Below are 70,930 nucleotides of genomic sequence, written 5' to 3' on the forward strand. Positions count from 1 at the left end.
TGAAACTGGGGTCGGTAAGAGTTCCCATCTCTATAAGGATTAAATGAGTTAAGTCACATAAAGAGCTTAGAACAGCGCCTAGCAAAGTCGGCATTCAATACACACTAGTTATTATTATTACTGTGACTCTTCCACCTCTCCCAGAGGTAACCCCATTGAAATAGTCCGGTACATGCTTCACTACTGAATTATGGAACTTTAGAATCATAAAGTGTCAGCCATTCATTCTGTAAACAATTAGTTCACACCAACTCTGTGCTAGACACAGCATTGAAAGAACAAGGTTCTAGTTGGTGCCTTCAGAGAGCCAGGTGGTTGGTTCCTGGCTGCTGTGTCCACATGCTGGGGACCCAGATGCCAGCGATATGTGAGCTGCTGCCCTCCCCAAGGGGCACTTTGCAGGAGCTAGAAAGAGAAGCCCCTTATTTCGAGGGAATGAAGGCTTCCAGGAGAACTCTCTGTAGCACTTTCAGGCTCCTCACAGCCTGCAAACCTGGTCCCTGCCTGGGGAGCTCATGGTCTGGTGGGGCGGGCAGTCAACCCCCAGTTGCCAGAGCTGAGATGGGGAAGCACAAGGGGCTGTGGGAGGCATGGCCTGGGAGATATCCCAGTCAACTAAGGGAGATCAGGGAGGCCTTCTTGTAAGAAGAGGCGATTTGCCAACTGAGATGAAACAAGGTGAGGAAGGACAAGGCAGATGCTCCTGAGCCTGAACATTTGCACATCTGGGAGGTACAAAGGAGGCAACTGCCACATCAAACTGCAAAATCTTCAAAATCCGATAATATAAATTGCTGAGGATGTGGGAAAACAAAAATTCTCATCCAACGTTGACGAGTATGTAAACTGGTGTGATCACTTTCGAGCTCAGTTTGGCGATATTGAGTAAAAGTGAACATGGGAGGGCTTCTTTGGTGGCACAGTGGTTGAGAGTCCGCCTGCCGATGCAAGCGACATGGGTTCGTGCCCCGGTCCGGGAAGATCCCACATGCCGCGGAGCGGCTGGGCCCGTGAGCCATGGCTGCTGAGCCTGCGCGTCCGGAGCCTGTGCTCCGCAACAAGAGAGGCCGCGATAGTGAGAGGCCCGTGTACCGCAAAAAGAAAAAAAAAATAAAATAAAAGTGAACATGGGAACGCCCTATGACCCAGCAGTTCACTCCCACGGACATACCCTGACAGTCCTGCCCTCAAGATGCCAAAGACACAGGCAGCAACACCGCGGCTGTGCCGATAGCAGAGCAGATTGAAAAGTACCGACCCGTCCAACAACAGGAGGACAGGAAAATGAAGTGACAGTGGAGTGGTAGACAGCAGTTAACAGGAATGAACTAGACGTGTATGTATTCTGCTGGATACATGCAAAAATATGATGCTGCTTAGGGAAAAACGCAAAATGATTTTTTTAAGTGTAAATCTAAAAAACCCCACAAACAATGTTAATAAATTGCTGTGTAGTAAAAGTATAAGAAAACATGGCCTGGAAGAAACATGCTCACGTCGTGTTGTTAACTGGGAGGTGGAGGGGTGGCAAGTAGTCTTGGAGAAAAGAGCAGGGACACTGGTTACCAGAATGCTAGCACTACCTGTAAAGTTTTATTCTTTATAGAAGATGGGAGGGGGGAATTCCCTAGTGGTCCAGTGCTTAGGGCTCCATGCATCCAATGCAGGGGACTTGGGTTCGATCCCCGGTTGGGGAAGTAAGATGGGGGGCGGCTGGTTTTTTCTTTTAAAGAAGATGGGAGGGGAGCAAACACATCAAATTGCTGGGTTGTTAGCTCTGGGCGGTGGGAATAGGGTACTGGAAACAGAAGTCGCTATATTTGCGCGTCATTTTTACACCTCACGAAATGAAACGTTAGGCAAGCAAGGAGGGAAAGGGGCGTTTCCAGGCAGAAGGGCCAGAGCAGTTGAAGTTTGGGGGCTAGAGGTGGAGGGGTGCGCGGGGAACCCGGGACGTCCGGGGTTGGCGGGAGAGGTGGGGGTGGGGCGGCGGGCAGGTCATCGGGGAGGCGCTTCGCGAAGAGGCTGGGAGTCCGGGTGCCCCCGGCAGCCCCGGCAGTGACTTTGGGCCGAGCGCACAGGGAGCTGCCCCGCACCCCGGGCTTTGCTGGGGCGCGCACCCGCCTGAAAGGGGGCGTTCCGCCCCTTTGAGCCGCCGGGCTGCCGGACTCGCCGCGCCAGGCAGATAGGCCGCCCCGCTTCCCGCGCTCACCGCGTGGGAACCGACCGGGCGGGCGGGGGTATCGGGAGCCGCCCTGCGGGAGCGGCTCACAGGTGGGCGGGGGCCGCGGGCGGCGGCAGGCGGGTGCGAGGCCGGCCTAGGGCCCGGAGACAAAGGCTAAAGGCAGATGTTCGCAGCCAGATGTTCAGGGGATGGGGGAGCGTGGGAAAACCCGGCTTGCCTTCCCGCCGCCCTCCCACCAAAGCTTCTCCGGGCGGGCCGCGAGCGAGGTGCGGCTGGTGTGGCCACTGGCAGGGGCAACTGGGAAGCGGGGAGCCGAAGTCAGGGTCTAAGGGCTTCTCTGGTGGAAGCATTTTACCTCTAGCTGCCCCCCACCCCAACAGTCCCATCCTCTTGCTGTAAAGTACTAGTGAGACATCTCAGGACTCTGGTCCGAATGTCCCTCCCCCATGTGACCTCCTTCCCCAGGAGGAGAAGGGGCATCTGCGTGTGGAGGTCCCAGCACACACCCCTGTCTGTCGGCATCACCACCACCACCACCACCATCACCATCATCACCATCATAGCAGCAGCAATGCTGGCTGACTTTTATTAAGCACTTATCAGGGCTTTAAGTCATTATCTCGTTTCATTCTCACAGCCACCCTGAATAGAAATACTAGAGATGCTCTAAGCGTCACCTCCAATTAAGGGATGATGAACACGGAGGTCCTGAATGACAAGTGACTTGGCGAAGGAGAGAGTGGCATGGACATATATACACTACCAAACATAAAATAGATAGCTAGTGAGAAGGAGCCGCATAGCACAGGGAGATCAGCTCGGTGGTTTGTGATCACCTAGAGGGGTGGGATAGGGAGGGTGGGAGGGAGGGAGATGCAAGAGGGAAGAGATATGTGAACATATGTATATGTATAACTGATTAACTTTGTTATAAAGCAGAAACTAACACACCATTGTAGAGCAATTATACTCCAATAAAGTTGTTAAAAAAAAAAAAGAACAACAGCTAAAATTCAAAACCAAATCTCCAGACTCCAAATATAATATTCATTTATCATACCATTTTGCTTCTCTGCCCCACTCACCAAAAAATCAAGGCAACTGATTTGTAATAAAGCTCTATATAAATCCTGAAAAAAAAAAAGAAGGGTTGGGTAGGGCTAGGGTTGATGTCTGGGGTTCTCAGGTCCTGTGGGTTCCCGTATATCACGCCTCCTTTAGCTTCCTGTGTGCTAAGTGCTTTGCAAACCTCATTTCTTCATTCAATCAACAAATATTTGTGGAGCACCTACTGCGCCCCTGGCTCCAGGCCCACGCTGGGATATCATAGTGAACAGAACAGGGAGAACTCACTACCCTGTGGAGTTTATATTTAGGGGAAGAGGGCACACAATGAGCAGGGTAAGTGCAATATTATCTCCTCTGGTGATAAATATTATGGAGGAAAATAAGTCAGGAAACGGGGAGATAGGGAGGACTGGGATTGGGGTGGGTTGCAATCTTGCATGGGGGTGATCAGAAAAGGCTTCTCTGAGAAGGTGATATCTCAGTAAAGAACTTCTTCTCTCACTTCCTTCAGCTACTGGGGGCAAAACATTTCAGGCAGAAGTCACAATCAATGTAAAGTTCCTGAGGCAGATAGGTGCCTGGTATGTTCAAGAGGCAAATGTGACTTTAGCTGAGTGAGCAAGGAGAAGGCTGCTAGGAAGTGAAGGTCAGGGAGATAGGGGGGAAGGGGCATAGCTGGATCTCAGAGGCCACAGTGAGGACTTTGGTGAGATAGGAGCCCTGGGATGGTTTTGAGCAGAGGAGGATGGTGGCCCGACTCATTGAGCAGAATCTCAACAACTCTGAGCCCACTGGTGCAAGGTTACTATCCCTGCTGTACTGGAGGGTTGTCCCTGCTCATCTCCGGCCTTGTGTTTCTCTGTTTGTGTGACAGCAGTTGGTTTAGATCAGAGTTTCTTAACTTTGAGGCTCCTGGATGGGTTTTGATGTTGGGTGAATTTGATGCGTTTTTTGGGGGGGAAAGCTCCACAGCTTCTAACACATTGCCAAAGGGGTCTGTGAGGAATCTATAAAGTGTTCATAGCAGTCTTGTTCATAAGAGCAACCAATTGGAAACAATCTAAATATCCATCAAAAGGAGAATAGCTAAATACACTATGAAATACCATGTGGCTCTGGGAAATCATGACACAGCACTTTCACTTTCAGGAATTTATACTAAGGATATACTCAGATGTGTGAAGTGATGTATGTCCAGGAAGAGCAGCCAATTGGAAAAAACCCATATGTCCATCACTAGGGGATTGGTTGAATAAAGGCTGTTCTCTCCATGTAGCGGAATATATATATGCAGCTGTGAAAAAATGAGGAAGCTGCCTTTATCCTGAAATACTAAGGTCTCCAAGTACTTTGTTAAGTAGAAAAACAAAACAAAACCATTTGCAGAAGTGCAGGGTAATATGCATAGACTGCCACCACTTGTGTTTAAAAAGAATAAAAAAGAAAATATATGCATTTGCTTGTAACTCACTAGGAAACTGATCACCATGTGGCTGCCTCTGGGGGTGAAAAGGGAAATGTTTGTACTTTTAAAATTATATATCATGAGAGTGTATTACTGATTCAAAAATGAAATAAAATTACAATGTAAAGGGAAGAGGTCTGGACCCAGAAAAGATTAAGGGAGACTGCTTTGTTTCTGGGGTTTCCCCCAGTCTGAGATTGTGTGGTAAGGAGACATCTGAGAACCAGTCTGAGGAACTCACCTGGACCCGTGACTGGACCTGAGAATCACTCAGTCACAGCCACCTGGAGGTGGGACCCGGGGCTTGGAGGTGGGAAACACCCTGTCAGTGGGCTGAGGGCTCCGAGGTAGGAGCATTTCTAGAATTTATTTTTTTTTCTTTAACATCTTTATTGAGATATAATTCACATATCATATTATACAATTCACCCATTTAAAGTGTACAACTCAATGGTTTTTAGTATATCATAGAGTTGTGCAACCATCACCACAATTAATTTTATAACATTTTCATTAACCCCAAAAGAAATCTATTAGCAATCACTTTCCATTTACCCCTACCTCTCAGACCCTGGTAGCCACTAATCCACTTTCTGTCTCTATAGGTTTGCCTATCCTGGCTCTTTCCTATAAATGGAATCATACAATATTTGGTCTTTTGGGACTGGTCTCCTTCATGTAGCATAATGTCTTCAGGGTTTCTCTAGAATGTACTTAAAATTTTTAAAAAAATTTTTTTACTTTTTATATTTTTAAAAAAATTTTATTTGTTTTATATATTTATTTTTGGCTGCGTTGGGTCTTTGTTGCCACATGCGGGCTTTCTCTAGTTGCGGTAAGTGGGGTCTACTCTTCGTTGCAATGCGTGGGCTTCTCATTGCCGTGGCTTCTCTTGTTGCGGAGCACAGGCTCTAGGCATGCGGGCTTCAGTAGTTATAGCCCGTGGGCTCAGTAGTTGTGGCGCACGGGCTTAGTTGCTCCGCGGCATGTGGGATCTTCCGGGACCAGGGCTAGAACCCGTGTCCCCTGCATTGGCAGGCAGATTCTTAACCACTACGCCACCAGGGAAGCCCTAGAATACACTTTTAAAATGCCCAGAGAGGGACTTCCCTGGCGGTCCAATGGTTAAGACTCCGCACTTCCACTGCAGAGGGCACAGGCTTGATCCCTGGTCAGGGTCCCGCATGCCATGCGACGTGGCCAAAAAATAAAATAAAATGCCCAGTTACTCCAGCAGGTTGCATAGGGGTTGTCTCTGGGGTTGGGATGTGGGATCAGGTCGAGGACTCAGATTGAAGGTGGACCTTCCCCTTTCTGTGAGATGTACTTCTACATGACTTGTTGTTTCATAATAATGTATTCCTTATATTAAGGCTAATTAAAATGATAACACATATTCATTATAGAGAGTTTGGACATATAGATCAGCTCTAAACAAGATAAAAATCATCCTGTCCCCACACCTATAAATGCATAGAGATAACTTCTGAATATTTAAGGATTTGGGCAGGGTGTAGGAGAGGCAATTTCTGCACTGGGGAGCAGCAGTGTGTGTGTGGAGGTGTTGTGGTCCAGGGATTTCCAAGATTCCACTTAAAGAGGCTGTGACTTTGATTTTTGGTTACTTGCTGTGAATGTCCTCCCCCTCCCCACCTTCGTCTCTGTTTACTTATTGCAAGGTGGAACTATGCATTTATTTGGGGAATCATTTATTCATAAGCATTTTGCAGTAGATGCTCAATAGAAGGTAAAAGATAATGAAACAGACTCTATGACCCAGAAATAAATGTGTGTTTCATTTTTCAGTTATGTCACTCATGCAATCTTCAGTTATTAATCACCTACTGTGTGCCAGGTTCTGGCTAAGTCCTGGGGAGACAGAGATGAGTAAAGCCACCCTTCTTGGCTTCCCTAGGGACTTTCATGTGATCTTTTCCAGGATCACTATCTAATTCAATAATTGTGATGATAATGATGATGGTAATGATCTAAAGTAGTGGTTAGGATTTCAGGCTCTGGGGTGAGGCAAACTGGATTCATGGCTTTGTGGCTTTGAGAACTGTGGTGCTCCGGGCACGAAGTCCATCTTCCCCGGGCCTCAGTGTCCTGTTCTACAAATGGATCCTAGCTGTGCCAACCGCTGGATTGTGATGGAGATGCACTGTGACAATGATGCAACGTGCTGCATCTGGCCTGGTCCCATGTAAAGTGGTGGTGATTGCTGAGAGCTTAGCATTGACTCCACTCCCCATTTGTCTGCAGTTCACTTAGCACCACTCCCAATGGAATCCTTCCAGCCACCAATGACTCAGGTACCACCACCTGCATTTTGCGGATGAGGAAACTGAAGGTGCAGTCAGCTAAGGAGGGAGTGAGGACGTGGGCTCCCTCACTGTCTCACTCCCGGGTAGAAGGGGCCAGTGGGCTGCGGGTTGAGAGGAAGGGGCTCTTCTCCTCGACCCTCTCTCTCCCTTCCCTGGGAAAATCCAACAGGTGGTGGGGCCTCCGCTCTGGGGGGCCATTGTGTGGGGGGCCTGGGAGGGTCGGAGGGCCCAGTGTGTGTCTGGGAGAAGATGGATGCCTTCATTACCATGTGAATCCTGGGAAACTGCCTCCCAGGCTGGGTGATGGGTGGGCGTGGGCCGCGGGGCTGGGGGGCTGGGTGTTCTCAGGCCTGGACCACACAGCGGCTGGGAAGGGGGTCTGCGTGGAATCCTGAGGGACCCATTAAAAAGAGATAATGGGGTTTCCCCTCTTGTTTAATTTCTTATTTTAGGACATCTCCATCCTGTGGGGCTTAAAAGAGACACAGATTGAAAACAAAAAGTTTTTTTTTTTTTCCTCTCAGTTGCAACTTTCCCACTGATGTGCTGCACATCTGGGCCTGAACAGTTCGAGTAGGAGACTTTCACAGCATAAAGCACAAATCAGCGTCTCCGTGGGGCATTTCCCAGCGCTGTTCCCTGAATGGCTTTTTTGTTCATGGAAAGTATGTCCTAGGTAAATCCAGGGTGATTAGCAAATAGTTGCTGAGCAAATTGGGAGAAGCAGGTTTTAGGCTTAAAAAACAAGGTGTCATCAAGTTGACTGGAGCAGTAAGGACTGGCCGGCATTTGGACAGAAGGCCGGCGGTAGAGAGAGAATAAGGTATCAGAATCCGAACAGCACCCGGTGACTGGGTGTCCTCATCTGTAAAATGGGGCTGAGGCTTTGGAAGGACCCAGGCAGTGGGGAGCACAGACCATAGCACGAGACCTGGAACACAGACCTACTCACACATGAGGGCAGAAAGTAGGTGGATCAGCACACGTGCACCAGCTCGAACCAGCAGAGCCTTTCCGCAAACCCTTTCCCACAGTCACACGGGATGGTCCTCTCTTGCTCTCTCTCACACACACACCAATGCAAGCCTGGCTCACAAGCGTTCTCACAAACACACACTCTTAAAGACGCCAAGATAGATCCAGACGCATAAGCATGAGTTCACAACCACCACCAGGTAGAACACATCTGCATGAGTTCACAACCACCACCAGGTAGAAACACATCTGCAGCTCTGCCCCACGTAAGTTTTCCGCATCCTCACACTTACCCACACACTTGTACCAACCCCAAACTCACACAGATTCCACAAGAACACACACTCTTTCACCCTCACACACAGGTATAGTTGCACAGAGAACCTCTCAAGCAGAAAGGGGCCTGGCCCCTCCCCCCAACTCCACACCATGGCAGCTGGATTTCCGGCCTTGGCCCCTGGGTTTTCTCTACTCCCCACCCCCCCAACCCCCGCCCCATCACACCTTTGACGTGTGTGTCTTGTGTGCCTCCACCTCCCCTCCCCACTCCAGGGCCCCAGCTGGACCCTAGGGTAGCCTGAGAGGGGGTGGGCACGCAGCTCTTAGCAGCAAGGGGGGTGCCTACTTGCGGGGCACGGGCACATGGAGAGGCCCTGAATGCAGTGCCGAGGGGCTGGGCCTTCTCTTGGTCCCCTCTGCTGCCGCCCACCCTCCCCAATAGCTTGTCTCAGGAGGGCAAGGGTCTGGGCCCCTCCACAGCTTTGAGGAGGGTAGGGTGCAGTGGGGAGGAAGGGCCCATCACTGACCCCAGCGGGCCTCATCCGCCTCTCAGGCGTCTGCCTTCACATGCAGATGGCTTATTTGTCTCACCTGGTCTGCCTTAAAATGACAAAGAGGTTGGATGCTGTCTGGGTATTACAGAAGATGATACCGACCAAAATGAGAAGGGGAAGATTGTCAACTACGGAAACAAAATAGATGTCAAAATAGTTTGCACTATAGGTATTATTTGTACTAAAAAATACATAATAGAAAAAAGCCCCTGAAATCTATGTTTAGCTGTTAACAGCAGTAATCTCTGGGTGGCAGGAATGTGCTGTTTTATTTTCCCATTTTTTTAAACACATATTCTAATTTTCTACAAGGCATGGATGCAACTTCTAGATAATAAAAGGTTTTTATAAATGAATTTTGAATGACATGAAAAATGACAAGGGGGTGGTGGCCTCATGTGAACTCAGAGCTGGGGAAGCTCTTGATTGCTGTGTGGGCAGCTCCCTTCTCTTTGCCTTTATTTCCTCATCCGCATGATGGAGACTCACCACATGGAGAATGGAAGCACTAGGGATGGCGCTCGGCACACACTAAATGCTCAGTAATGGTGCTGCTGTTCTTCTTCTTCCATGAAGGTTTCTTTTTTTTTTTTTTTTTTTTTTTTTTGCGGTACGCGGGCCTCTCACTGTTGTGGCCTCTCCCGTTGTGGAGCACAGGCTCCGGACGCATAGGCTCAGCGGCCATGGCTCACGAGCCCAGCTGCTCCGCGGCATGTGGGATCTTCCTGGACTGGGGCATGAACCCGCATCCCCTGCATAGGCAGGCGGACTCTCAACCACTGCGCCACCAGGGAAGCCCCATCCATGAAGGTTTCTGTTCACACTGCCCAGTACAGATTGGACACCTCCTGGGTGCCTGCAAGGATGGGTGTGCACGAGGCCCCTAGGCTGGTGCACATGCAGGTTCACACACATACAGGTCTGCCCGTGCGCTTATGTGTGCCTTGGGCACACCCAAAGTATGCACATTGCACTAGGAGCACTGCACTCCCATAGGGGCATCAGGCATGTGCACAAGTGCCTGCAAACAAGATCACAGGCCCTTCCCTCCGAGTACACACTGGGGTGGAAGAAATGCTGTCTCAATCAGTTATCTACCCCAGCACGCGCTCATCCCTTGGTTCCCTTCAGCTCAAAGCTGCTGGGAATTTAGGCTTCTTTCCTGGCACCAGACTAGACTCAGGGCCCCTTCAGGGGTCTTAGGACATTTTTAAGGGTGGGAGTGGTATGGGTTGAACAACCTCCAAGGAAGAGGAAATTGGTAAGTAGAGTTGGGACACGTGGGTTTATGGCCCTGCCATGCTGCTGAGGGATATCTGGATGACCAGTGGGTCCACTCTCTGGCCTGCTTTGATTTCTCAATCTCTCTTGTTCATCTGCCCCTGGGGCCCTTGCCCTTTTATCACTCAGCGCATCACTGTCACTGACCTGGGGCCCCATCCTTGGCTTCCAGGCCTTCCCAATTTTAATGCTTAGGAAGGACTATGTCACTCCCCGGCTCAGAATCCTTCCTTTGCTTCCAATGCCTCCAGGATAAAGCCAAAGCTCCACGGCCTGGCCTTGTGAGATCTGCTCACCTTTCCTTATCTCTCACTCTTTTCCACTCTGCTGGCCTCTTCCCTCTACTCAGACAGGGATCCTCTCCTGGAAACAGTAATGAAGGCTAAATGAGTCTCCTTTCCTCACTCCTCTTTGTTTTTAATTTGGAGTCTGACAGATTTGTGTTCAAATCTCATCTTTGCCATTTCCCAGCTCCTTGTGACTCAGAAAGGTTTTGGACCCTTTCTGAGTTTTAGGGGCTTCCTTTGACAGTTGGAGATAACAGCTGATATTTCTTTTTGCTAGGGATGGATTTATTTTTATTTTCAATTGTATTTGTTTTTGAAAAATTCAAAAATTAAAGAATACAAAGTATACAAAAGATTACATGTACAGTAAAAATTTCCTTCCAAGCCACCTTCATATTTTTCTTGTCGTCAAATGTACCCAAATTAGTATCTCTTTTTACACATCTTGTAGACTCTTCCATAAATATCATTTATTGGGGACCTGCTGTATGTGCTTTCCATGGATTATTTCCATGGATTATTTCAATTAAATCCTCACAGCCACCCGTGGGGCAGACGAGGAAACTGAGGCTCAGATACCGGAAGCTGCTTGCCTGAAGCCACACTGTGGGTAAGCAGCAGACCCAAGGCAATGTGAGCGTGTCCATTTATGAAGTGCTTTCTATGTGCCAGTCCCCTAGGATTGTCCTAGACCTGGGGCATTCAACAAGTCATTCAGCAAATACTGAGTGCCACTCTTTAGGTCACTGGGCCAGATGCTAGGTTACAACGGTGGGGAGGAAAGCAAAGGCTCAGCCCTCCCAGAGTTTTATCTCAGTGGAGATGGCCCATCGCCGTCGCCCCATTTTCTGGGTAAGAAAACCAAGGAACAGAAGGGAAAGAAACTGACCTGAGGTCACACAGTGATAAGAAAAGAGCTGGGATAAGCAGATGCATTTTACTGGTGGGGAAACTGGGGGGCAGAAAAGAGAAGTGACTTGCCCAAGGAAACCCTGATAAGCAGGCGGCCGAGGCAGCGTCCCACGGCTCACAGGGTCTCGGCCGCGCCTGCGCCTGAGCCCTCCCCTCAGGGGCCGGGGCCACTTCGGCCCCGCCTCGCCACTCGCGTCCGCCTTCCTGGCAGCCCTGGCGGCTGTTTCCTGCCTGCGTAGCTGGGCGGGCGGCCGGCCCATCTGGCGGCCCCCGCCGGGCGGCGCGGGGAGGCGGCCCAGACTCGCTGGAGCCAGGCGCCGGCCCGGGCCCCCCTGACCGCCTGGAGAGCCCAGGTGTGGCCGCGGCGGGGGTGGGGGTGGTGCCTTCCTTCCCGCTCGGCCCTTCCTGACGCACCCGGGCAGGATGCTGCCTCCTCCCCATCCTCCGCCTCTCACGACCCGGCCTGGAACGTGGAGGGAATCCTAGCGGTGGGAGAGCCGGGTGGGCAGGGAGCAGCAGGCCCCGCCTCTGGTCTCCACTCCTTAGGAGACCCCCGGCAAGTCTTGCCCTTTTTTTGGCCTGGGGCCTGTGGCACCTCTTCTGCCTGAGGTCTTGACATTATCATTGACTTGACATTATCCATTTGTTCAGCCGTTTCAAGGCTGTCTCCCTGATCACAAGGTCAGCTGGGGAACCCGCGCTTGACCTGTGTTCCCTGCTGTGTCCAGCGGCTTGACCGATGCCCAGCTCATAGATGGTGCTGAAGCCCCAAAAGGGCATCTCAGGGCTTTACTCCCAGATTTGGAGCCACCCAGGAGGGTCTTACCCATTTCACAGCTGAGGAAACAGGACAGAGTGGGCAGGCCTGCCCGTCACGTTGCGGTAGGCAGCCCTGCTGTCGGACGCTGACCCTCTCCTCCAACACCACCACAAGACCGGGAACCGGAATTTAGCATCCTGACTTGCATCACCACCACCTGTGGTGAACATCATGATTCTGGAAGCCAGGCACCCTGGGTTCAAATCCTCCCCTTGGGCACTTAATGTCTCTCTGCTTCAATTTCCTTTACCTGTAAAAATGATAGTACCTACCTCACAGGGCTGTTACATCGATTACGTAAGTATTTCTAAAATACATAGCATAATGCTAGACACATGTGAAATACAAATGAAATAATGTACTGGAGCTCTCAGCGGGGCTGGCCTTCTCCCTTCCCCTACATTAGACCCCTCCCACCTACCATAGTCAAGGGAGACTGAAGCCACACAGAGGGACACCTAACAAATCAGGGGCAGAATATGGGGGCTTTGGAGCAGTTTCCCAAGAATCCACTCCCACTCCAGGGTGAGGCTGGCACTAGGCCCGCCCAGGGCCCCGCCCACCCCCACCTCTCCGGCGTGCAGACCCAATCCGTGCCCGGCCTGGTGCCATTTTTCCATGGGACTCTGGCTGTGGCGGTTCACATCTGGAGTCTAGACTCGGAGGCTCTGCGGGCCGGGCCTACCGCCCGGGCTGGGCCACCACTGCCCGCTGTTTGCTCAGCTGAAGCTGGTTAATTGGAATTAGAGTGGCCTCTGCGGTGCCGGCTGGCCGGCGGGCCCTGGCCGGCCGCTGCCGAGGTCTGTGGAACATCTGGCCGGGCCGGGCCGGTCATTAGGTGGCAGGCGCCCGGCGCCACTGCCACCTCAGCCTCCGCCGGGGGCCGGCGGTGACTCAATGAGGCCTTTGTGGGCTCCGGGCTCCAGAACCAACCGTGCTGTGTGCCTGGGCTGCCTGCCCCATCTTCCGCCCTCAGAGTGGCCTTGTTCCAGGACCACACGGCCTCCCCTCTGGAGGCGGCTGGAGGCGGCAGAGATACGAGAAGTCCCTGAAAGGGACCCCCTGGACTGGGAGAAACTTTTGAGATTTCCTACCCCTCCTTTCCAGAAGGCCCAGAGAAGTTGGTAGGGACTCAGGCCCAGGGGTCTGCAGAGGAGTTGCAAAGTCCTTAGGAACTCTGGAATTTGATTCAGATTGCTCAAGGTCAAATCCATGTCTATGATTAGGTAATCTGCCTCAACTCTCTCACTTGTGCAATGGGGCTTATACTAGCACCCACAGCCTGAGAGTATGAGAATGAAGTGAAATCCTGTATTGAGGTGCTCGGTACACGTAACAGCTCCCCTTCTCTGCTCCTACCTGTGCTTTAGCTCCAAACTGTCTGGAAGCCCCTGTCATTTTCAGCCTTTAAACCTGAAGCTCAGGCAAGAGAGATCTCTGGGTGGGGTGTTGAAGGTCTGAGTCTCGGGCCAGTGGCCACCCTCCCCCACATCAGTTTCTCCACCCAGTGACCCCACCCCAGGCAGGCAGATGAGGGCTGTGCCCACCCCTGGCTTGGTCCACTGGGGGTTCTCCTACAGGACAGAGCTGCTGTCTTCAGCAAACCTTGGAGAAACCCTAGCTATGGGATCTCCAGCTCTCGGGCCTGGATGGCCTCTCGGAAGCACTGGGCCCAGTCCTTCCACCCCCGCCCCCCAGCCTCTCCAGGGGCCCTGGGGGCAGCTCCTAGAATCAGGATCTTTCTGGCCTTATAGTAGTCATTTTGGGAAGAATCTCAGGAATGGGCAGAATGGGAGCAGTGGGGCCTTCATCTCTAGGGCAACCTAGAGTCCAAGTGCTCTCCAGCTGAAGCCATGGGGACATCAGGATCACAGATGACTTCTGCCAGCCTGGAAATAAAATCCAAACTCTTTCCTGGGGCTCACGTGGCCCTGCCCATTTCCTTGGCTTTGCAGATAATGATCCCCTTGCTGAGTCAGGCCAGCCTTCTGGTACCATGACCTCCTCCCTGCAAACCTTTCTGCCAGTAGGTAATGCATCCAGCACCTGTCCAACACCCTCACTGCCCCCCAAGTATTGGGAGCAGCATGGCAGGAAAACTGGATGGCAGGGGAGAGGGCTCAAGGGCCCCCTCTTCTGGCCAGAGGGTATCCTGGGGGTGCTGAGCTGGCATACTGGCCAGGCACTGGGTGGGCATACAGGAAGGAGGGGCCCAGAGGTCAGGGCCTCAACACAGGTTGCGACGGTCCACAGTCCCCTTCCTTACAGGAAAGTCCCTGGGTGGGAAGGTGAGACCTAGTATACCCACTGTAAGATACTGGGTAAGAACCTTCCAGAAGCACAGTGGACTGCCCGGGCAATGGGATGAGTTTTTAATGCGAGGCAAAGTCAGTCCACAATACAAAAGTCTAAAAATCAGACCCACTTTTCCCACCTGGCACCTGGGGGGGTGGGGGCAGTTGGGGGCTTCCTTTGCGGGCAGGGATGGGGAGGGGCACAGCGAGGCCAGAGACGGGGGAGAGGGAACCAGGCCCCGGAGGCCCCGCTGGAGGGAGCCTGCTGCCCCTGCCCCTCTCCCGGAGCCGCCGGTCCCCTTCAGCAGGACTGCGGTCGTGCGGGTCCGTGTGCGGGGGACCACCCCACCCGTGTGTCTGGCCCTCAGAGAGGGTCAGGCACCAGCCGCATCATTTCTCCTTCTTCTCCAGCCCCTTCGATGTCGAGGCCTCTGTTCCCTCTTTGGATTCTGTCACTGCTGCTGGATCCTTAGGATTTGACTCCTCATAACTGACCAAAAGAACAAAACAACAACGGCGACACACTTAGAGGAGGGAAGAGCAGAATCTTTGTGCCCCACCTCCCACCATCGCGGGGAAACCCCTGGGCGCACACATCCTCGGCCCAGCACCTTCCAGGACTTGGCCCGGCCCCGCTGTGTGCCCTCCTCAGACAGGCTGCCTGCTCTGCTTTCTCTGTGCCTGGTGGTGCCAAGAGGTGGCAAGGGCAGCGGCAAACGGGAGAGGTTGGACTTGGGCTTGTGAAGACCAATTTTAAGCTTCTTGAACCTTCCACTGGAGAGAATGGGGGGAGAAAAGGGGCAGCCAGGATGAGGCTACGGGAGATGCGCTGCCTCCCAGGGCACACGGCAGGAGTCAAAAAGCTCAGCCCCAGGGGTGCGGGCAGGCAGGGGGCTGCTCTACTGGCAAGTGGCAGGGTGCCACTCTCCCAGGCGGACACCCTGCTTAACTCTTACTATGGGCTCCACTTATTGAGCAAGTGAGCTCATGCCAAGGACAATACTCACATTTCCTTACCAGATCAACCACACAAGGCAGGCATGTGCCCACTTACAGATGAACAGAGAGGTTTCCGAGAGAGCAAAGTGACTTGCCCAAGGCTATACGTATACGGTATACAGAGAGTGGTAACAGTGTCTACTGCTGTATGACAAGGGCTGCTGACACCCACTCTCACACGAGTCCCACCGTACTGGTGAGGACACCAGGGTTCTGAGGCCCTGCCCCCCCACCCTGCGGCTGGGCACCGTGACTGCCTGGTGGTGGTGGAGGAGCTGCCTCTTGCCACCTGTCCCTGGCAAACCTCCCTGCCCTGTACACTGGAGCTGGGGTGTCTGCCCTACCTTGGGCCCCAGGGCAGTGGGGGGAAGTGGGCAGGTGGGCACCTGCTGGGCATTACATGGCGCTGGGATTCTGCGGGCGCCGGCGGCGAGGGCCAGCTAGCTTCTGCTGCATGGAGTCCGCCAGGCTGGCTGGGGAGCCCGAGACTGTGGGGAAGTGGGTGAGCCTCGGGGTATGAGGCAGGATTTCCGCTGAGGACTCGTAGCTGTGTGAGAGACAGACAGACAGACAGAAAAAAGAGATGGAGAGGAAGAGACTAAGGGAGGACAGGGAGCAGGAGCAGGACTGGGTCTTACGTTTACCTATCTGCACTTTCAGGCTCTGTGGAAAGAAGCCAGTGTTACTTGGAGAACAAAGAAAAAAAGATGCACCTACATAGGGGGACACTCTGCAAAAGAACTAGGATGCCCTAGATGTATACATGCTGCTGCGAAAACATCTCTCAGATACACCGTTGTGTGAAAAATCAAGACGCAGAATGCTCCAAGAATGCCATCATCTGCACAAGAATGTGTACACACATACGTGCTTTTAGGTGCAGAGATGTCTCTGAATGTCCAGGGACAGAGCTGGCCTCTGGGGGTGGCTGAGGTCTGAGGGGTTGTCCCTCTCATGCTATGGATTTTTTTTTTTTCATGATGTGGAATTTTGACCGATGTGCATGTGTTACCTATTTAAAAAGTAAATGAATTAAAAAAAAAAGGAGAGTGCCAATAAAAAGAAAAGTAAAACCAAAGATAAGGTGGAGAATTAGGGAGAGAGATGGGCAGAAAGAGAAGAGAGAGACCATTTGCTTTATCACCTCAATCTAAGAACCTCCTGGGGAGTGGGGGACAGAAAGGTGGGGTGCCCATGTGGGTGAACATTTAGAGAAACAAAGCACCGAGTGGTTAAAGGCAGGCACTCTCTGTCCTGGCTGGGGAGGTGACCCCAAGTAGGGGCTGGGAGCCGAGGGTGAGGGTAGGGACTGAGCTCAGGGCTCAGGTCCCACCCCTGCCCCCAGAGCTCCCCCAGATCTGCCCCCAAGTTTACCACCAGCCTTGCCTCAGAGTCCACAGGGCTTTGCCAGGCCAGGAGCCACGAGCAGGCAGGTTGGGAGCCTGGGGCTCCTAGGAAGGGCAGAGGCAGGTACGGGGGAGGGGTGAGTCACAGGTTCCCCTGCAGGCAGCCAGGTGCACAGAAGGCTCTGGCAGCTGCTCGAGGGACAACCAGGAGGCCAGGCAGGTGGAGCTGGGTGGAAGGCCCCTGAGTGGGCAGCTTCAGTTGCAGCTGGCAGCTATTTCTGGGTCCCTGGTGGGCGGGGTCAGTGCTGCTGGGGAGCAGACACCTGTCGGAGTCATGCAAGCCTTGGGGTCAGGGTGGGGCTGATCATCGGTGTGGCACGCGTGCGGACGGCCATGGGGAAGGGGTATATGTGCGACTGAGAGAGAGAAAGCAGCTAGCTGTGGGTTACGGCCACAGAGGTGACTGGATGGGGATTGACACTTGACTTCTAACAGCGCATTTCCATCACACTAGGGTCCCCTCTATTACTCATGTGTAGAAACCGAGGCCGGAGGAGGGGAAGGACATGCCTGAAGTCACATGGCAGCAGAGTCAGGAATGGGAACGCAGGGCTCCCAACAGTGGGGCAGTCTGGGGGGGAATCTACACCAGCCAGTTCCTTCTCAAGACTCAGCTGGCATCTGGGTGTGGGGGCTGCCTCGAGAGCCCCAAGGCCTTGCCCTCCCCTGGCTCCTGGCCCCCAGGAGGGTTCCGCTGGTGCCCACGGGCCTGGTACCCACGTACTGGTGGAAAGGGCAAGGGGTAAGGCCGGTGGTGGGAACAGTGCTCCCCTGGAGACATGTACCAACCGCCCTGGCAGGCTCCACTAGCTGCCTGCAGCTGCACCTGTGCCATGCAGACTTCTGCCCCCTGCCGCCTCTTACCTGAACATCTCTGTCACTTCTCCCTTGGCCAGTGCCACCAGGACAGGAAAGCCGATACAGGCGGGGACCAGGTACAGGAGTGCAGGCTGAGAGAGAACACAGGCTGGTGAGGCAATGATGGGCAGGGCACATGCTCAGGGCTGTGCCCATCACCCAACCCTCTCCCGGGTGTGACTGAGGGACACTGACTGCCCAGGTTCACAGAGCAAGTCAGTGGCTGGGCCCAAACCCAGGGCTCCTGACTCCAGACCAGGGCTGTTCTTCTCTGGAAGGGAACACAAGAAACCCAAAGAAACTCAAGTATGCAGGGCTTTAAGGGCGCCCATTAGTCTGGATGGCAGCATCCCAACTGCCCAGGACATCAGGTTCAAACTTGCAACCTCCTGAGTTGGTCCTATTCCCAGAGACCCTGCTTGTCTACGTCTGGGGCTGGAAGTCTGCACTTTTAGCAATGCTCCAGGAGATGCTGTTAGAATGACAATGATTACGACATAGCTGCTATGGATGGAGTACTTTCTGTGGCCTGGATTGAGGTCACCCAACTGGTCATTGGCTCCACCGGGATTCATGCCCAGGTGGTCTGGGCCCACAGCCTGTGAGGAAACTCCTGGTGAAGATGGGTCTGGAGGACGGGACAATGACACTAAGAGGTCCTGCTCCCAGAGTACCTACTGGGTGCACCGAGCTCAGCCTCTGGGGAGCGCTTCAGTCCATCTCCACACCCGCTGTGACCATCCTCCTTGTGTACGGAAGGAAGGCTGATGCTTCCGGAGGAGAGGGGGTAGCCCAGGGCTTGGAGGCCTAAATGGCAAACTGGAGGTTGAACTTGGGCACTCCCCAGACTCCAAAGCCATTCTTCTCCTTGCAGCACCTGAAAGCTGGACCTCATGCTACTGATCAACCCTCCACAGCAGCCTGAAGTCCCCATGAGATGTGACCCCTGCTTCCTTCTCCAACCTCCCCTGCCCTGCCCTACTCTGGCCACACTGGTCTCACTGTGGTCCTCCTTGTCACCTGAAGCTACAGGACCTCTGCATGTACCGTTTCTGGGATGTTCTTCCCACCTGTGCCTAGGTTCCTCCTCCACCAGACCTCGGCTCAGCTGTCACTTCCGTGGGGCAGCCTGTGCTTGCGTGGGGTCAGGCCCTCTTGCTGCACGCTCTCAGCCCCCCAACTCCCCCCGCAATTCTTCACAACATTCTCTGGCAACTTGGACTGAAACACTCCTGTGCCATTATAGGCTGGCGTTTCTCTCCTGTTACACTGTCAACTCCATGAGGGCAGGCCCCACAGCTGTCTTGTTCACTGCTGTATTCCTGGTACTCAGAAGAGGGCCTGGTAAATACGAAGCCAATGGCTTCCTCACAGATGCTCACAAAATTAAGGGGGTGTCCTGGAGATAACTAGGGTGAGGGTGAAGGAGACATCACTCCAAAGGCAAAGCCAGCACCTGACTAGAGAACAGGGCTCCACAGTCTCCTGAGGCTGACCATCAGACCATTTCCTGGCTCCTGCCATGGGTGAGCTGTGAACTACCCCACTTCCTATATATTATCCTTGAAACTAATAACACCCTATTCATTTGGATCTGAGTTTTACAGATGATGCTATTGAGGTTCAGAAGGAAATGACTTGCCTGAGGTCACACAGGGTGTTAAGTGGCTGAGTTGGGATTTGAACTTGGGCAGCTGAGCTTCTTCTCCTGCATCAGGTATTTGCTATGAGATAGGCTTTGGGCCAAGAATGATAGAAATCACAACAACAAGACTTGTGAGAGGCAGCCAAAGCAGTACTCAGGGGAAAATTTGTAACCCAAAGTATATTTACTAGAAAGACTGGAAATAAACAATCTCAGTTTTCAAATCAGGAAGCCAGAAAAAGAATAAAATAAACACCCCCAAAGTAGGAAGAAAATAATAAAGGCAAAGCAAAAATTAATGAAATAAAAATAAAACAAATATAAACTGATTAAAATTTAATTTCTGAAAAGTAGATCACTTTTATAGATGAAGAGACTGAAGATCAGAGGAGAAAAAAGGATCTGCTCTAAATCACAGTTGGTCAGGATACAGACCCAGGTTCCTCTGTCTCTAAGTCCAGTATATTTTCTTCACCAAGGCCAGGCTGGGCAAAATAGAAGGCTTCCCAGGAGGAGGGTGCGTAGAAGTCTGGCCCCACCATAGCCTGCCGCACTTAAGAGCTGGCAGCAACTGAGGGGCTCCTTTGGGAAGAACTGAGTTTGCTTAGTATCACAGGGATACAAACCTATTCTTTTTTTTCCTCTCAAGGCACCAGGGAACCTCTCCAAAGAAAGTCAGTGCTAAGGAGAGGATGGGATGTACAGCTTGGGGCAGTGTGGGGGTCAGGACTCCTGCCTCTCCATCTTGCCTTGGCTTTGCTGTGTGACCACAGATAAACCACGTTCCTTTCTGGGCTTCCCTCTCCATCCGTATGATGAGGACACCTGATCATCATTAAAGGCCTTTCTAGGAGGCTGCTAGTCCTGGCCTGGAGTGCATTTTTTTTTTTTTTGCGATACATGGGCCTCTCACTGTTGTGGCCTCTCCTGTTACGGAGCACAAGCTCCAGACACGCAGGCTCAGCGGCCATGGCTCACGGGCCCAGCCGCTCCGCAGCATGTGGGATCTTCCCGGACCGGGGCACGAACCTGTGTCCCTTGCATCGGCAAGCGGACTCTCAACCACTGCGCCACCAGGGAAGCCCTGGAGTGCATTTTTGATAGAAGCCAAATGGGAACACAGAGGCAGAGGTGACCCCTACCTAGGGAACTGCTCGCACTGGGACTGCCTATGTCTTGGAGAGGGAGAAGGAGCTCAAAGAACAGGTTTCCCTTGTGTCCCAATCCCCATCCCAAAAAAGATTTTCAGAGATGCCCGTGTGGATGACTGGGGAGAACAGTTGGGCTGCTGCTGGGGAGTAGCAGAGGCGTGAGACCAGGAGTCTAGGGCTCTAGCCAGGTCTCAGCTTGACTTGCTGTGTCACCCAGGGAAGGCTCCTTTTCTCTCTCCCACAGAGAGGACCACCTCTCCCACCTCTGCCCTGAGCCTGTGTGAGAGCTCCCAATGGAGCCTTCTCTGAGTCTAGCCCAGGCAGAAGGCAAGCCTGCCACCTGGTGGCCCTCTGTGGAATAGCTCTGGGCTTGGACTCTCACGGGACTGACAGCTGGAGAACAGACCTCCAAGGAGGCCCAAGCACTCTCTGCGCCCTCCTTGCCAAGTGCATGTCCCTCTCAGCTTGCGGAGCTTCCAAGGCCATTTGGGGCAGAAGTGAATGAGAGGTGCTTCCCCACTGGTTCTTGGTTTCTCTATGGGCCAGGGGACCTTGGACCTTCTGTAAAGCATCAGTATCAATTTCACAAACACTGTAGATATGAAAATATTGTAAGGACTAAATGAGTTAATGAGCGAGAGGGTTCAGCACAGTGCCTGGCACAGAGTAACTGGCCAGCAGCTCTTGTGATTAACTTAAAATGGCTTCCCTGTGGCCGGTGCCCTGGGGAAGCGGGAAGGGAGGAGGAGGAGGAGGGGAGGTTGGAGGGGGTAAAGTAATACTAACTGGGCCAGGCATGGTTCTGAGCACTTTACTTATATTAACTCATTTCACCCTCAGACGACCCCAAGGTGGCTACTATTATTTATCCTCATTTTCTGTTTTCACGAATCAATGAGGAATCCTGAGTATAACTTCAGCAACTTGCCCAGAGTCCTGCAGAAGCAGACGGTGGAGCCTGGATTCACATCAGGGCTCCCTTAGCCTCCACTCCACACTGCCTCTCCCATGGCCGGGGGTTCAGAGCCTGGGCTTGGTCTTCACGTGACACAGGTTTGAATCCTGGCTCCACCGCACACCTGCCATGTAGCACCTGAACTCCAGTTCCCTCATCTGTTCACAGGATCCTCCTGAAGTACTGAGCAGAGCCTGACCCATGGGGAGTGCTCTTATTTCCAGAAGAAAGCAACCTTGCCTGCCGGCTTTCCCCTCGCCAGCTCTTCTCCAGGCCACACTGACAGCTTTCAGCCCCAGCCCAGCCTGGTTCACTCTGTGGCAGCTCAGTACCCATCTAGGTGGGAGAAGGGGGCAGAGCCTGGCCTGCTTGGGGAGTGATGGAAGGGGGGCCCTGACATCCTATCACTTACCTGGTGGGTGGACAATGGGCTGAGATGCCCAACACCCACCTGATCCCGTTCTGTCTGCTCCCACTACCGAGGCTGAGAAGCCATGGCCACATTACAGCTGGGGCCCAGGGACACTGATCTGTCCCAGGAGATGTGGGCAAAGATCTGCTGAGAGGACTCGGAGAAAGGTGTCGCCTTCCTGATGAAGGTGACAGGCAGGCTGGCGTCCTTCCTCCTTCTCCTCGCCACCAGTGTGTGTGTGCTGCCTGAAGTAGGGCAGTCACCTTGCAACGACCACAGGTGGAAAGGCCAAGAGAATCACAGACACGCTTGCTCTACACCACTGGACTGCTTGCATGTGGGACAAGTAAGTGCCCATCACTTGCAGTGAAAGCACTCCCCATACACCGAGGAGTCATGCTCACCTGGGCGTGTTTGAAGATGTGCATGATGAAGATGGTCAGGCCCAGGCCGAAGATGTAGGCTGCAAAGCTGGTGTAGAAGTAGGTGTGGGTGTTCTTCTTCAAGCTTCAGTGATGGTGTGGGGAGAGAGGAGGGTGAGATTGAGGCACTGCAGAGCAACAGTGAGGAGGAGGGGAGCTGGGGAAGACCCTGGAGGCTGTGTGGGGTGGCTGAGAGCTCTGGGCCGGGGGCTTGGAGGTGGGCATGCACTCTGATTCTGCCCCAGCTAAGTGTCTCTGGACCAGTCACTTTCCTTCTTTCAGTCTCAGTTTACTCATCTGCAAAATGGGAAAACCATGACCCATCTCCCTAGTGGTTGTTGAGTATCAAATGCTATAACCTAGAACAGTGGCTAGGAAGCTCAGGCCAGCATAAAAATCACCTGGACAGCATGTTAAAAAAATAGAGCTGTATGGGAGTTCTCTGGTGGTCTAGCAGGTAGGATTCTGGGCTTTCAATGCCGTGGCCGGGTTCAATCCCTGGTCGGTGAACTGAGATTCCGCAAGCCACGCAGCACGGCCAAAAAAACAAAACAAAAAACGAAACAAAAACAAAACAAAAGAAACACCCAGAGTTCTAGGTCCAATTCCCAGGGAGTCAGATCTAATAGGTCTGGGGATCTGCATTCTTTTTAAAAATTTTGTAATAACTTTATTTATTTTGGGCTTTTTTTTTTTTTTGGCATGCGGGCCTCTCACTGTTGTGGCCTCTCCCGTTGTGGAGCACAGGCTCTGGACGTGCAGGCTCAGCGACCATGGCTCATGGGCCCAGCCGCTCCATGGCATGTGGGATCCTCCCGGACCGGGGCATGAACCCGTGTCCCCTGCATCGGCAGGTGGACTCTCAACCACTGCACCACCAGGGAAGCCCGGCTTTTTTTTTTAAATTGAAGTATAGTTGATTTATAATATCATGTTACTTTCAGGTGGAAAGCACAGTGATTCAGATATATATATATACAAATATATATATATTCTTCAGATTCTCTTCCCTTACAGGTTATTACAAAATATTAAGTATAGTTCCCTGTGCTATACAGTAGGTCCTTGTTGGTTTGGGGATCTGCATTTTGAATCTGATACAGGTGGATCATGCTTTGAGGAACACTGATACAGAAACTGTACAGCTAAGTTCTTTTAAGCGCAGTGGAGCTAATAGTTCAGCAACCCGCTGTGAATACTGAATGGATGTTGATTACATGGATAGAACGCCACTGGCTTTCTGGGCGATTCACCCAAGATCAGCTTCAGAAGAGCTGACCTGTGCAACCTGGCACTGCCATCACCTGATGCCCTTTCACAGTGCCAGCTCAGGACCTGTGCCTGTGTCCAGCAACATCTGTGGAATGAATGAGTGCTTCTGATGCCCTTCCCTCCTTACCCTGGCGGCTTCTGAGCCTGGAGCTGCAAGTACACTGAGACCTGTCCTGTTGTGCAGCCTGGAGGGTAACGGATTCCCTGTGGGGATGTCACGCAGATTCTGGAACCATCTTGGAAGGACCTGCTTATCCTGCAAGTCCAGGCCCGGAAGGAGATCCTTCCTCCGAGGGTGCTGCCAGCTGAATCTGTATCTCTAGCAAATGGCCGGGAGGCTCTCGTGGGTTGCTCTTCGTATTACCTCTGAACATCTAGGGGCAGAGCAGCTGGCACAGATGTGCTTCTACTTACAGACTGGCCAGGTCCCTTCCAAAGGCTCCACAGTGGCACTACCCAAATAACCCAGATCTATGTCAGTGAGGAAAAGTTAAAGTTTCACATGCAACTTGGATTTCCATGACACTGGCACTGAGTTTCTCACTACCACTTTCAACACTATTACTGTTTTGGCAACTACTGGGCACAAGGAGATTAAGAAAAGTTCATAAACCACCTCAAAATTAAGCGCACACACAGCAAGCCCTCCACTGGGAAGACTGAGCACCACTTACTGGTGGCAGGCCCAGCTGACCAGGTGCATTAACTCGGTGTGACCTTTTCTGAGTTTTAAGGGGTGGCTCAACTTGGCCCCCTTCCCTCGCCCTTGTGCTCACTTTCTACAATGGACTGAAAATGTCTGAGCAAGGAGAGGGTGCGGAACAGCTAGTGCAGCTGGGACACGGTGACCTGACCCCGGGCTGATAAAAAGCGATAATGATGACGACGGTGCCTGCAGCTGGACTTCCCTGGGAGCCGCTGGGGTCAGCCTGTGCTCAGCACTCCCTCCACATCTTCTCGGTCAGCCCCAGGCAGGAGCTCCTGTTTACTACTAACTTAAGGATGAGAAACCTTCCCTCAGAAAGGTCAGTTCACTTGCCAAGATCACACGGTGAGAAAGCTCTATGGGTACCACCAGGACCCTCTGGGTTTAAATCTCACTCTGTGATTCATACCTCCCCCAACCTCTCCAGGCTCTTTGAACACTTAGAACCTCAAGATGCAAAATGCAGATAAAATCGGAATTGCCCTGGCTGCTGTGGGGGTGGAAGGTGTGGTCCCGAGTTACCTCCTTTGGGCTCCTGGAAGCTGAAGAACCCCAGAGAACCTCCCTGCCCAGGGGAGGCCCCTCACTTGTGGAACCTGAGCATTAGGGTGCCTAAGCGGCTTACCTGATGTCAAAACGCAGCAGCAAGGCGATGAAGATTCCTGCAGGGAGAAAGCCAGGTTAGACAGTGGTAGAGGAGGAGCAGGGTAGTCAGCTAATATGCAACTGGGTCCCCACTTGTTCTCAGCCACGGAGCAATCATCAGGGGCCAAGGGTGTGGCTGACACTGCTAACTGCCAGCAGAACTCCCCTTTCTCCACCTTCAGGCCACCTGGAACAATGAGACGGTCCCAGGATTTTGCTTTGGTCTGGGACCACGTTGACCTGGCACCTCATAGCACCACAGTGTGCACACTGGGCCCACCCTCCCAAACATTTACAGGGTGCCTAAGCACTAGGCACTGTACGCAATACAGGGGGAAGCAAAACCACTGCTCTCAGAGCCCAGCCGAGGGGGCAGGGCATGCTGATCGAATATTAACAAAAATCAATGTAAGTAATCGGAAAAGAAGTAGTAAAGCTGTCATTGTTTGCAGATGACATGGTACTATACATAGAGAATTCTAAAGATGCTACCAGAAAACTACTAACCAATGAATTTGGTAAAGTAGCAGGATACAAAATTGATGCACAGAAATCTCTTGCATTCCTATACACTAATGATGAAAAATCTGAAAGAGAAATTAAGGAAACACTCCCATTTACCACTGCAACAAAAAGAATAAAATACCTAGTAATAAACCTACCTAAGGAGACAAAAGACCTGTATGCAGAAAACTATAAGACACTGAGGAAAGAAATTAAAGATGATACAAAAAGATGGAGAGATATACAATGTTCTTGGATTGGAAGAAGCAACATTGTGAAAATGACTATACTACCCAAAGCAATCTACAGAGTCAATGCAATCCCTAACAAACTACCAATGGCATTTTTCGCAGAACTAGAACAAAAAATTTCACAATTTGTATGGAAACACAAAAGACCCCGAATAGCCAAAGCAATCTTGAGAAAGAAAAATGGAGCTGGAGGAATCAGGCTCCTGGACTTCAGACTATACTACAAAGCTACAGTAATCAAGACAGTATGGTACTGGCACAAAAACAGAATATAGATCAATGGAACAGGATAGAAAGCCCAGAGATAAACCCATGCCCATATGGTCACCTTACCTTTGATAAAGGAGGCAAGAATATACAATGGAGAAAAGACAGCCTCTTCCGTAAGTGGTGCTGGGAAAACTGGACAGCTACATGTAAAAGAATGAAATCAGAACACTCCCGAACACCATACACAAAAATAAACTCAAAATGGATTAAAGACCTACACGTAAGACCAGACACTACAAAACCCTTAGAGGAAAACATAGGCAGAACACTCTATGATATAAATCACAGCAAGATCCTTTTTGACCCACCTCCTAGAGAAATGGAAATAAAAACAAAAATAAACAAATGGGACCTAATGAAACTTCAAAGCTTTTGCACAGCAAAGGAAAACATAAACAAGATGAAAAGACAACTCTCAGAATGGCAGAAAATATTTGCAAACCAAGCAACTGACAAAGGATTAATCTCTAAAATTTACAAGCAGCTCATGCAGCTCAATATCAAAAAAAAACAAACAACCCAGTCCAAAAATGGCCAGAAGACCTAAACAGACATCTCTCCAAAGAAGATATACAGATTGCCAACAAACACATGAAAGGATGATCAACATCACTAATCATCAGAGAAATGCAAATCAAAACTACAATGAGGCATCACCTCACACCAGTCAGAATGGTCATCATCAAAAAAATCTAGAAACAATAAATGCTGGAGAGGGTGTGGAGAAAAGGGAACCCTCTTGCACTGTTGGTGGGAATGTAAATTGATACAGCCACTATGGAGAACAGTATGGAGGTTCCTTAAAAAACTAAAAATAGAACTACCATATGACCCAGCAATCCCACTACTGGGCATATACCCTGTGAAAACCATAATTCAAAAAGAGTCATGTACCACAATGTTCACTGCAGCTCTATTTACAATAGCCAGGACATGGAAGCAACCTAAATGTCCATCAACAGATGAATGGATAAAGAAGATGTGGCACATATATATGATGGAATATTACTCAGCCATAAAAAGAAACGAAATTGAGTTATTTATAGTGAGGTGGATGGACCTAGAGTCTGTCATATAGAGTGAAGTAAGTCAGAAAGAGAAAAACAAATACCGTATGCTAACACATATATATGGAATCTAGGGGGAAAAAAAGGCTCTGAAGAACGCAGGGGCAGGACAAGAATAAAGATGCAGATGTAGAGAATGGACTTGAGGACACGGGGAGGGGGAAGGGTAAGCTGGGACAAAGTGAGAGAGTGGCATGGACATATATACACTACCAAATGTAAAACAGATAGCTAGTGGGAAGCAGCCATATAGCACAGGGAGATCAGCTCGGTGCTTTGTGATCACTTAGAGGTATGGGATAGGGAGGGTGGGAGGGAGATGCAAGAGGGAGGAGATATGGGGATATATGTATATGTATAGCTGATTCACTTCGTTATACAACAGAAACTAACACACCATTGTAAAGCAATTATACTCCAATAAAGATGTTAAAAAAAATCAATGTAAGACTGTGCCTGTGAAAGGGTGCTTCCTCTGTCATGCGAAGGTCTATCAGGGGATGAGACTCAGGCTGGGGGGAGGTGGGGAGGAAGGAGGGCTTCTTTGAGGAAGTGACACTTGCCAGGGAAAGGGAACAGCATGTGCAAAGAGGAAAGAGGGCTCAGGAGGTGTGGCAGGGCTCTAGGCGCCAGTAAGGCTGCAGCCCAGAGCAGGAGATGCTGGGGATGGACCAGCCATGCAGGGCCCCATGGGTACGAGGAGTGGGAGTAATGGGACACACTGGAAGAATTCTAAGTGGGAGAATAACCTAAAAAGATTTTGAGAAAGACCCTCATGGCAGTTGCTTGGCTGGAGGGAGAAAGAGTAGGAGCAAGCAGACCACCGGGAGGTCCTGCAGGAGCTGAGACAAGGACAGTGAACTCTGTCCACCCACTGCACTATTTGCACTTCAAAACCAAGCCCAGTCACGCTGGAAACTTGAGTCCCTGAGACACAGCCAGCCAGTCCAACCTCTGCATGTTGCACACATGTCCATCTGTGTGTCTGTCTCCCTGACTTATCTTTGGGCTCAGACAGAGCAGGGCTGAACCTCATTCAGTTGAGAGCAGGTTCTCAGGAGCCAAAACATTCCGTGCTCATCAGAAGCGCTGACTGGCAACATGTGATTAATTTCAAAGAGGAAAATGAATTAGTCCTCACTGAAGACTGCGAGTAGGGAGCTGGTGGGTGGTGAGAACAGACAAATGCTGCCGTTCTGGAAACAAAACTGGGAACCCAGTGGCCCCTGGCAGCTGAATTCTACAACTGTTCTTCAACTAATGCACGGGCCAGAGCTCCCAAGAGCTTTTACTCATAATAATGCATCTGATCCTCAAAGCAACACCCCACAACCCATTCTTCCTTCAAGGTCATCCCCGAGGCTCTGTGAGGGTACAATAACTCACACTGATTGTGACTGCTGAAAAGACTCAGATACACAGGAATATGAGGATATGCAGAGATGTCCCATGCAGGCCTCAAGCCCAGAACCACCCAACAAGGACAGTGGGGAAGTCTGCGGGTGCCTGTGACAGACCACCCCCCTGCAGGGCGAGACGAATGCTTTATGGGACTCGGTTTCTTCAGTCGGATGGAGCTGCTTCCCTCCTCCCAGAACCACCAGGTATGGGAACACCTGGCTTCAAGACCATGGCCCCACGGCCTTGGGCAAGTCTCTTTGAATCTCAGTTTCCTCATCAGTAACATGGAAATACCCTCTACCTCATCGGGCTGCTAGAAGTAGCAAAGATAACGTATTAAAAAACACCCAGCATAGTGCTTGGCCAACAACAGGTGCTTTTGACAAATGATGGTTCTGGGACTATCTTATTATTGTTATTACTGTCATAAAAGCAGTTCTGGTAACATTTTTTGCAGTCAGATAGACCTGGTCTGAGTCTTGGCCCTTTTGCTTCTTAGTGTGTGAATTTACCTTAAGTCCCTTCATTTCTGAGCCTCAGTTTCCTCATTGGTACAAGAGAGAAAGCCTTTGCGTCATCATCATACGTATCACAAAAGGAAGGTATCACAACACAAGTGCCTGTACCATCCCTGCTTACTAGCGGAATTGTTATTACGTCCTACACTGGAAAATAAATTGGCTTTTAATTTGTTCCAAACTTTCTTCTTTCAAGCAAGCACCAGGGGTGCTTCTAACCCTCTGACTCTGAGCCTCTGGGACTAGGGGAGTAAGAATGTTCTTTGGATGTTCTGTGCCCGTCACCAGGCCTGGATCTCGCAGACACACAGAATCCAAGCCTCAGCCATTTCAGCTGCCCTCAGAGAGGCAGCTCAGCTTTGCCCCCAGGGAGTTTGGGCTGCAGGCCGCCAGGGATGTATGTCCAGGCTCAGACCTTCACACGGGGCACCTGTCTCTGTATCCACAGGTACGCTGACTAGCACCCACACATAGATGATGGGTTCAAAGGCCAGCTCGTGCAGTCGAGCAGGTGCGTGCCACCTGTCCCTCTGCTAAGACTGCAGACAAAGGAGCCCACAGCCATGGTGCCCCGTGTCCACACATAGTGCATGTTCTCCCTGGAGCCCTCCCAGTACTGGGGAGAGGAGGACCAAGGGGACTGTGGCAGTTCTAGCACATTTGTGTTACCTGAAAACACTGGGAAGGGGTGTGTACACGCGCAAGTGTGTGAGGGGATCAGATTCCTTTAACACTGCCACAGAATGTGCTTTTGTAGAGTGTATTTCGGTCTGTCATATACATTTACTTCTGTAGTTCTTGAGTAATGTCTGCTCACCCAGTCAGAAGCTCCGTGAGAGGCAGTCTTGCTCAGCACTGTCCCTCCAGCGCGCAGCCCATGGCCTGGCCCAGGACCGGCACTCCACAATGTATGCCGAGGTGGACCCCTTCACCAGACCCCCGGGCAGGGGGCGGGGGGATCTCCCAGCCTAATCCTTTCTCCTTCCCTCTCCTGGTGGGTAAGGCTGTGTTTCACAGGACTCCTCCTTCTCCAGGGAAGCCCCCTCCACCCTTTGCACTGCGGCCCCCACCTCAGCCTGGTCACCTGGAATGACGATGTCTCCGAGTCCCAGCATGGCAAAATTGTCCGCTTCCAGGCCCTTCTCCAGCAGATCCTGGGGAAACACCACTGCAGGGGGAGGCAGGGATGCGAGGAGGTGGTGAGAGCCCAGCGCACTCTGACTCCTACCCCTCCACCTCTGGTGTATGGAACTTACACACTTGCATTTCTGGGTGGGGGGATGGGAGTGGGGAGCTGAGAGGATGTCGAAGGGCTGAAGGGCAATGTCTCCATCTGGAATCACAGCTGGTTGGAGCAGGGAAGAATCTAGGATCATCTAGGCTAAAGGTTTAATGCCTTTATTCAGCTGTAACTCACATGTCATACAATTTCAGTGCCCTTTTATAGCTAGAACTCTGGTTAAATGGGATTGACCCTAAAGCCTAGTATATAAAAGATGAAACAGCCCACACGGTGCTGGCATCTAACAGGCTTTGTATCTCACTGCAGCTGGGGTGTGGACAGACCCTTGTTCTGAAGCAGGGAGAGCTTGGGCTACAGGCTATTTCTGTATCTGCTGAGGGCGAAGAGGTCACATACCTATAAATTCCTTGCTTAGAGCCCCTTACTCAGAAATCCTGCTGGCCAGCTTGTTTGGATAAATACAGATTGAGAGAAATGCCTCCCTGTCTGTCCAGTTATGGCAAGAGGCAGTTGTAGCTGGATTTCATCCATAGCAGCCTGGAGCAGAGAGCAGTTACCTGTGGGCTTCAGGGTCAGACTGGGTGGGTCTGAATCCTGGCTCTGCTGTGGGACTGCACAGTTTACTTAACTGCTCTGGGTCTTGGTTGTCTCACCTATAAAATGGGTATAACAGCTGAACTGACCCCATAGGGCTGTGGTGAGGATTAGGTGATTTGCACACATTGTTAACTGCTACGTCATGCCTTCTTTACTAACCCAGTCCTGCTTTTGCGTGGGGCCGCCCTCCCAGGGGATGAATCAAGTGTGGCATAAGGCTAAGACAATCAGGACAATCTGGTCCCCAAATTCCTGACTTCCCTTGCAGCTAGGAGTGGTCATGTGACCCAGCTCTGGCCAATGGTACGTAAGCAGAGGTAAGCTGGGGGTTCTGGGCAAGCTTGTGCCTCCCTCATGAATTGTACAGAGGCCCTTCCTTGCCTGCTTCTTCCTGCCTTGAATGCACAATCACAGTGACTTACAGCTCTCCTCGTTTGATCCTCCCAAACCTGGTACCATTCAATTCTGAGTGGCAGATGTGGAAAGCAGGGCCCAGGGAGGTGAAGTCTCTTCCCTCAGGCCACGTAGCCAGCGAATGTCACATCTGGGATGCAAGCCCAGGCCTCCTGACTTCCGCATCTGTCCGCTTAACCACTCTGCTAGGCTGCCTCTGACCTCTACTCCTAGCAGGGGCGGGCAACGGACTTTCTCCTCAAGCCAGAAAACCAAATTTCAAGCACCAGAAACCAGAGATGCATGTCATTTCCCTGTTCAGAGTCTTCCAATGGCTCATCCACTGCCTACTGGGCAGTGTCCAGGCTCCTTGACACGCCATCCTTGGCTTCCCCCTATCTGGCCTCTTTTCTGCTGCTCCCCTAAACTCAGTCACATTCCTTCCCCGATTCTCTGCTCCATGCGTTTTCCTAATTGTAGCCTTTGGCTGAAGCTGTACTCTCTCTTTCAAATGCCCCTACTGCCCCTGCATGCTTGGTAAACACATATTTATCCTTCGTGACCCAGGAAAGCTTTCCTGACACCTTGGCTGGGTTCATCCATCACAGCACGTAGGGCATAGCTGCTCTTCTTTCTGGCTTGCCCAGCATCTGTTCTGTTGCTCTGAAGAACTGCCTTCACCTTACACCCTTGGTTCTGGGAGGCTGCTGATTCAAATACTCTGCCCTCAGGCACTGGAGAGGGCAGTGACCCTGGCCTTTCCACCACTCCCAGCTGGAATGCCTAGCTTACGGGCCAGGCCAGGCTCCATGGGTTCATCCAAGCCAAAGCTGGGAGGAGAAACTTGTTTTCCTCTAGGGTCGCTGAGCTGCGACTGCAGCAGCTAGGAACGAGTGGCCACCAACCTCTCCCCAGCTCACAGAGAGGACCTGTGTGCATCAGGGGAGAGTCAGACCGTGAGGAGGACAGCCATTTCCTGACTCCTGGGGCTGACTCCACCCCATCTGCCTGCTGCCCAAGCAGCACTCCTCGTGGAGCTGTGAGGTCTTCCTGACAGGATCCCCCTGCTTCCTTCCATCATGTCTTACTGATTCCGTTCCTCCTCTTTGGGTCTTGTGATGCCAGGAGGTGATTCTTGATTAGTCTAAGGCTTAAACTCCAAGCTCATCATGATTTTCCCATCCCCCTTGATGATGAATGACAGAATTGGGCCTGTGACCCAATTCTGGCCAGTGAAATATGAGAGAGGCTACAGGGGGGATTTGGGGAAAAACATCCCTCTCTGATGAAAGAGAGACATAAAGTTCCCCCTTTCTGCCCGTGAATATGTTGAGAATGGTGGGTGGAGGGCTGAGGTGACCTTGGCTCTTGGCAACGCCACTGAGGGTCGGAAATCCAACTCTAGATGCTCTGCCACTGGGCTTGCTGCAGTGTGAAAGAACAACATTTCCACTTTTTTTTTTTTGCCACGCAGCATGGCATGCAGGATCTTAGTTCCCTGACCAGGGATTGAACCCGCTCCCCCTGCAGTGGAAGCACAGAGTCTTAACCATTGGACCGCCAAGGAAGTCTCCACATTCTTTACAGATGCTTGTAGGTGGGCTTTCTAATATTTATAACAATGGATACACTGAAGAACAAAATCAGGGCAGTGTGAGAGGCATGGGGCAGACAGCACCTGATATTTATGTACCAAAGGGCTCCAGGGAGAGGGCTCCAGGTCTTGGCGTGGGGGATATCCTCCTCTGGAGGCCCCTGCCTGTCCTGCACAGGCTGCATCAGACACCCATCTCTGCGCTCGCCCCCATTCCAGCTCGTCCCACAGAGCCATGCACTGTGACCAGACGGCCGGAGGCCAGGGTCTGGGATGGCTGTGCAGGAACGCAGTGGACGAATCAAAGGGGAGAAGGAAACCAGGCTGGAGACACAGGGGAGCTTGGAGGAGGAAGAGCTAAGGGAGGGTACGGACCAAAACAGGGACCACGAGGGGATGGGCCACCAGGGTGGGGGCAGACGGGCTCCCCATGGTGGGGTGGTCACTTACATTTTATTGGTGCCTCAAAGGACTTGGCCACTGTCACCATCACATTGGTGCCAAATACCTAGAAGGAGGAGAGAGGAGTCTGGAGGGAGGTGAGGGCTGGGTGGGAAGGAATGGCTGTGCTTGGGCTTCTCAATGTGCTGCTGCCTGGGACGGGCGGGAAAGGGGCAGGGAGCCAGGAAGGGCTCCAGAGCAGATGTGAAGTTGAGATGAGGTGGCCACCGACACTGGCCATGTGGACACTTCACGGGGCTCCTTGTTCTAGGTAGCAACGAGGGGCAATTCCAAGGAGTTGGTAAAGGGCCTCTGATGGCCCTGGCCAGGCATCCTATGTTAGTTCAGGAGTCTGCCCCTCCCAAGAGAGAAAGTCCTCCAGCACCACGTACTTAAGGGGAGAAGAGGCTGCCTGAGGCCACGGAAAGGGTGCCTGAGTCAGGCTGCCCTCGATCCCTCAGCGGGGCCCCTCAGAGTGAGTGTGGCAGGTCTCTTAGCCCAGGGCTGGCACGCGGCCTACGTGCTCACAGTCGGTGCCTTGCTCACCAGCGTCCACTCATCTGCTTTAACCACACCTGCCTCAACGTCTCTTGAGCCTCAGCTCGCTTGCTGGAGAGACACAGGATAAGCAATACCCCTGCTGGGGCCACCACGAGGAAGAGAGGGCGGCTGGAAGGCACTGGGCATAGGGTGCGCTCTCAGCAAGTGAGGACTCTGTTCTCTCATCCACTCCACAGCTGAGGGAACTGGGCCCAGAAAGGACCTGCTCTGGGGTCTTATTTCCAGGTCAGGGCAGCTTCCCTCCATCAGACGACCGCAGCTTGGGCCGGAGACGGGGGAGGAGGAGGCGAGGGGGCCCGGTAGCCAGACATCCTTTGCGTCCCTGCCCAACTCACCCAGAAGACATCGTAGACGAAGAGCCCGCCCAGCAGGATGCAGCCGGTGCTGACGTTGTTCAGGTGCAGGAGCTCCACCCCGTTAAGGGAGAAGGCCAGGCCGAAGAGGTTGTTGGCGACCCAGTGCTGGGGAAAGATGAGAGTGAGACCAGCTCTCCTGCCCCCAACCTGCCCCTCAGGCGCTTCCCCCAACACTGCCCCGGGCCCTGGCTACTTACCTTCCTCAGCAGGTACCAGACACCAACGATGCTGCTCAGGGCCAGGCACACCAGGTCCTTGGTGTCAAACTCATAGTTGATGATCTCTGGGCAGAGAGGCCGGGTAAGTCCACTCCCCGGGGCGGGGCTGCCCCTCCCACCTGTCAGCCCCTGGACGGAGGAGGGCATGGCTGTGGGCTCTGTCAGAGATCCACAGGTTGGGGGTGCTCACTGGAGCCCCCCCACCCAGCCCCTCCAATTTCCTAGAGGAGGGAATGGAGGCCCAGAGAGCACCCAGGCCCGACACAGGGTCAGTGGGAGGTGGCTTGTGGTTCTGGATGCACGGGCTCTGCGCTTGTAGCTGGGCGGCCTCGGGGGAGGCAGTTCCCTCTCTGAGCTTCCATTTCCTCATCTGTAAAAAGGGGATCACAGCACCTCCCTGATAGGACTGCTGTGGGGAGCAAGTGAGACGGCCCTTACACAGCGCTCAGCATGGAGCCTGCACACAGTGGGTGCTCAATCAATGCTGACTGCACTGAGCCCAAGGCTTTCGCAAGGTCCCAGTTCATTCAGGAATCTTTCTACTGTGCCACCAAAGGAATCAAGAAGCTTGCTGACAGCGCTGTGTCAACAGCACAGGAGGAGGAAGGTTAAGAGAGGGAGGCCTGGAGATGCAGCAGGCGGGAGGCCCCCAGGCTGCTCTGGTGGGGAGCCTGTGGCAGACGTCCTGATGTTAGACCCCTTCTCCACCACCTCCAAGTGTCCTACTAAGGAAGCCCAGAGAGACGGTGGAGCTTGCCCAGGGTCACAGAGCACAGCATTTCTCTTGATTCCAGGCTGCAGCAGTGCTGGTTGGCCCCAGTTGTTGTTCACTCCTTTGTGCTAACAATACCCTGATGATTTTCACCTGGACACAAGGCCAACTAGCTCTCGGCCACATTTTCTAGCTTCCCTTTAGCTAAATGGGCCCGTGATACAGTTGTCTCTCCTTCCTTCGGGAGGGCCCGTGGAGCAACGGTGCGCTATTCTGGACCCGAGGGCCCCTGAGTGCGGCAGAGCACAAGACAGGTGAAAAAACTCAACGGTCACTGGCTGGGCACAGATGCCTAGAAATGCACAAAGGAATCCTGCTCTCCAGGGACAAGGCAGAACATGCTAGGCACATTCACAAGTGCGACATTCGCAAGCTCAGACTTTGACACAAGAGAGAAATACCTTCCATCTGGCCAAGCCGCTGATAATCCTGTCACAGCAGCAGAACCCACAGCCTAACTAACCCATGTGACCCAGGCTTTCCCCAGTTCCCTGCGGTTTTCATTTTTTCGAAAGCCACGGAATTCCCCTTTCAGATCTTAGGTGGGGAATAATCACACTGAAAACTGACATGATAAAAATAGCCACGAGAGCCAACTGTTTACTGTTTACTGTGTGCCAGGCGGCGTGCTGAATGCTGTCTACTCATCACTTACTTACAGTCCTAACAACATGCCTATAAGGGAGGTACCAGATTATGATGTTCATTTTACAGACGAAAAAAACAAAAACAAAAAACCCCCAACCAAACCACTCAAGGCTCAGAGAGGTAACGGTGTGCACCCAGCGGCAGAGGTGGGATGTGATCCCAGAGCCCACCTTTTCCATCACTCGCTGTACCGGGGAGGCCCAGTATTGGAGAGACAAAGGCGGGGGTGGGGGGAGACACCCAAAGCAGGGGCAAGTGGGCAGCACTCACCTTCCTTGTTCTCCCCAGAGCCCTGGGTGAAGAGCAGCTGGTACTGTCGATTTGGGAAGTTGGCTGGAAAAAACTTATTCATGAAGGGGCTGGAAGGAAAGACAAAGCAGGTTGGCAAACAGAGCCCCCATGGGCAACAGTCACTGAGGCCCTCCCCAGGCATCTGCTTACAAGCTGTTATCTCCCAACGGCCTCACAGCTGCCCTGAGAGGTAGGTGTTATTGTGCCCATTGTACAGATGTGGAAACAGAGGCCCTCAGAGGGCAAGTGACTGCCCAGGTCACATAGGAAGTCAGTATCTGAGCTGAGACCTGAACGTAGGCCTCTGGACTCCTAGTGCTTCCGTACTGCCTCCTAGTTATCACCCAAGAAACACAAAGCAGCGGCAGACTTTCACATAAAACACAGTTTTTAGGACAGCAATGGATTCCAAAGTCTAGTTTATGTACCATCTGTATCAGAGTCCCTTGTCAAGAATGCATATTCTGGCTCAAGCCTGAGTAGGGCAAGTCCTCATTCTTGAAGGAGACCCACTGAGTCTAGGCAGATGGCAGAGCTGAAATGAGGTGCCAACCAGTAGCCTGGGGTGAGATCTGACTCCTTAGAGGGTGAGCATGCCTGGGCCCCATACTGCTTAGGAGGCTGGAAGGCTAGCAGCAGAGAGGGGCTCATTAACCTCAGATGGTCCTAGATAAACCACTTTCTCCTTGCCGGCTCCCCCCCCAGCCAGAGGCAGCTGACCTGGCCTGGTCCAGAGTAAAGCAGAGGATGCGTCAACCATGGCCAGGCCCACAGAGGGAAAGAAGATCTGCAGCCCTCTCTCCTGGGCTGGAGGTAGAGAGGTAGATGGGTGAGGAGGCATGAATTGTTTTTGTTTTTTTAAAAAATAAATTTATTTATTTATTTATTTTTGGCTGTGTTGGGTCTTCGTTGCTGCGTGTGGGCTTTTTCTTTAGTTGCGACAAGTGGGGGCTACTCTTTGTTGCGGTGCATGGGCTTCTCATTGCAGTGCCTTCTCTTGTTGCGGAGCACAGGCTCTAGGCGTGCAGGCTTCAGTAGTTGTGGCAAACAGGTTCAGTAGTTGTGGCTCGCAGGCTCTGGAGCACAGGCTCAGTAGTTGTGGCACACGTGCTTAGTTGCTCCACGGCATGTGGGATCTTCCAGGACCAGGGCTCAAACCCGTGTCCCCTGCATTGGCAGGTGGACTCTTAACCACTGCGCCACCAGGGAAGTCCCATGAATTCTGCTTTTGACTCTAGGAACGGAAAGATAAACCCCTTGTCCCAATTCCTCAGCAGTCTCTGTTTATTCCCAAAGCCATTCAGATGTGTTCAGTGTGGCAAATCAAAGCTGCAGCATTCCTTTGCATTTTGAGGCTATTAGAGACTTTCCATTAAAATGTCCATCCAGGGCTTCACTGGTGGCGCAGTGGCTGAGAGTCCGCCTGCCGATGCAGGGGACACGGGTTCGTGCCCCTGTCCGGGAAGATCCCACATGCCACGGAGCGGCTGGGCCTGTGAGCCATGGCCACTGAGCCTGTGCGTCTGGAGCCTGTGCTCCGCAACGGGAGAGGCCACAACAGTGAGAGGCCTGCGTACCGCAAAAAAAAAAAAAAAAAAAGTCCATCCAATCACTCTTTCAAAGGTAGCCTGTTAAACTATTTGAAAGTTTTTTAAACCCCATAAAAATCTAGCACACTCCTCTCTCTCTAGCAGTTAGCAGACCCAGAGCCAGCCGGCGTTGACTATAAAGTACACTATTCTGGGGATTTGTTTTAACTATTTCCTTTAATTTTCAGTTTCCCAGAACACTTAGCTATGCTGACATGAGGCATTTCCTTCTAGGTGATCCCGTAAATATTATATAAACTATGCCAACACAGATAAAGCATAAACAGTACAATGTGAATTATTGTTACCTGCACCTCTTACTTCAATAATAAGCATGGTGTCAGCTTTGTAATCCAAATAAAAGGAATTAAATATGGGGAAAAAAAAGAATGCATACTCTTGGACTCCCTTCCAGACCTATTAAGTCAGATGACCTGATGGACACCCCACTCCACGACCTGTTAGGCCTGGGATTTTTACAAACTCATCCGGACTTGATCAGCTAGATGAATCACAGCCCCTTGGGTGGGAGCAACCTCACATTCACTCCTTCTGTGAGGCCTCTGTTGCTCACGATGGGCTTGGCCTCATCTCTGGAAGCATTCTCTCTGATTACTCAGCATGGTCCACTTCCTGGCCAGGCAGGGAGCAGAGACTTTCTTTTCTGGATCACCTTCAGAGCAGGAACAGAAAACCAGGGGCTTCTGCTCAGCCTGGTGCAGCAGCATCGTGGAGTGGACACAAGCTTGGGGGGCCCAGCCCCGAAACGTGTTCTGCCACGTGAGGCCCTGGGCGAGCCACTTTAGTGGCTCAGTCTCCTTGGTTATATGTGGGGATAATACCACCTGACTCAAAAGGTTGTTGTGAAGGTAGGAGAGAAGGTGGGGAGAAGTTTAGCCCAGCACTGGATCCTCAACAGGGGTCATAAGAACTGTGAGTGTCCATCATCGCTGGCACTTGTCCAGAGCCTGAGCTCGAAAGCATTTGGCAGCACCAGATCAGACCGACAACAACTGATGGGGTAGGCAAATCCAGAATGGTGCTCCCAGCTGTAGGAAAATGGACCCAGGCTGAGTGGTACCGAGGGCACAGTGGTAAAGGCAGGGAAAAGGGAGCTGTCCAAGACCCTGGGGCTTGGAGGAAGAAAATATGGATTAAGAACCATCTCTGGGCCTCAGTTTCCCCACTTGTCCAACAGCCAATCCCTCCCAGTCTGCAGGGCTGTGGTGTGAATGATGAGGGGGCTTCGTGATTATGTCGAGACATGGTCAACACAAGGATGCAATTGGGAGTGGGTTTCTACAAATGGGCTCTGAGCAGGTGGGAGGCAGCTGCTGGGATGGATGAGGCTGGAAGCTACTTTCAGCTCAGTTTGCTGAATCACTTTTAGGGAGTTTGAAGCCAGAGGGTGTGTGCAGAGGCAGAGAGAAGGCCTGAGGCGCTAAGCCCTTCACTCCAGCCTGGCATCTGCCTTAGGAGCTCAACCAGCAGAATGCAGTGGTTAAGAGTATGGACTCTGGAGCCAGGCTTCCTGGGTTCAACGCCTGGCCCTGCCACTGAGCTGTGTGACCTTGGCGAAGTTACTTAACTGTTCTGTGCAACCGTTTCCTCATTTGGAACACTATAACAATATCTTTCTCATAGGGATATTAAGAGGATTATATGAATGCTTGGCACCCTGTAAGCTTCAACTCCAAGTAGGAAGTCTCTAGACTGATGTCTTTGTTATCTCGAGAAAAGAGGGGCTGCTGGGTAACAAATGGTAAGAGTCAAGCAACCTGGCCGGTGTGAGCCTGCCTTGAGGGCAGGAGTCCTGACTTATCGCCTTCACTACACTCATGCCAGGCTTGGGGCCTGGGAGGCAGCTAGTAAATGCTTGCGGAACACCTCTGAATGCGGGCTTTTGTAGCAGGCAGAGACTCCTTCCGGCCCTCGATGGCTCATGCCAAGCCTAAAGGTCACTGCTTCCTGCTGGGAAATCACATCCTGGTGCCCTTCTCCCCTGGGGGTGAAGGCAAGGGTCAGTGAAACAGGTGATGTGGCCTCGCCTCCCTGGGGTGGCAGATTTTGGTCTTATGAACCTTTTCGTCTAAAGGTCATCGGGATGGGATATAAACTCACGAGGTGATAAAAATAAGCTGTGGTTCCCTTGGAAGGAAGGATATTGGCATGGGCTTGAGTCTTGGTGACCGTACAAGGTGAAGGCAGGCTGTGAGCCCTTGCCTTTCTCCAAAACCTCAAGCTGTGCTATCTTTCCAGGGAGGCTTGAGGCGGCCGGGGGAAGTGGAAGGAATCCCATGAGCATCTCTGCCTGGGCTACCCAGCTCCGGGCTCAGCTTCTACAGCCTCTCAGCAGGCCTCTCCTCCGCCAGTCCTCGGGAGACCACAGGCCCACCAGAGAGGGTGCACAGGCCCCTGTCTTTAAGTTCTCTCTCCCCTTCACGTTTGCCAGACCGGAAAGAATACCTGGCCGTGGAGTTAGACAGACGTGGGCTCAAAACTTCACTCTGCTCCTAGCAGCTACGAAGCTCTCTGAGCCTCAGTTTTCCTGTCTTGAATCTTTAGACCTTGTTTGGATCCTGAGGCAGGTCTGACTGAGTTTGTGGATACATATAAACAATTCATCAAAATTCTAACAACACTGTAGACTTCTTTGAGAAAATATTTAAGAAAATTCAATTTGATTGAAGAAAAGTAAATTTAATTCTTAGATCAACTACCTAAATAGCATGATTAAACTATGTCCTTCCCCTTTTCTAGTAAAATTATTTTCATCTGATTCAGTTCTTTTCCATGTCCATTTTCCAGTAATGATTTCTTTCATCCCAGCTTTTAGCCCGTATCAATTTTTTTCAGAGGATAGCTCGGACCCTGAATGGTGAATACCCTTTATGCCCATGGCCACCCATTATTTTCATAAGGTCTAATCTTCCCAGGTCAAACTGTGTGCTCTAAATCTTATCAAGAAAATGATTCTTCTGTTAATTTTTAGTCGCTAACAAATTTTACCATGTGCAGTTTTAGTTGCTTTGCTTCTATTTTCTTTGATAATTTCTAACAGTAAAAATTATGAATTGGTTAAAAGACAGACAACTGTTTCTTGGTTAATCCATGGGAAATTTGGGATAATGTTCCTTAGTTACTATTCTAAAAGGGAAAAAAAGGTCTCTGGTGTCAAAATGACACAGGCTCAAAATGCCCTGCTCATACTGATTGTAGGATTGTTGAGATAAAGTGAAATAATCAACTCCTCAGCACATGGCCGAACAAAATATACTGGGCTCTTGCGCTCTGAGGTGGTGGCTGGGCTGTGGGGAGGACTGCGGTCTCAAGGCTCTTGTAGATGCTGGGGGGTGGGGGGAGATGGGCTAGAATTGGGGGGGGATCCAAACCAGCATGGGAAGTGACTGCTCCCACACCAGTCCCCCAGGAAAGGAGAGGTCTGTCCTTTGAAGAAGGGTGACTGGGTCTGCCACTATCTTGCTGGGTCCCGGTCAGTCAGGCTCTCTGGGTTTCCACCCTAAAAGGCTGGCGGGGCTGGCGGGAGCGGGGGCGCTAGAACAAGGCCTTGTGGGTGAAGGTAGGCGTAGCTGGAGACAACAATGAACTCAGTCCCAGCTGTGTGAATTCGGGCCAGCCGCTCACTCTCAGTGCGCTTGGCACTTGCTCTGGGCAGGTCACAGACGTGCTCACTTGATCCTTCCCACGCCCCTACGAGGAGGTGCTCGCAGCATCTCCATTTTATAGGGGAAGAAACTGATGCTGGGAGAGCCTGAGTAACTTGCACAAATAACAGAGCCTTGGTTTTAGGGCCATGTGCCTTTTGAGCCTATGCTCCTGACTTCCAGGGTCCTGCTTAGAGGAACGAGGCCAAACTCCCCAGGCTCTCCACGCTTCCGTGAGGATCCTGTTCTTTCTCTCTGACTGTTCTGGGAAGATCCCGCCTGCACTGTCAATGTGCACAGACCTTCCAGCTCCTGGCCTGGCATCTCCCTCCTACACCCTCTTCCGGGTTTCCTACCCTTCGGAGTTGAGTCCAAGTTGTGTTCCTGCCTTCTGGAAACGTTTCCTGGTCTGCGGACCACCTCTGTGGTTCTCAGCCTGAGGCTGTACCTCCTCAAGAGACCAGATGGAAATAGACTGGGATGCTTTTGTAGTCACAGTGAGGGGGTGTGCTGGGGGCACAACTCCCATTTGGTAAGCAGCCCCACCTGAGGACCAGTGGCTTAGATCCTTCCTCCCCACTGAACTGACACAACATGTGGCAACCTGAGCAGGGTGGCAGTGAAAAGAGGATGGGCTCTGGGGCCACAGAAACTTAGGTTTGAATCTTGGCTCTGCTGCTTATCAGCTGTGTTGTCCTAGCAAATTTCTTAACCTCTCTGAGCTTCAGTTTCTGAATGTAACAGATAATAATAATAATAATAATAATAATAATAATAATAATAACAGCGGCTAACACTTATTGAACACACTGAGTGCCAGATACTGTGCTAAAAGCTTTCCACATGACCCATAAGGAAGGTACTATCAGTTTTCTTCGTGTTCAGGTGAGGAAATCGAGCCCAGAGAGATTAAGTAAACTGCCCGAAGTCACAGGGCTATTAAGTGGCAGAGTCTGGATTCAAAGTCAGATCGTGAAATTCCAGAGCCTGTGCTCCTAGCTTCTCTCGATACTGCCCCGCTCTCTTATGAGCTGAGACCACGTGTGAGAGGCCAGCTTAGTGCGTGCGCAGCAACTATGACACCTCGCAGGTGGCAATGGCATCACTCTTCTCAGTACTGTGACAACTACCGTGACATTACTGTTCACAAATAACTTTCCCAACAACCGTGGTGGGAAATACCCACTGGATATCCTTACCATTCCTTGTAAAGAAACTGTGGCCCAGAGAGGTTATGGTTCTTGTTCTAGGTCACCCACGGTATAACACAGGGGAAAGATTCCCTTGGATTTTACAGCCAGGATTCAAACCTGGCTCTGAATGACGCCAGAGGTCATGTTCTCATCCGAGACCCTGTACTTGCTCTTGAGAAAGCTGCTTCAAATGTCGCAGAGATGCCTTCTGACCTGATGGTGTGGGACAGGGCCAGGATTCCCAGCACGAAGAAATACATGGACAGCAAGAGGTTGATGTACTCCTGGGAGAATATCTGAGGCAGAAATACAAAGAGAAACAGGAAGTCAGGGTTGCCAGTGGCTATGAGGAAACCAGAGTCCACGCTTCTCTTCTGGAGTTGGGGAATGGTGTCAGAAAGACTCTCAAATGGTACTGGGGGCCTTCTAGTTTCTATGGCAACGGGAAAAAGGGAAAGAACTTCAAGCCCTCAGATGCACCTCCCAAAGGAGTCTGTAGGTTTGCGCTTGGTGGCTCCATTATTTGCAGACAGGCAATACTGTGTGCGTGTCGAGGGTCCTGCATGGGGGAGGGAAGTCTGAAGTTCAGAGTCCCAAGAGAGCCGTCTGAACCTCAGAATGCACTCTTCCAAGCTTCCTTCTCTCTGCTCAAAAATCTAGGGAGCCCCCTAACAGCGGTCACCCAGTTATGAGTCATCTGCAGCCTGTTCCATTCTCCAGGCTCTTCTGGACGACCCCTCCCACACTGATTCTGAAGCTCTGATGGCAGCCCCTCACAGCTGCTTCTTGGTCCTGTTATTGTTAGGTGAACACAAGGAATGTTGTCTCTCACAGGGCTAAAGCCAGTGGTCACATGTTGTTAATTCTGGACTTCAGGCAGGCTGTGCCATATGGCTCCATGGTTGCTGCACTGTCATTTTTTTCATAAATTTATTTTTATTTATTTTTGGCTGTGTTGGGTCTTTGTTGCTGAGTGTGGGCTTTCTCTAGTTGTGGCGAGTGGGGGCTACTCTTCATTGCGTTGTGGCGCATGGGCTTCTCACTGTGGTGGCTTCTCTTGTTGCGGAGCACGGGCTCTAGGCATGTGGGCTTCAGTAGTTGTGGCACACAGGCTCAGCAGTTGTGGCGCACGGGCTTAGCTGCTCCGTGGCATGTGGGATCTTCCTGGACCAGGGCTCAAACCTGTGTCCCCTGCATTGGCAGGCAGATTCTTAACCACTGCTCCACCAGCGAAGCCCTGCATCATCTTCTAATTTGTTATTGTGAGGCTTTCTAACTGGGAGGGAATAACGTGCTGTGGTGTGGGGTCTGGGGCCACTGGTCACTCTCAAGTAGGGACCTGTTTAAACCTCTGTCTGAGCCCCTCGATCCGCTGCTTAATGCCTCTCATCAGCTTCCCTCTGCTCCCACGAGCTCAAGGCCCACATCCTCCCCTTGGCCTCCCATGCTCTCACGGTGACCACCACAGGCCTCCTCAGCCGCTCCTTCTCGTTCTCCGTGCTGTGGCCACACTGGCCTTGTTGTGCCACATTCCCACCCACGGGCAGCCCATGTACATGCCTCTCTGCTGCCCAGGACGCTCTCCTCTCCTCACCCAGGCTTCCAAGCAGTTTTCCTTGACGTGACCTCCGTTAATTCAGCTCATGTTTACTGACTGTCTGCTACGTGCAGTACGTCGTGCTCAACACTGGAATAGGCAGAGAAGTCCCTGCTCTCATGGAGTTCATGTGCCAGTGAGGGAGAATCTCAAGAGATGAACATGCAATACACTGTCCGGTGGAGATGGGCGCTAAGAAGAAAAGCAAAGCAGGGCAAGGAGGCCGGGGGTGGGGGTGGGGCATCAGCCAGGTGGCCTGGGAAAGCCTCCGACACTGACTTCATTTAGGAGGAGAGCCCTTAACGAAGTAAGGAGCGGCTGTGAGGGTACCTGGGGGAGGAGCCTTTGAGGTGGAGGGAAGGGTGAGTGCAAAGGTCCAGAGGTGGGCAGGCGTTCATGTGTGCAGGGGATGGTGAGGGCCTGTGGCCAGGAGCCAAGGTAGGAACTGAGTGTCAGGAGACGAGGCGGGGAAGGTAGGAGGGAGATGGACCGTGAAGAAGGCTTTAGCTTCGTCTGGGTAAGACAGGCCGATACTGCAGGGCTGAGGGCAAGGCTGTGATCTGATCTGACGGCCTGAGAGGATCCTTCTGCTGCTGTGTGGAAGGCAGACTCCACAGGGCAAAAGTCAAGGCCGACAGCCCAGCAAGCGAGCTGCATCCAGTAGGATGGTGCCCTGGGCTGGGGGGCAGGAGGGATGTGATGAGCCGGGGTCGGATCCCCGATCAGCTCTGGACTAGCGAAGTGGGTTGTGCCGAGGGCTGCGCGCTGAGAGGAGGGAGGAACCCTCCTAGGGTTTTCGGCCGAGCAGTGAGGTGGGTGAGGTGTTGCTGTCTGAGACGGGGGCGTAGGCAGGAGCAGATTTTTCCGTGCTCTTCTGGTGCTACAGACCCCGCGTTCATACCACTTTCTAGGACTGTCACTTCGCATTTATCTGTGTGACTGCTTGACTGGTGTCTGTTTCCACCATTTAACAAGAAGCTCCTTGAGGGCAGGGGTGGGCCAGCTGTTTTTCTCACTGCAGTGTCCCCAGCACCCAGCACAGGATCTGGTGTGTGTTTGTCGAATGACTGAATGGACGAGCACATCGGTGGCTACAGTGTGAATGCTCCTACCCACACAGGCGTGTGGACCGTGTTTACCCGTGAAGCCATGGTGCCCTCTCACACAGTGTTCTTTCAACATGGGCCCTGGGGAGAAATTTCACTCTGGCCACATCTTTGAGCTTCTGGTCGGCTTGACTGTGTGGACTATGAATTGTGCACCAAGTCTCACTTTCTTTGTGCTTTGGCTGCTAGAAAATCAGAGTCACGCCTGTGTCAGAGGCACTTCTGGCAAGAGTACAAACAAGTCTTTAGACTTTAGAGCATGGGGTCTGGGTATGGTCCTCACCCAAAGCTTCACTGTCTTTTCCTATTTTATTTTTTCTCCTTTACCCCCGTTTCTTCCTTTATTATTTTTCTTATGCTGTTGGATTTAATTTTTATAAGCTGCCTCAAAGCAATCAGGTTTAAATGAGGTGGGATAAGGTAAATTTTATGATTTTGAGAAATGCAACAAACTCCAGTGCCCCAACCAGGAAAGGAGGAGGAAAGGGGCACAGTGAGAGCCACTGTGAAGCAAACCACAACCAGCGGTCCGTCTGGAGTCTGGAAGGGATGTGGTGGCCGTGCTATCCAGGCAGCTGCCTTTCAGACATCTCAACAAGGACACTCTGGTGACTTGGGAGAAGGTATGCTGTGTCCTCTGGCACAAGGCAGGCTGGGGCTTACCTGCCTGGAGAGGAGGACAGGCTGAGCAACAGGCGTCCGGGGCCTTAAATAAAAATGTTCACACCCTCTGCTGCCAGAAAGTCCTTTCTGGGGAATCTAGCCTAAGGAGAGAATCCTAAATACTAAAAATGTTAGATGGTCCTGAGGCAAAGGCCTGGGTGTATATACCTAGCACTTAGCACAGCAGAGACTTGAGAAATATCTGCCAAAAGCCAAGTCGGAGGCAATGAGCTAGATGTGTACAGAGCCACAGAGAGATCTCAAGAGCATAGGGCAGAGGAAAAGGAACACAGTTCTACTTATGGAAACTAGACTCGCACTAAATACACACAGATACATTAACACCATATATTTTATATAAAGACACACATCCAAGGACACAAATCAAACGCATTAGGGCAGGTGCCTCTGGTGAAGGGAAATGAAGGTGGCAAATGTGATGGGCATCAGGGTGAAGGTGGTGAAGGAAACAAGGAGGGGGGCCTGGCATGAGCCGATGCCAGTGTGCTGTGAACCAAAGCATGTGATAAATTCACCTCTCCTCCCGAGGTCCGGGAAAAAAAAAAAAAAATCAGTGAATACCTAACGTTATTTGATGCACTCTTACTTATAAGAGTAAAAATCATAACGATATTTTCTGTTTAAAGTGAGGGGGATGCTATAAGTCAGTCGTGGTGTATCTGCTTGTGGGGATATTCTGAAATCATTAAGAAGAGCAGTTCTGATCCAATAATGAGGGAGTGATGGAACAGGAAGCAGGCATTAAAAATTATGTTTCTGACTCACTCACAGACTGGTAAAAATAAAGAATTCTGATGCGAGTCAGTCTAGGTGGGAGTACAGTGAAGCCAGCACACTTATAACTGTTGGAGGGAATGTAAATTGGTACAATCAGAGGGATTTGGCACCAACTATTCCAGATGCTGTTTGATCTGGTAATGCTACTGCAGATATACTTGCCAAGATACTTACATGAGGATGCTCATGGCGGCAGTGCTGGGACATCCCACCACTGAATGCCCCTCAGGGGCACATCCACGAAACACAACCACAAGCAGCTGTTACAAAAAATGAGGTAGCTCTGACTGTGTTGATATAAAAATATCTCCCTGGTAAGAACCATATGTTCGATACATATATTTGTTTTAAAATTTTTACATAAATGTAGATCTATGCATAATAGAACGAGTCACAAGAAACTACGTTGGGGAGAGGATTATGGCTCATTTGCACCTTCCCTTAGATTGAAAAAATTTTTCTTAAACTATGTACATGTATTTTTAAAATGTGAATTAAAAGTTATCCTTGAGGCGGGATTTCCCTGGTGGTCCAGTGGTTAGGACTCTGAGCTTCCACTGCAAGGGGCACAGGTTCGATCCCTGGTCGGGGAACTCAGATCCCATGTGCCGAGCAGCATGGCCGGGGGAAAAAAAAAAAAAAGTTATCCTTGAGGAATTTTCAGTGACCAGGAAAAAAGTGCTTGTAATGTATTATTTTTAAAAATTAGTTATAAAATGATTATAATTAGGTTAAAAATATGATTATGAAAAGCCTGAGATATGCCAAAACGTTAATAGTGATTACCTCTGTGTATTTTTCCCTCTCTTTAAGTTTTCTGCATATATTACTTTTATAATCAGAAAACAGTACGTTATATTAAAAAAAAAAGTTTGAGAGTTTGCAGTAACATGAGAAAATGCTCATGATGTAATTAATGTGAAGTGAGAAAAGCAGTTACAGGACTGAATACACCACATGTTCACAGCTATGGAGGAACCATGCACAGGGAAAAGCAGAGGAAGGACACACCTCCAAAGGGACTCTGTGACTGTCTCTGGCAGGGGGGTTTTGGATGGCTGCTGTTTTCCCCTTTTTACTTTTCTGTGTTTTCCAGGTTTTCAACACTGAGCCTGTGTAACTTTTATTGGGAAAATAAACCTCGATAAATTAAAAAAAAAAAAAAGCAATTAGTATGGTAGAGGTATGTCCGAGACATAGCTATACCCCACCCCAATATGAAGAGTACAATGAAACCAAACCGGTATCAGGAAAACAAAAGAGAAAGCTCCTTGAAGAAGGGAAATAAAGACGGGTGGTGGGAAGGGGCCCCCTACATCACAGTGGGGTCTCTGGGTAGTGGGTCTAAGGGAAAATTGTTATTTTTCCTGCTCTTTATTTTCTATAAATGAACATGCATGTCTCCTGTGATGGGAAAAATAAAACAAAATCAAATAAAGTTATTCAAACCAAATGCTACAACAGGTGACAAAGGACTTACTTTGAAAAAGAGGTAGAGCCCCAAGAGCGTGCAGCTGGCGATGATGGGGAACCGGGCAGCGTCCCGGCTGGTGATGGTCTCGGGCATGTCCGAGGCATTCTAGACGAGAGAAGAAAGGCCCTGCTGAGTGCGGGGAGTGCTTCTGGCCTCTGAGGGCTGGATGCTGGCGGGAATTTGGTGCCCCAACAGCTCGTTCATCTCCTTCCCCTCCTGCCATCACTGAGGTGCCTCAGGGGTCCCCACGTTCTCCTGACTCAGGGCTTTGCGAGTGCTGTTCCCTTTGCCCGGGCTGCGGACCACCCAACTTGGGGCAGGACGCTCTGATCCCATCGTCTTGCTATTGAGGAGACCTGGACTCCAACAGGGACAGTCCTGGGAGGACCCAGGGCACACGCGGCAGAGGCAGTGGGTACGTAATAACTGAAAGAGAAAACCCTGGATACTGGTGACAAGAGAGCAGTTCTGGGCCTCGTGAGGACTACCTCCAGTTTTCTTATGGATTAGCTGAGATGTAAATATGATCAGTCCTTTATCCAGTAGGCAGTGAATATTATGAGTGGAAATAAACCAACAACACACAAAACTTAACAATGGCTAAAACCGAGTATGGGAAGACGCCAACTGCAAGGAGAAGCAAATCTGGACAAAACTCAAACTCAAGAAGTGCGACTGCGAAAACTGAATCTGGTCAGAGTAAAAGCCACCTTTAAATTCACAATGGCAGACGCAATAGCTGGCAAGAATGGAATCTAGGTAAAGAGCTGACGGAGGATAAATATTTACATGAAGAACAACTGAAGGCAATCAAAATCACTTCAGTATTATCAAAATGGAAAAAAAGTGGAAATAGAGTAACAGTGCAACATAGAAAATTAAGTCAGCTCCATAGAATTCATGACAGAAGACTTTCGAATGAAAATCCATCATAGTAGTATAATTCTGGTTTAAATTTATATTAAAAATGTTTTTTAGTCAAGTGGGAAGGCCCTTAACCAAACCCCAACATATGCATGGCTGAGGTGGCACAGGGCTGAAGGGAGACCCGCCCTTGTGGAGGGACCAGGTAGCCCTGTGTGAGTCACTCTCTGGCAGCTTTGCTGGGAGTGGGGTGGCGGTGGGTGAGCAACAGTGACATGGAGAGGCAGGGTCATCTTCCTTCCCTCTTCTCTCCCAGCCCTTGGTTTCTGCTTTTGGCAGCACTGTGCTGTGGGGTCTGGGCAAATTCATCGCCCTCTCTGTGTACCTCCATAAAATCATTATATTTCCTGTGTAGCAGCAGGGTGGGCACAAAAATAAATGAGCTCCTGACCATAAAGAGTTCACAGGCAGGTAGGCCAAGACCTTGACATGTAAACAGAATATCACCACATAGTGTGACATGTGACAGAACAGAGACACGCATACTGTGGTGGTACATGGCATGAGTGCCCAGTGGTGAAGGGAGGGCTCTGATGTCAGCAGGCCCAGCTGCACTCCCAGCTCTGCTTCTTTCCAGGTTTGGGACCTTGGGGAAGTTATCTTCCTTCTCAGAGCCTCAATTTCCTCAGCTGTAAAGTGGGGTGCCAGGATTTGATGATTTTTTTTTTTTTCCCACAGCACTGGAAGTACTTGTGTTGTGCCTTGAGCTTCCCACAAGTTGTATAAACTATTTGTATTATTCTTATGTATAAGGGAATCATGAGAAAGCAGACAGGACACTACTTTCGCAAGGAAGCAGGGGAGTGTCAGAGGTGGTTAGAGCAGATATCACTTAAGCAAGGCCTTGAAGGCCAAGCACAGGGTCTGGTATGTAGTAGAAGCCAGATAAACGCTGACTAAGTTGAGGAGTTTGCTTTGTGTACGAGGAAGGGAAGCGCTTACCAGGCAGAGGGACCTGTAGATGCAAGCAGGGCACATGGTATGAAAATATTCACGGACTCTGGCTTCACCTACAAACCAGTGTTACCACTCATTTCCACATGGTCATTTCAATTCAGCCCAGGATCCTGGGCGGGAAGAGGCTTAATATTATTTGATGACAAACCAGGCTGGACAGATGCTCCATCACACAGAGCAATCTGGTCTCCTCTGTGGGTGACTATTGGAAATATCCCACGTGCAATGTTGAGTCAGAACGGGAGACTTGAAATCTGACCAATGATGACAGTAACACGGATAACACTTCCTGAGAGCTTTCTAGGTGCCAAGCATTGTTCTAGGTGCTTTACATGATTTCATCCTCACAGTAACCCCAGGAAGCAGGTACTTTTAATAGCTCCACTTTACAGATGAAGAAACTGAGGCTCAGAGAGGTGACGTAACTTGCTTTAAGGTCACACAGCTAACGAGTGGCAGAGCCAGGATTCACACTGAGGCAGTCTGGTTCCAGAGCCCAGACTCTTGGCTATTACCCCCTAGACGTCCTCTACCTTTTCTATCTGGAAATTTCTGCTGGCAAGTTGTGACAAGATGCTCAGGGAGCCTGCGACCTTTCTGAGGAACAGAATCCTGAAGGCAACAGAATCTCTGTAGTTGGAAAAATACAAAAAGTTGTCAGGATTCTCCACTGATTCAATTTGGATTTTTAAACTAGACGTTCTTGTGCAAATGCAATGGCTCCTGAAATGCAAAACATACTTGGGGGCGGTGGGGGGGGGGTGGGAACTGACACAAAGAGCGGAAATAAATTCAGCTTCCAGTGACATTCTGCATGCTCAGTTATCACGGCGGAAGCAAAAGCAGCGAGGGAAGATGGCTCGCTCAAGTCGTTGGCTCAGCTGGAGCTCTGGGAGTTCTGCTTCCAGGCCATGCCCTAGAAAGGACCTGGAATGCGTGGGCCATTCTGTTACCCCAGGGTCTCCTCTCCTCACTGCCACGTGCACTCACTCACCTGAGCATCTCCTGAACGAGCCCCCACCCCAGCCCTTTGCCCCTACTGTAGTCTCCACTAGCATCACCTCACCAGCCCCCTTCCTGCCTGTCACCTCCCCTATCAGGAGCTCTTTCTGAAGGACCTGATCGCATTCCACAACAGCTCAGAAACCTCTGGAAAATGGGCTACCAAGCAGCCATCAAACAAGAACTGAGGTCACTGCAGGTGGGAGTATAAACTGGTACAACCTCTATGGTGGATAATTTGATAAAATCCATCTAAATCAAACATGCACAGAGCCTTTGACCCAGCAAATCGATTTCAAGGAATTTATCCTACAAACGCACAGGAAAGTGTAAAGTAACAAATGTATAAGATTAATTTCAGCATGGTTTGCGATAGCAGAAGATTGACACACCTAACTGACCAGTGGAGGACTTCAAATGAGGGGCCCTCACACTTGGGCTCGCATCAGAATCGCCAGGAGGGCTTGTGAACAGATTTGCGTTTCTAACAAGTTCCCAGGTGATACTGATGCTGCTGGTCCTGGGATTACATTTTGAGAATCATGGCTGGGGGATACAGGTGGACACTACACAGCTGTTAAAGAACACAACTGTGCCATGTGTACTGACATATTAGATCTCCAACATATAAGTGGTGAAAACAGCAAGGTGTAAAAAAAGAGGGTATCTATAACGAAGTGTAACAGTTATGTAGCAAAAAATGGGGGGAAAGCATATGCTTATTTATTTGTAAAGGCACAGAGGTTCTCGATGGATAGCCAAGAAACAGGTAACAGGGGCTCCCTGTGGGGAGGGAAACTGGGCAGCTGGGGTGGGAGGGAGATTTCACTTTGTCCCCCTGTACCTTTGGAATTCTACACCTTGGGCGTGCGTGACCTACCCTCCCCGCCATAAAACAACAAGGTACATCTGCATGTACTGACACAGCAAAATGACCAAGACATACTGTTAAGGAAAAAAAAAAAAATCAAGTTTCAGAGCAATTATGTACCACAAAATCCCACTTTTATAAAAATAAATTTACATATGTATATACACATAGGCATATACATGTTTGTATACATACAGAAAAAGGTCTGGAAGATGGCACACCAAACAGCTAACAGGGTTACTTCCACAGAAGTGGTACTGGGGGGCTTTTCCTTTATACTTCTGCGTTGCTTGAATTTTTACAAATGCAAACATGTAGTAACTACGAAGATTAACGGGTGCGTTACCCTCGGGATTCTGTACCTCAGAAGGGCCGCAGGATCCCAGAGCACCTTCCTGTTACATCACCTGAGTACCTGTACTGGGCTCACATCAAACTGCTCACTGCCTCCTGGAAAACACCTGTGGGCCCACGCCTCCCTCTCCTCCTGTCCTGCCTGCTGAGCTCTCATCCACCTTTTGCCAAAGATCACTGCTGCCACCCCTAGCAGTCGGCTGGTCACACAGCTGTTTCTCCTTGGTGACTGCGCTCTGTGAGGGGAGGGCTTGACCTTCTTTGTCTTGGCACCCCTGGGACCCAGCCCAGAGCAGGAACCCAGTCCAGCTGGCTGAGGGGCTCCTCTGAGTTACAGGCCAAAGGCCTTTGAAGCAACGAGTAGTAGCTGTTGCTGGGATTTGCTCCCTTCTGGGAACAGAGGTCTCTGACAGGAACGGGCACTGCTCTCAGATGGCTCTGCCCATGGCTACTTCTTCCCAACACACTCCTGGACTTCTCCTCCCATAATTTCACAACTCACCCTGCCTGTCATGGACAATTTGCCCCCAGGGAGAATTCTGTCCTCACATGCCCTCTCAGCTGGCTGTGGGGGGTCTAACACTAGTGGGAAATCAAAACTCCTGGGCCCCCAAGCTAACTTTTCTCTCCTTGCCAAATGATTAGAGAAACAACTCAGGGTAGGAAAAGGGAGTCGTTTGGCCTGTCCTCTCCCTAGGCCAAAATGCCACTTGTATGGGTCTTCAGAGGCACCTGCATCAAGGAGAGAGCCCCGGACGAGGACCAGGGACACCTGGTTCTGCCCCTAATTGGCAGAGAAGTCATTTCTTTGACTCTCGGTTTCTCTGTACAATGGTGTTAATAACACTGGCTCTGCCTGTCTCACTCAGTTGCTGGGAGAATCAGAGGGCGAAGGCTTGTAAACTTTAGATTACCCTGGTTACTGGTGGTGGGAGGCTACTAAGGGTCAGGCTGTTTGCAATTCCATGCACAGTCTTCCAGCCCCCCTGTCTTGCTGGAGATGCTGGGAAGAGGTATTTAGATGCTTCAGTAGTAGATCTAAAGCTCTCTTCTATCCCTACCCTCTGCTCCAGCCACTCCAGACCTTCCACCACCCCCTCAACTGCCTCGTACAGCTGCTTTCCTGGTTTCCTCTGCCTGGAATATCTTCTGGGGGAAATTCGACCTCTACATCAAGGCTCCAGCCCACCTCCAGCACAAAGCCGTCCTGCCCTGCCCCAGGTGTGCTCAGTCTTTCTCCCTAAAGCCTGCAGCACTACCCGTACTACAATCACAGATCTAGTTATTCCTCTCTCATCCAGACACCTAAAGTCCTTGGTGACAGGGCTCTGACCCACTCATCTTTGCAGCATCCGTCTGCCCTGGACAACAGTGGAGGTTCAGGAAATTCTGTTGTCTGGAAGGTGTTTTCTGAAGAGGTTACTAATCCATGTGTAGACGGTGCCCAGGAGAACTACTCAGTACAGGGAGCCCCTCACATCCAGTGCCCAGCTCACTCCTTGTGGCCCTTCCCCTTCTTTGTCCTGATCTATTTCAGAACATCCCCCTGTACCAAGGGTTTGCCCGAAAGGCAAAGGTGGGGAGGATGAAAGCCACCAGAACTCTGCTTAGAAGAGGCAATAGTAAGGAAAATGGGGCCACCTAAGCCCTGCGTGACCAATCCCCTTTGCATCTGACCACAGAGGGAACCAGCCTCAAGTTCTCTGATTTTGAGAAAGGGAGGTGGCAGACCTCGGCCACTGCTCAAGTTGGGTAATGTTTTGAGAACCTGGGCTTGAGCAGTTTCAAAAGTGGCAGCTCCTCTATGGGTCTGCCCTCTTTGGGCACGACGGCTTCCGCTAAGGTTCAACTTCAGGTCTGGGTGGGGGAGGAGCAGCAGGGAGCTGCAGATCAGGAGGTGGTGGAGGATGATGGGAGAGGCTGCCAGGAAGTGAGAAGTCACTGGTGCAACGGGCTAAAGAGGGCTTAATATAGGGAAGAAGGGTGACAGAGAGGAAGTCAAAAGGTGGAAGGTCCTGGGGTCCTCTTAGGTATCCAATGGGACAGATGTTGAAGGACAGGGATGAACTCTGGCCCAGATTCACAAGAGAGGCCTACAGCAGCTCAGTTACTCAGCAGGTCAGCCCAGTTTGGTGGAAAGACTGTCTTAAGGGGCATGAGAAGAGCTACTTTGAGGTAGGGTCTGGGGTGGGAACAGGGTTAGGGTTAGGGGTTAGGAATAGGGTCTGGGCTCAGGCTTGGACAGGTCCAAGCTTGGGTGTAGTCAGGGAGAGGAAACCAGCAAACCAAGGGTCTATGGCTGGTTAAAAAGAGAGGCACCAAAGTGCCAGGTCCTGAGGAGTTGGCTGACTGGAATTGGTTCCAGAAAGTAATGCAAAAAACTAGGAGCTGAGATGGGGTTTCCAGGAGCTAATATTCCTGTGTTAGTTTTTTTTTTTTTTTTTTTAGGTGGGGCAGAGGCTTGATCTGGGGGTTCTAGGAAAGCACTCTACGGGTCACAGATTCCAGCTGGACAGGTGTCAGAGTCTAGGGATGAGCCTGGGTGCCAGAATTTGCCCTGGGTTAGGGTGAGGAATGACAAGAGGCTGTACCATTCAGGAGGTGTCAGAACCAGTGCCCCATCAGATGATGGATGTTGACCCAGAGCCTGGGATGGGGTGACTGTCCCAGATGGGATGAACAGCCAGAGCAGAGGGTGAGGCTGCTCTGGCTGGGTCCAGCAGGCTCAAAACAATTAGTACCCGAATCACAGTGTCAGGGTCGGCCAAGTGCTTCCAGCATGGTGCACAGAGGGAGGGATGTGTCAGGGTCCGAACGGGGGTGGAAACCGCTCTCTATTTGAGAAAGGTGTCAGTACCTGGTTCGCGGATCGGTGCCCAGATCCTGGGGCACCTAAGGTCAGCCCCGGGATGTGGGCCCGGGTTGGGGATGCGGTGGTGAGCAATGCTGGGAAGGGTCAGTGTCCGGGCAGAGGAGGTGTCTGTCCCGTCCAGGGCGGGCGGGGGAAGGGTCCGTGCCAGCCGTGTCAGGGTGGGAGGTGGACAGCGCCCGGCTTTGCCGCTGACCCTACCTTGCCGCGGGCGCAGCGAACGGAGCGCAGGGCGCCGAAGAAGATGGGCAGCAGCGCCATGAGCAGGAGGCTGCCATAGGCCAGCGCGATGCCCTCGGGCGTGGAAGGCGGCCGCGTCGTGCCGTTGGTTGGGCCGCCTGCCTCGACACTGCCGTTATGCGGGTCGCTGAGGGCGGAGTCCATGGCAAGGCTGCACTCGGGGTCCGACTCCAGCTCCGGCAGCTGCAGCAGAGACGCAGAAGGGAAGACGTGCACTGTGGGGAAAGCCACGTTCCCCTAAAGCAACAGGAAGTGACGTGCTTCCCTCGCCGGCCTGCGCCGCGCACGCGTGCGCGTTCACGTCTCCCCGCCCGCGCGCCCTCTAGCGGTGGCGGAGGGACAGGCGGCCGGTTGCTAAGCAACTTGCTGGTAGCAGGGAGAGGAACACTGGACCACTGCGGTGGGTATCCATCCCTAGGGAGACCTGAGGACCCCATTCCCCAGTCCCAGTCAACCTCCTTAACTCCAGGATGTCCCACTCCCCGCAGATACTAATAACTAAAAATTTGTTTACTCATGCAGGCATTCATCCAATGTTTAATCATTCCCTCACTCCTTAAGTATTTGAGTATCCCATCATATCCAGGCACTGTCCTAGGCTCTGGGGACACAGAAGGGAACAATATAGGCAAAAGTCCGTCCCTGCCCTCATGAAGCTTGCACTTTTAGTGTGGTGGTGGGGTTGTTGGGAGGATAATAAAGAAAATGAATAAAATAAATAAATCAAAGTCTATAGGATGTTAGTGTGTAGTTATATGTTACTAGCATGTTTTTTTAAAAATTTATTTATTTTAGGCTGCATTGGATCTTCGTTGCTGTGTGCGGGCTTTCTCTAGTTGTGGCGAGTGGGGGCTATTCTTTGTTGAGGTGTGTGGGCTCTCTCATTGCGGTGGCTTCTCTTGTTGTTTAGCATGGGCTTGGGCTTCAGTAGTCGTGGCACGCCGGCTCAGTAGTTGTGGCTCGTGGGCTCTAGAGTGCAGGCTCAGTAGTTGTGGTGCATGGGCTTAGTTGCTCCGCGGCATGTATGACCTTCCCGGACCAGGGCTCGAACCCGTGTCCCTTGAATGGGCAGGCAGATTCTTAACCACTGCACCACCACGGAAGCCCTACATAGGAGATTAAGTAATTTAGAGGGAGATCAGTAATTTAAGTAAATTAAATTAAATTAAGTAATTTAAGGGAGATTAGTCATTTAGAGAGACCTCCCTCTCTAGGAACCTAGTGGACTTTTATATATGGCTTGGGCCAGGATGGTTCCAGCCAGTTCCAGAGGACAAAAGTCAGGTGGCTTGCTCTGCAGATGGCCATCTCTGTGGGGCTCCCAGTGTATGTGTGTCCAGGAGTGAGGAGAGGGTGTGGGTAGGAGTGACCTGAACTTGGGTGCAGGCCCAAGCTGTCTGGGGCTCCTGGCTCTGCTACTGATGCTCTAGTTAAGAGCTGGAGAAAGTATGTAGCAGACAAATTGATGAAAGCTGTACCCTGCAGGCACCTAGCACTGGAGAAACCCTGCGCCAAGCAGTGGGAAAAAAGCATGCTCTCCGGGAACCCAGGAAGTGAGCCAACCTCGAACCAGGAAGGGAAGGTCCATTCTCCTCCAGTGTTCCTCTAGTACACTCTACTGAAAAGGCTTAAGGTATGTCAGCTGGCAAGGAAGAAATATTTACGACGTCTGGCTCCATTATCACAGAGCTGGCAAAAAGAGTGGTCTTAGCGCAGCGAGACAATAAGTTGATAAGTGACACTGATAGTGTAAAATCACATGGCCTGGTCCAAGCTGGACAGGTGGTGAGGTGGGGTTGGAGTATAGGGTTCACAGTGAGAGGAGACAAAGGCAAGGAGTCAGACTATAAAAGTTTGCATAATGGAGTTTGCCTAGTTCATGCCAGGCACTGTACTGGTAACTTTATAGGTGTTTTCTTTGATCTCAATAACACTGGTAAGATATGATGAGTCCCATTTTGCAGATGAGGAAACAGGCTCACAGAGGTAAACTAGCCAGCCAGGTCACACAGTCCAGCAGAGGAAGAGGAGAGATTTGAACTCGGGTCTGTAGGGCTCCGAGGCCTCTGCTCTTTATAATCTTCTAGCTACAAAGAGGGCTAAGGAGTTTGGACCAGAGTGACTTAGTTCTGGGCAGATGGTGTACAGTTTCAGGCTCTGTTTTTCAATAAGCTGGACATGACCTGAGTGGATGGGTGAAGGCAGTGTGCCTGATGAATTCATCCATCAATAATTCAGGCCACAGGATTTGCCCAGCAGCTGGGCCTCATGGCTCCGAGCCTCTTCATCTGAGAGCATACAATTGGAAATCAGAGACACTCCTGCTTCATGCAAGGCTGAGCACTTGATTTAGTTTGGTCTGGGGCAGATCTGGCCATCTCCCTTTACACTCATGGGAGACTGTGAATATGACCCAGGGAACTAAGGGGTTGACTCAAGTTCAGAAAGCTCCTGTCAAGACTTCTGGAGGGTTGGATTTCTGGCTTGGAGCCAGCCTGTCTTAGTATTCTCTGGAGACGGGGATAAGACAATCTTGTGCGTGGGGGGGTGGTGCCCCGAGGCTTCATCTGCCAAGCCTCCTGTATGGTGTTACTTTCCCAGAGGAGATCTGAGCTGAGGTCAATAATGGAGCCTGTTTAGAGCCTGGGATAGTTAAATTACCAAACACTTGTTCCAGAGAAAGATGCAGACTTACTCCCACCCCATTTCTCTTATTACTGTGTTCAGTCACTGTGAATGGATTTCAGTTTTTCCAATTTTTTTCTCATATATGTGCACACACATATACACACACACTTACACACACTATTACATGCTTAAATAATTCTGAAAATAGTAAGCAAGGATCATTAGTGGATGCTAACCCTTGGGAGAAAGGTTTTTGAGGGACAGGATAGTCATACAACTTACCCCACAGATTACTAGTTATTTATAAAAGGAAACACTTCCCTTTAAAGTGGAGTGGCCTGGTGGACACTCCCTTAACCAAGCGATCAAATTTAGCATCACCGAATGGGATGGGACAAAATGACTAGACGTGATGCAATGCGGGGGACACATCACCTGCGTAGTCTTCTTGCCAAACATGTTTAACCTGCATCTACTCATGAGGAAGCATCAGGAAAAATAAGAAAAAGCCAGACTGTGGCATATTCAGAACAACTAGCCTGAACCCTTCAAAAATGTTGGTGCCATGAAAGAGAGAGAAAAAAAATCCATGTTGTAGATGAAAGGAGAATGAAGGGAGGGGGAAAAGCAAATGTAATCTATCATCCTTGATTGGATCCTGGATCACAACATTTTAAAAAAGGCTCTAAAGAGGGCTTCCCTGGTGGCGCAGTGGTTGAGAGTCCGCCTGCCGATGCAGGGGATATGGGTTCGGGCCCCAGTCTGGGAAAATCCCACAAGCCGCGGAGCGGCTGGACCCGTGAGCCATGGCCGCTGAGCCTGCGCGTCCCGAGCCTGTGCTTCGCAATGGGAGTGGCCACAACAGTGAGAGGCCCGCGTACCGCAAAAGGAAAAAAAAAAAAAAAAGGCTCTAAAGAAAATTTTCAGACGCGTGGGGAACTGCAGGACCTTGCTAATCAGGGCGTGATCCCCAGACTAGCAGTAGCAGCTGGGAGCCTATCAGAAATGCAGAATCTCAGGCCCCACCCAGACCTACTGGATGTCCCGGTGATCTAAGTGCACATTTAGTTTGACATATGCTGGTGTAGGAGACCCACTGTATTTGTAGGAGGTATAGTCCTGCCTCAGGAGCCCAGGTGATCCTGTATTCTTGGTTCTTGGGAGAGAATGGGCAGGGAAGCCGTAAAACTCTGTGTAAATGTTTCCTGTTAAATTACCTACTGAGGCTCCAGGACCTTTAAATATATGTGCTCAATAAATATTTATATGTGAATGAATGAGTTTATTGTTCCCTCCACCTAACCATGTTTATCTTTCCTCACAACACTGGTTAACCCCTACTCATTCCTCAGAGCTTGAGTCAAATGTGATTTCCTCAGGGGACTTCAGGGAACTCCTGTATTTCTAGCAGCGTTGAGCCAGCGGTAAGCGCCACAGGGTTTTTACTAAGATAGAAGAAACAGGGAGCAACACTCTCTGTGCCCCTACACCTCCTTACAGTAAGACTGGAATTCTCATTCGGGAAGATTGTTTTGGAGGCTAACACTGCTCATGTGGCTTGTGTTTTCAGTTCCATCATCCTAGAGAAATTCTCACACAGGTCTGTTAGGGAACATGTCTGAGGATTTTCCTGCAGTGTTTGTTTGTTTTTTTTTTTCCTGGTGGTAGCAGGAAGTTAGAGTGAACCCAGGTGTGTGTTCCTGAGGAACAAATAGACAAAATGTGCTGGGTGTATACCATGGGATACTAGGCAGCAATGAGAAGCAACGAGCCAAGTGCCTGCTCAGTCAGTGCAGTCAGGACAGTCATGGCTTCTGCCCTTTGCCCTGGACGACTTTTTTTTCAATATTTTTTATTTATTTTTTCAATATTTTTTTCAATATTTTAAATTTTTATTTTCAATATTTTCAACATTTTAGTTGATTTACAATGTCGTGTTAGTTTCTGCTGTACAGCAAAGTGATTCAGTTATACATATATATACATTCTTTTTTTTAAATATTCTTTTCCATTATGATTTACCATAAGATTGCCCTGGATGATTATTAATAGAACCCCTTGCATTCTCAAACGTGTACCAGTTTGGATGATAATGCATGGTCACTCTCATAGGTCAGAGAGCCAGAGATGAGGATTCTTGTTTAACTGCCTTTGGTGGGGAGTGTCCTTAGGAGTAAGGGAAGAAGGAAGGAAGGCAGGAGATAAAAGGCCAAGTGAGGATAAGGTCTCTGCCGGGGACTCGCTCCAGCATGACCTCATGGGGACCTCTGTGGCACAAAGTGTGCCACAGACTTGTTCCCACCTTGAGGCCTCTTGTAACCCTGTATCTGTCAGTCACTGGCCAAGTCTAGGGGTCAGGGAGGGAGGTGGGGAGTCTCCCTGGCCAGTTGTCTTCTGTTTGACCAAGGGCAATTCTCCAAGAAGGTGGCAGCTGTGAGTGTTTTTTAGCCAATACTCACAATAGCTGGTGGTCAGGCCACTATGTCTGGTAAAGGGGATCTGGGTGGGGCAGCGACTGCATCCCTTATAATCCCCCTACCCTCATCAACATGTGTAGATCTTTAAAACATAGAGCTGACCATTAAGAAAAATGTGTGATATGATTTATGTAGATTAAAAGCACATATCAGGGACTTCCCTTGTGGCGCAGTGGTTAAGAGTTTGCCTGCCAGCTCAGGGGACACAGGTTCGAGCCCTGGTCCGGGAAGATCCCACACGCCACGGAGCAACTAAGCCTGTGTGCCACAAATACTGAGCCTGTGCTCTAGAGCCCATGAGCCACAACTAATGAGCCCACGTGCCACAACTATTGAAGCTCACGTGCCTGGAGCCCGTGCTCCGCAACAAGAGAAGCCACCGCAATGAGAAGCCCGCGCACTACAAGGAAGAGTAGCCCCTGTTTGTCGCAACTAGAGAAAGCCCGCACACAGCAACAAAGATCCAATGTGGCCAAAAATAAATAAATTAAATAAATAAATAAAAAAAAAACAAAAAAACAAAATGTTAAAAAAAAGCACATATCACACTGATAAACCCTAATGGAAAAGAATATGAAAAAGAATGTAGGGCTTCCCTGGTGGCGCAGTGGTTGGGAGTCCGCCTGCCGATGCAGGGGACACGGGTTCGTGCCCCGGTCTGGGAAGATCCCGCATGCCGCGGAGCGGCTGGGCCCGTGAGCCATGGCCGCTGAGCCTGCGCGTCCGGAGCCTGTGCTCCGCGGCGGGAGAGGCCGCAACAGTGAGAAGCCCGTGTACCGCAAAAAAAAAAAAAAAAAAGAAAAAAAAAAGAAAAAGAATGTATACATATATAACTGAATCATGTTGCTGTAAGTAGAAATAAACACAACATTGTAATCAACTATACTACAATAAAATAAATTTTAATAGTACATATTACATAGCAACATTGTAAATCTAACAAGGATATTTACATATTAAAGAATACATATTGAGCACATTAGAATGGTTACCTATAAAGGGATGGGAATGAGGATGGGAACTGGTAATTAAAACAAACAAAAAATGTGTACATAAGTAAAGTAAAATAGGGGCCTTGAGGAAAAGAGTGATGATGGTCTACTATGAAGGAATGAGTGTGATGAACCCATCCCTCTGCTCCTGACATTCAAAAAGGAAATAAAAGATCTTTGAAGACTAAAGAAAAAGTTGTCACTTACAGTTCCCTTTCTTCCTCGCTGGGTTGGGGACAGAGGCTGGGTTTGCCAAGGGAAAGGCAGTGCCTCTCTGACGGCGAGTCAGGGCGCCGTGGTTGGTGGAACCAGGAAGGCCAGCCGGACGCACTTTAGGCAAAAGCGGGAATGTATAGGCTCCAAGGAAGGCGTGAAAAACTAACCCCTGGACAGGACAGGCAGGGACAGAGCTGGACTTCAGTTACCCCCCGAAAACCAGGATGTCTATATTGCCGGGATCCTTTCTCTGCATTGTGTCTTTATTTTCTTCCACAGCAAACCTGTGCGCTACAATGGCAGCCCCCATGAGCTGAGTTAACATGATGTGATTTGCCTCAGGAACCCGGAGACTCCCTTGTGGTCAGGGTGTCCAGTTCTACCAACACAAGTCCTCTGTTGGGGGTGAAGCATCCATTACATGGTCTGAGTCTGGGCTCAGCAGGGATTTCAGTAATCTCAGGCCATGCCATAGGATGTTGGAATGATGGAATGTTAGTCGTAGAATGTTAGCACCACGCTGTACCCAGGTGCAAATGTTATTGTCTTGGTATTTTTCCTGGGGAGGGAACTGTGTATATGTATAGTATGGGAAGATAACCTTGACAATCTGCTTGAGGGGAATGTGAGACCCCAAGAGTCCTCGCTGGCAGGTGCCAAATAAACAGAGATGGCAAATGTGCTTTGCATTATAAATGATAAGGAATTTGTGAGAGGGAGAGAATGAGACAGACAGAAATGAAGGGGAGGATGGAGGCAGGAGAGGGACCAGTGAGATGGTGAGGCTGGGACACCACGTGGAGAGAGGGGGAAATTCCCAGTGGTGGGCGGGCAAGTGCGTTTGTAAGGCTCGGATGTGAGCACCTCTGTTCTCCTGAATCTTCATACGATTTTCCACGCCTGCAGAGTGCCCAGGGTGGATGGGGCCGTGTGTATATCAGGGATTTCCCTATTTGGTTCAACATTGAATGGTATGAGGAGCTATACACTGAGGAGAAAGGATTTTGGAGTCAGAGTATACCATGAGCACTCTGTCTGCTGAGTGGGAAATGGATTGGCCAGGACAAGAGTGACAGTGAACAAATCGGCCAAAGGAGAGGTAGTGGTGGCTTTGGCTAGGGTGTGTCTGGTGGAGATGGAGAAAAGTGGACGTGATTAGATATATTTAGGGCATTTCTGATTTAGGATTTTATTCAGAAAATAGAGTCAAAGGGACTCGCTGATGGGGAGTGAGGGAGAAGGAGGAACTGAGACCCGGGTTTCTGAACTGAGCTACAGGATGATAGAGATTCTGCTAACTGAGACGGGGAAGATGGGTGCTGGCGAGGTATCCTCTTTTAATTGAGAATTGTGCAGCTTTGGGAAGCAGCTGCTCCCCTTGCTCTAGTGCCCTCTTCTGCCAGCAGAGGGCAGCTGAGGCCAGTGAACAGATTCAGCCCAGGTGAAATGGGGGTGTCCAAGATGGGCCTGGGGGACACTGGCTATGGGAAGGCCACTACCTGGCTGATGTAAAAGCAGCGGGTTTGCCTTGAGGCTTAAATCTAGCCTCTGATTTTGAGGCCAAGCCAGACAGAAATCTGGGGCTGTCCACGTCCAAGGCTGCTGGCCAATCCAGGCCACATCGTCTCTCCCAGGCTATTTTAACAGTTTCCTAATTTGTCTCCTGAAGTCAACTCTATATCATACCTCTTTGCTTGAAACCCTTCAATATCTCCCAATGGCCCTTAAAATAATCTCATGCTCCTCACCGTGGCCTTTGAGGCCCTGCATGTACTGCCCCTGCCTACATATCCAGCTCATCCATTACCACTCTCCTCTTTTGCATTACTCTCTTTTCTCCCTCAGGCCCTTTGCATAGGCTGTCCCCCCCCCGCCCCCCCATCTTCTCTCTTCCTGATTGTTTGTTAAGCTAGCTCCTTATCATGGGTGACACCTTATACATTACCTTCCCCACAACCTTTCCTATTCTTTCTCAGCTACTTAAAAAAAAAAAATCCTCATAACACACAGCATTTCAATGTGCAATGTGCAATGTGCAGGATAATTTGATATGTCAATTTTTTTCCCCGTCCCCTTTCTGTATCTCTTGGCTAGGACAGGTTTGGTCATGGGGTTCACAGCAGAAACTGCCTCTGACTCTTTCCTTTCTGGCTTCACTTTCTATGTGTTTAAACATAGAGCAGACATTGCAAGCTGCGTTTCCTAGGCCCTATCCTGTTCATAGATGTGTTCTGTATGCCCTTCACCAAGGTTTAACAACTGTCTTCACTCAGTTGCCAAAGTTAAAAAACAGCAATTTCAAAATAAAAATTTGGATATTTGGCTTTTCTTGAATATTTAAAAGATCTGGCAGTCTCAGCCCTGCATTTTCATGAGATGAGCACTGATATTTACTGAGTACCTACTAACGTCGGGCACTGTTCAAAGTGCTTTCTCACAGGAAATTGTTGTACAGGAGGTACGAGTATTATTCCTTATCGTGGTTAAGGAAATGGGCACAGAGTGGTTAAGTGACTGGCCTAAGAACTCACAGACAGTAAACAGCAGCATCAGAATTTGAACCCAGGCAGCATAGCTCTAGAATGTGGGCTCCTAACCACTGGGCGACACTGCCTTATGGCTGTTTGGTGAGCTGAGCTGTGCCGCCTCCTTTAAGTGGGACCTGTGCTCTCCGGTCACCAAGTCTCACACTTTTTTTTCGGTTACCAGTTTGTCTCCTGGAGACTCAGAGTTTGCAAACCTTTGGTGTAGAGAGAGTGCTTATTTCTTCTGAGGTCAAGGACAGGGGAGAGGAAGGAGCTCTTGGAGGCTGTGAACTGAAGGAAGGTCAGTGGAGTCTGGGATCAGGGGATCCTCCCCCTTCTTGGCCAGACTGTGGGAATGAATGGACAGGGTATGGGGAGGCTGGACCCAGTCCGTTGATCCCAGCCTCCAGCAAGACTCCCAGGTCCCTCCTTGGCTTAGAAGCCGGGGCTGCTGGACTCAGGTGTCCTTGAGGGCTTGGGCACTGTGGTTAGAAGCCTCACATGGTCCAGCGCTACTGAGAGCCCCCTGGCTTCCCTCCTTGTCCCCTGGCAGGAGTAGCCTCCAGTAAGGCTGAAGACTGAATTTCCCTCCAGTCCAGAAGGATAGGGGAATAGTAGAACTTAACTTGGTTTTTGAGAAATGAATATTCCTTGCCCAGCTGAGTTTGGGGGTTAAGATTTACATCTGATTGCAACAATTTGTAATTATTTTTATTTTTTCTGTTTTTATGAAGTTTTCTGTTTTCGGTTTGTCTCCTCCATTAGACTAGGAGCCCCTTGAGGGCAGAATAATGTACAGTGTTCACCAGTGTTCACACTGTATATCTACTGTCTAGAGGGTTCCAGGCACATAGTAGATGCTCAATAATCATCATAATTATATCACACATTTATGGAGTACTTATTCCTATGCACTGTGCTTAACATTTACATGTATGTATTAACTGACTCATTTGAGCCTCACACCAGCCCTTCTGTGGGCAGGCATCTTCACACAAGAGGAATCTGAAGTTCAGAGAGGCCAAATAATTTGCACAAGGTCACACAGCTCAGGTTGTGTCTCACAGATACTCGCTGAATGAATGGATGGATCATTCCCTGGTATACACCTTGCTCTCTTTGCCTCCAGGCTGTCCCTCATCCTACATAGTTGTATCCCACAGTATTGGAATTATGTGGGTCAGACCCAGGCAGGGGACTGTCTCAGAGCATTCAGTGAGTCCCTGAGGTCCATGGGGCAATGTCTTCACACCTGGGACTGGTGTGACTGATCCTTTTCAATCACCTCTGGCCTCTCCTTGTAGCCTCCTCTCTTCATTCCCAGCCTTACACCCTACACTTCAACGCACAAACTACTCATAGGTTCCTAGATTCTTTTCGGCCTCCCTGCTTTTGCTCAAGCTCTTCCCTATGTGGGGACCATCCTTCCAAACCTGAGATTCCATTATTCTAGAAGAAGATAACAGGAAGGTAGGCAAGTTCTTTAAACCACACTACCCCTTGTGTGATGATACTACGACGCCAAATTTCATCTGGTCCCCAGCAGCCTTAGGATGGTGGCGGTAATGGAGGCGATTATAGAACAGTATGCTCATCCCCATCTCTCTGGAAGGATACAAGTCCCAGAGAAAAGAAGGGACTTGAATAAAGCAAAACAGGGGTCAGATTCAGAACGGGGAGGGCTAGAATCCAGGCCATTGGCCTCCCAGCCCAGAGATCTCTCCACAATGAGGCGGCTCTGTCTGGCATCACACAGGGCCTGGCTGCCCCAAAAGAGCTCCTCAATTCTGAGCTAACAGTGCCTGAAATTCCAACATAGGAGATCATTTCCTTTGAGGGGGGGCAGAGGGTGTTGAAGGCTTTTCAGTCTTCAGGGAGCCCCAGCTAATGATGAAAACCCCTGTGACGGGTCCTACACTAAGCTCATGTCAGCCCGTTCCCAGGAAGATGAGTGGCTGACAGGCAGCCAAGGGTGAGATGCCGTGGGAAGGAGATCCTGACCGAGGGTGGAAGGAATATGGGAAGCACTAAGGCAGGCAAAAAAACAGGGGCAGGGGTGGGGGTGTCAGCCACAGAAAGGGCGGGGCAGCTGTGAGCCTTGGGCTGGGGACTCAGGAAACCTGGCTTCATCACCAACTTGCTGTGTGATGTTGGTCAAGTTTCTTTCCTACTCGGAGCTCTGATCTGGGTCAGTGCTATGGAACAACCTTGCTTCTGGGTTTATCTTAAGGCTCTTGGTGTCAGGAAGTTGGGGCCCTGGCTGGTGGTTGCCCTGGCAACTATCTCTGTGGCGATAGTGACCAAGGAGACTGTTGCCAAGACTATAATTACCAGGTACAAGAGTCAAGTGATTGGTTATCAGTTCTGTCTTAGGACAGGTTCCTCCCTGTCACCTTCTTCCATCACCTGCTAAAGTTTAGTGTTTGTGGGGCCAGACGACTTGACACCCAGGGAGTTGTCAGGAGTCTGGGACCTGTGTTCTATTGTCCTCGCTTATGCTGACAGGCTGTGTGACCTTGGGCAAGTCTCTGCTTCTCTCTGGGCCTTAGTTTCCTCATCTGAAAAATGAAGAGTTTGCACAAGGCCCTTTCACCTCTAAATTTGAATCAATTTGCCTTTAAACAAGGGACAAAGTTATAAGCGAAAGGGTTGTTTCTAGGAATGATATGAAAAGTGTTAGCAACTGTTATGACTGTCACTCACCAATCTATCCACACAGTCCTGGACGGCCCTGCTATGGCAGGTATTACCCCTTCAGTGGTTGTAAGTGGGGAGGTCTGCGTGGTCCCAGAGGAAGCTCTGGAGTGGCCATTACTTGGGGGATACTTGGGGGACATTCGGGACAGGGGTTCTTAACAACTAGTAGGAATGTATCTAAATATTTTGACAACTGGTACAGCCATACGTTGCATCCTGGCTGAACACCAGCCTCGGTCGAATCTAGAATGGTGGAATTGCAGGCACTGTGAGTAGCAAAGGGAGATTTTCCAGGCAGAGGGGCTGCATGGTTGAAGCCAAGGGCTGTCAAGCCCAGCCCTGGTCAAGATCTCCAAGAGTAAGACCAGTCCTTCTTCCTGGCCACTGCACCTCCCTGAGTCAGCTGTGCACAGTCCCCAGAGAGTCGGGTTTGCCAGTATCTCAGTTCTAGGATGGCTGATGCCCAGACAAGCGGGCAGGGCACAGCAGGAGCTGGCAGAGGGAGAGAGCCCAAGGAGGAAGTGGGGAGCTCGGGGATGCCTGCCCCTCCTCTCCCAGGAGACGAGGCCCTGGGCAGATGCCAGATCTTTGGCCTCCCAGGTCTACTCCCCCTCCCCCTGCATTCCCCTCCTTGCATCTCCCAGCAGGACTTTGCAAACAGCCTCTCCGGATGGGGATGGACGCGGCTGCCGCCTCCTCCCTGCACACTTTCCATTCCCAGCCCTGAGCCTCAGCCAGGGTTCCTCAGGAAAATTGGCTGAAAGAGACATTTTCCATGCTCTTGACTCCTCTGCTGGGTGGCTGTCCCTGCCTCCACTCTCTTGTCTCTTCTGCAGCTGGTCACCCAGACCTGGAAGGAGGGGAAATATTTGGTCAACTGGTGGCTGCTCGCTCACCATTTAATTTTATATGTTATTTTGTCTCCCTGGGCTTCAGTTTCCTGATCTGTGAAATGAGCTAGCTACGCTGGGAAGCAGGCTTGGGAGTCAGACATTGTTGCTTTAATCCTTAGCTCTGCAGGTTACTAACTGAGTGACTTTGGACAAAATACTTAGCCTCTTGGAGCCTCAGTTTTCCTCATCTGTAAGATGGTGTTGTCTCTTACTGTTGTGAAGATTAATGAAACAGCTCTGGTATCTGGAAGAAAGAACACCCTTCTACTCCAGGCAGATAATGAAGAGTGGAGTAACCTAAGCTAAAAATTTAATCTGGTCCTTGGAAGCTGTAATTTCAAAGTTTCACTGGGATTTTGGGCAGCGAATAGGCACACTCATTGAGAGAAATATTGCTCAACTTCAGAAGAATCAGAGAAATGCAAAGTAAACAATGAGACATCTTTTTTCCCCCCAACCTTCCCTCATCCTGTCCCTGAGAGAATGTCAAATGAGAAGACTGGTCTTTTGGGTTCCTAGACCCAATTCCAACGTGTGTGTGTATGTGTGTGTGTGTGTGTGTGTGCGCGCTTCCCCATACCAACAAGCAATTCTTGGATACCCTGCTGGTGTCAATCCTGATGCCATCTACCTGGAGATAGCATCAGATCCCCTAGGTACAGGGCTCAGTCCCACAAGACAGCCCTCCACTACAGATGCCGGGTTGTTAGCTGTACTTCTGGCTGACTGGCTATAAATCAGAGGTTCCCATGACCCCTTTCTTGGGTTTGATTAATTTGGTAGAACGGCTCACAGAACCCAGGAAAACCTTTTACTCACTAGATGACTGATTTATTACAAAGGATATTAAAAGGACACGAATCAACAGCCAGATGAAGAGGTGCATAGGGTGAGGTCCTGAACAAAGGACTTCTGTCCTCGTGGATCTTGGGGCCCAGCACGGGGACACATGGACGTGGTCTGGTTCCCCAACTTGGAAACTCTCTGAACTCCCTTCTTTGGGGCTTTCACCTGGGCATGTTTGATGAACTTATTGGCCATTGGTGATTGATTCAAACTCCAGCCCCTCTCCCCTCCTAGGATATCACATGGTGGGACTGAAAGTTCCACCCCTCTATTCAGGGTTGGTTCCCCTAGCAACCAGCCCCAATCCTTAGGTGCTTTCCAAAAGCCACCTTTATGAACATCAACACAGTTGTGGCAGAAAGGGGCTTGTTATGAATAACAAGCCACCCATTTCACCTTTATAGCTCTGAAGCTAGTTTTCTGGAACTGAGGTCAAGAGACCCAATATTATAACAAAACACGCTCCCATTGCTCTTATCATTTATATCAAGGGTGTTGGGAGCTATGAGGCAAGAACTGTGGATGAAGATCAAATACACATGAGGAATATATTTTGGTTGTCTGAATGACCAAATATATATGTTTCCTATAAATTACAATATAGGGGCTTCCCTGGTGGCACAGTGGTTGAGAAGCTACCTGCCAATGCAGGGGACACGGGTTCGAGCCCTGGTCTGGGAAGATCCCACATGCCATGGAGCAACTGGGCCCGTGAGCCACAGCTACTGAGCCTGTGCGTCTGGAGCCTGTGCTCCGCAACAAGAGAGGCCACGACAGTGAGAGGCCCGTGCACCGCGATGAAGAGTGGCCCCTGCTCGCCGCAACTAGAGGAAGCCCTCGCACAGAAACGAAGACCCAACACAGCCATAAATAAATAAATAAAGCAAAACTATCAACAAGTAAAAATAAATAAACACTATAAAAAATAAATAAATTACAATATAGCAACTAGTAACATCTAATGTGGGGAACTGGGCACTGTTGATATGAATATAAACAAAAAGAGTCCCTTTGGAGGGCAAGTTGGCAGTCTGTCAAAATGTAAAATGTACATTCCCTTTGACTGAGTGAATGTGAATTCAGTAATTTCTCCTCTAAGTGCAAGAATATTCACCGCCTCAAACAAACAAACAAACAAAAAACAAAAAAACAAAACCAAATAAACCCCAAAGGGACTTCCTGGTGGTCCAGTGGTTAAGACTCCACGCTCCCAATTCACGGGGCCAGGCTTGATCCCTGGTCAGGGAACTAGATCCCACATGCCGCAACTAAGAGTTCGCATGCTGCAACTAAAAGATCCCGCACGCCGCAATGAAGACCAGGCACAGCCAAATAAATAAATATTTTAAAAAAAAAGAATATTCACTGCCACACTGTTTGTAAAACAGTTACACTAACCTAAATTCACTCACCTTTGATTGGTAAAATATGTAATCCATATTGTGGAATATTTTGCAGCAGTGAAAAGAACAAGTTAAAGAAAAAATGTACAGACTGAAAGGAGAAAAAGACATATCACAATTATAATTGAAGATTTCAACACTCCTTTCTCACAAATTGATAAAACAAGTAGACATAAAATCACTAAGTATATGGAAGACTTGAACAACATTTTCTTTTTCTTTTTTTGCAACAAAATGAATTTTTATAAGAACTTTTAGGCTACAGCATTATTTCAATATCTCATTGATTTTTTAAAAAAAATTTATTGGAGTATAATTGCTTTAAAATGGTGTGTTAGTTTCTGCTTTATAACAAAGTGAATCAGCTATACGTATACATATATCCCCATATCTCTTCCCTCTTGGGTCTCCCTCCCTCCCATCCTCCCTATCCCACCCCTCTAGGTGGTCACAAAGCACTGAGCTGGTCTCCCTGTGCTATGCGGCTGCTTCCCACTAGCTACCTATTTTACATTTGGTAGTATATATATATATGTCCATACCACTTTCTCACTTCGTCCCAGCTTAACCTTCCCCCTCCCTGTGTCCTCAAGTCTATTCTCTATGTCTGCATCTTTATTCCTGTCCTGCCCCTAAGTTCTTCAGAACCTTTTTTTTTTTTTTTTTAGATTCCATATATATGTGTTAGTATACTGTATATGTTTTTCTCTTTCTGACTTACTTCACTCTGTATGACAGACTCTAGGTCCATCCACCTCACTACAAATAGCTCAATTTCATTTCTTTTTGTGGCTGAGTAATATTGCATTGTATATATGTGCCACATCTCCTTTATCCATTCATCTGTTGATGGACACTTAGGTTGCTTCCATGTCCTGGCTGTTGTAAATAGAGCTGCAATAAACATTGTG

General features: G+C 50.3%; 1 protein-coding gene across 4 annotated transcripts; it reads right to left on the reverse strand.

The window, feature by feature from the left end:
* Positions 1–14,499: 14,499 nt before the first annotated feature.
* Positions 14,500–55,602, reverse strand: HM13 (histocompatibility minor 13). Of its 4 annotated transcripts, none has more exons than XM_060120404.1 (13): positions 55,304–55,602; positions 48,132–48,230; positions 42,701–42,783; positions 36,020–36,108; positions 34,309–34,394; positions 34,091–34,216; positions 33,204–33,261; positions 30,011–30,094; positions 24,896–24,932; positions 22,275–22,377; positions 17,714–17,799; positions 15,844–15,990; positions 14,500–14,934 (listed from the first exon to the last, which is right to left on the reverse strand). In XM_060120404.1, exons 1-13 carry the CDS (start codon positions 55,484–55,486, stop codon positions 14,835–14,837), a joined length of 1,281 nt encoding a protein of 426 aa, XP_059976387.1. In that variant the 5' UTR covers positions 55,487–55,602; the 3' UTR covers positions 14,500–14,834. The 4 variants fall into 4 exon arrangements, 3 of the variants coding, with proteins under 3 accessions (XP_059976387.1, XP_059976386.1, XP_059976388.1); XM_060120403.1 differs by having other exon boundaries at positions 34,309–34,487; XR_009534640.1 differs by having other exon boundaries at positions 14,870–14,934; positions 15,788–15,990; positions 34,309–34,487.
* Between the last annotated feature and the right edge of the window lie 15,328 nt (positions 55,603–70,930).

This window comes from Mesoplodon densirostris, chromosome 16, assembly GCF_025265405.1.
Source record: "Mesoplodon densirostris isolate mMesDen1 chromosome 16, mMesDen1 primary haplotype, whole genome shotgun sequence".
Classification (NCBI taxonomy): domain Eukaryota; kingdom Metazoa; phylum Chordata; class Mammalia; order Artiodactyla; family Ziphiidae; genus Mesoplodon; species Mesoplodon densirostris.

Excerpts from the sequence above, each read along its gene's own strand:
- HM13 (XM_060120403.1), bottom strand. The coding sequence starts at position 55,486 with ATGGACTCCGCCCTCAGCGACCCGCATAACGGCAGTGTCGAGGCAGGC. Across the intron at positions 48,231-55,303 it reads TTCGCTGCGCCCGCGGCAAG|AATGCCTCGGACATGCCCGA; the intron begins GTAGGGTCAGCG and ends TCTCTCGTCTAG. Across the intron at positions 33,262-34,090 it reads TCGTCTACGATGTCTTCTGG|GTATTTGGCACCAATGTGAT; the intron begins GTGAGTTGGGCA and ends TCCTCCTTCTAG.